The sequence below is a fragment of the Tenrec ecaudatus genome, chromosome 3, assembly GCF_050624435.1.
Source record: "Tenrec ecaudatus isolate mTenEca1 chromosome 3, mTenEca1.hap1, whole genome shotgun sequence".
In the NCBI taxonomy this organism is placed as follows: domain Eukaryota; kingdom Metazoa; phylum Chordata; class Mammalia; order Afrosoricida; family Tenrecidae; genus Tenrec; species Tenrec ecaudatus.
The window spans coordinates 128,350,556-128,422,644 of record NC_134532.1 but is presented as its reverse complement, the minus strand read 5'-3'; the positions used below and the strand labels follow the sequence as shown (position 1 = coordinate 128,422,644).

Sequence of the window (72,089 nt, the reverse complement as noted above, 5' to 3'; positions counted from 1 at the left end):
GTCTGTGATAGAATGAGAGCAAATTGTAGTCAAAAACTCTAGTTCTTTTTTGTTTTTTAATCAGACTTACTGAACAAAAAAAACCATAGGAACATCCAAGACTATTGTTCTGATATTCTCTTTAAACTGAAACTATTTCTTGAAGTAAACGTTCAACTAAATAACAGATTTCTCATTAAATAAACACTACCACACATAAATAATGTGCTTTAAAAAAACAAAACACGAATAAGAACACCTGAGCACCTGTATGAAACCACTGGTCAGAATTTACAATGGACATAAATGAGTAAGGCAGCAAGGGCAATGGTCCAGGAGCTGGAGGAATGGAAGTAGAACACCCCAAAACAAAATATGAAGAATGTTGACATGCTGTGGAAAATGTAACCAATGTCACTGAAAACATGTAACAAACTCACTGCCATCCAATTGCTCCTGTGTGTTTACAGAGATTATTAATGTTTATGGGAGTAAAACTTCATCTTTACTTATGAGAAAGCTTCATAGTTCTCTTGAGAAGGACTGCTGACTATGTGGTTAACAGAACAATACACAGTCCTCTAGGATACCAGGACTCCTGAACAATGTATACAATTCCTAACTGGAAATCTAATTTTCAGTGTAAGCTTTCACCAAAAGAAAAATAAGATTTTTATAAAAAGAAATAAAAGCAACCAGAGAGATAAGACAGATTACCTGTAAAGAAACAATTATAATAGAAATAGTTGCCATCAGCAAAAAAAAATAGTGACCTGAGAACAACACTGGACTCTTAAACTAGAATTCCACAGCCAGCTAGAGTATCACTCCTGAGTAAACAGGATCTGGTTATAGAAATGTGAGGATGAGAGAGATAAATTTAGTGGCACTATGGAAAAAAGCAAACAAATTTAAAAGTGGGCATTCTCAGAAAAACCTGAGCTGGTATCTCAAAGTCATGAAAAAAAATTATATATATGGAGAGAGAGAGTCTAGTACCATGCTTGGTTGAAAAGGATTTATGAGCTATAATAAATGAAAAATTATGTTGTCTTTTATTGAATCCTAACATAAAGAAACAGATAAGTGTTATAAACAAATGACAAATTGTGTATATGTATTGATAAGACTTGAAATTAAAGAACTGTTGCTTCTAATTTTACATATTTAAATAAAATTTTATATATGTATGTTGTAGGCTTTTCCTTGGTGGTGTAGTGATTCAGTGGTTCAATCCCACCAGCCACTTTACAGGAGAAAAATAAGGCTGTCAGCTCCAGTAAATATTTCTTAAAGTCTTAGAGACCCCATAGGGCTGTCCTATCAGGCTGCTGTCAATCAGAGGCGATTGGCAGGGAGTTTGGTTTGGGTATGGGGTTTATATTTAATGTTAAGCAGCCTCTGTGATCCAGCAGTTAAGTACTTGACTGCTAACCAGAAGGATGGTGATTTGCACCCAACCAACAGCTCCCAGGAGATGATCGGGCACTATGTTCTCATAACTGTTACTGTCTACGAAACTCAGTGGGGGCAGTTCTACTCCATCACATGGGGTTTTCATGAGTTGAAAACTGACTCAGCAACATCTAACAAAAACAACAACGTGCTTAGTATTAGAGACGCATGATTAAGTTTTGGATTTAGAGGTAGTGTATGGTATCTGTAATTTTATTCTTAGCTGTGTGTGTGTGTGTGCATGTATTCACAGAAAAAAAAGCAAATGCATTATTAAAAGTTAAAATTTCTTGAGTCCACATGCCTACGTGGTTCAATTTTTGCTTTTATACATATCTGAATTCTTTTAAATATCAAAAAATGAAAAATAATACTGGAATGCTAGCACTGCTGCCGTATGAGACCGAGGCAAACTAAAGGCCTTCATAAAGCAATCGATCAACATAGATGAGAAAGAATAGTCATGACTAACATGATGCAGCGTTTTGCCAGGAAAAGAAAAAAGTGTTACATTAAACGAACTCAGAGATCTTTTGCAACGGCTAAAGGTAGAAGGGTTGCCAAAGGCCTGACAAGATGCTCATTGTCACGAGGAACGCCACAAAAAGGTGCACGATGTTTACACTGCTCTGAGTACTAACTTTGATGCTCTTGCTACTCCTTTACATGGATCATCTATTCAAGTTTGTTGATGCTGATGAGATTATACTCGGAGCATACATTAATTTAACAATTTTCTACATATGCAGTTCAGTGATATTTATTATCTTCTAGTTGTAAAACCATCCTTTGTAAGTTTTTTTCTTGCTACATTGCAGAAATTCTCTATCCCCTAAATTCCCTCTTCAATCATCCTAGCTATTAGAGTCGATATGGTTAGATACATTTGTTGTTGTTAGGGGCTGTCAAGCTGATTTTGACTCAGCAACCCTGTGCACAACTGAATGAAAATGCCCTGTTCTGTGCCCTTCTCGCACGTGTTCTTGTGTTTGAACACAGTGTTACAGCCATTATGTCTGCCTTGTCAAGGGTCTTCCTCCTTTACACTTCCCCTCTACTTGTCAGGCATGACACCCTTCTCCAGGGGCTGATCTCTCCTAAGAGTATGTCCAGAATACACGAGATGAAGAATTGCCATCCTGGTTTTCTAGTTGTACCTCTTTCAAGACAGATGGTTTGTTCTTTCGGCAGCTGTGGTGTTTTCAATATTCTTCACCAGCACCACAATTCAAATGCTTCAATTCTTTCCCGTCTTCTCTATTCAATAGCCAACTTTTAAGTGCATACGAAGCAAATGAAAATGCTGTGGCTTTTTAGCACTTTAAAGATGTCTTGTACAGAAGGTTTGCCCGACACAGTGTGTTGTTTGATCTCTTGGCTGCTGTCGCCCTGAGCATTGATTGTGCATCCAAGGAAGCTGAAATCCTTGACAACTTCCATCTTTTCTCCATTTTTTATGATGTTATCTGTTGGTCCAGTTGTGAGCATTTTTGTTTTCTTAACAGTAAGTTGTAAACCATATTGAAGGCTGTAACCTTGATCTTCAACAACTGTTTCCAGTCCTCCTCACTTTCAGCAAACAAGGTTGTGGCATCTGCACATTAAAGGTTGTTTGTTAATAAGCCTTCCTCCAAATCCTGATGTCACATTCTTCTTCATAGACTCCAACTTCTCTGATCATTTGCTCAACATACAGATAGAATAAGTATGCTCATGTGCACCTTTCCTAATTTTAAAGCATGCAGTATCCCCTTGATCTGTTCACACAGGTGCCTCTGCTTCAACATAAGCACAACATGTGCTCTGTTCCACATGAGCTCAATTAAATTGCTCTAGAATTCTCATCCTTCTGAAGGCTGTCCATAGGTTCTTAGGACCCAGTGTTAACTGCCTTTGCCTAAACATCTCTTGGCATTCCCTGCTTTCAGCTTAGCGCCATCTAACATTAGTATCAATACCAGTCCATTTCAACTTACTAATGCTTAGGATTTTGTTCTTTTTGTGGTCCATTTCATTGTTGATGACTTGTAATTTTTGTTGATTCATACTTTGTATATTCCACATGTTTATTATTAATAAATGTGTACAGCTGTTTCTTCTCATTTTGAGTCATGTCCCATCAGCAAATGACTATCCCAAAGGCATTCCTCCCACAGGTTTTACTCCGTTCATGTCATGAGAGTCAACTTGACTTTGAGAATGCAGCTCTTCCTCAGTCATATTTTTAGTGCCTCTGACCTGAAGTGCTCATCTTCTGACATGCTCTCTGACAGTTGTCTTCTTCTATTCATGAGATTTTTTTCATTACTTTACAGTGTTTTGATGCTATACATAAGGTTTCAGTGGCTAATTCTTCAGAAGTGGACAGCCTAATCCTTCTTTCTCATCTGTTCTTAGTCTGGAAGCACTGCTGAAACCTGTTTACTTTGGGTGACCCTGTGGGTATTTGAAATACTAGTGACATAGCTTCCAGCTTCACACAACAAACAAGCTACCACAGAGCAACCTGACAACTGATAGAACATATACACGAATCTTTACAAAGTACAGTGCTCAGGAAAAACATGCTTTACTAGTTAAGATAAACTATTGTTTGGTTTCGAGAAAACGTTGGAATATTGTTGGTTTAAAGTTTAAAGCAGTGGTTCTTAACCTTCCTGATGCCGCAACGCTTTAATACAGTCCCTCAATTGTGTTGACCCCCAACCATAAAGTTATTTTCATTGCTACTTCATAACTGTCATTTTGCTACATTATGAACTGGGCAAAGTCCTGTGAACGGGTCATTTGACCCCCAAAGGGGTCGCAACCTACAGGTGACATCTTTCAGTGAATGATCCATCCTATATAGCACCTTAAAGACTGATCTCCAAAAGAAATTGAAAATATGATCTACTTTTTCCCCTCTTTCAATCAGCTTCTTCTATTAAATAACTGACTTGAATGTTCAGTAATGGTAGTGGGCACCATTCCATTTCCCTATTGTCATAACAAAAGAGGCAGCTGTTAATGAAAAAAAGAAGCTACACATTCGATTTCCTCTTCCTATTTCTTTTCTCTGTTGCTCCAGGTAGAAAAAGAAAAAGTACTAGACCTAGGATGGCCAGTTGAAAACTGTTTAAAGCCTAGACTGCGCAAAGATTGGAAGATAAAACAGAAGCATATTATCTGATCAATTCATTGGGATGTCCTATGAAACCATGACCCTAAACCTCCAAACCAAGGAACCAGCTCCCAAGAGGTGCTCCTCTATACCTAGCAAGTCTTGGCAGCTACTCTGTTTGGTGGTGGTGTGTTTAAACATATCTACCATCTCAAATTTTATTATTCAATGATTTAAAGGTATACAACTTATTGATAGCAATTAGAACAATCCGATGTGAATATAAACAAGCAGCCATCTAGCTGAGAAGCAACAAAGCCCTCATGGAAGAAGCACACCAGCCTGTGTGATCACCAGGTGTCGATAGGATCAGGTATCAGTAATCAAAGATCAAAAAATCATATAATTGTGAATTAAAGGGAGTTTGGAGTGGAGACCCAACGCCCATCTGTAGGCAACTGGACATGCCCTTACAGAAGGAATACAGGGAGGAAAGGAGACAGTCAGGGTGCAGTATAGCAATGATGAAACATACAACTTTTCTCTAGTTCTTTAATGCTTCCTCCCGCCACTATCACGATCCCAATTCTATCTTACAAATCTGGCTAGATCAGAGGATGTACACTGGTTCAGATAGGAACTGGAAACACAGGGACTCCAGGACAGATGAATCCCTCAGGACCAATAATGAGAGTCACGATACCAGGAGGGTAAGGGAAGTTGGGGTAGAAAGGGGGAACTGATAGCAATGATCTGCATATAACCACCTCCCTGGGGGATGGACAACAGAGAAGTGAGTGAAGGGAGACATTGGACAGTGTAAGACATGACAAAAAAGTAAAAATTAATAAATTATCAAGGTGGGGGAGGGAAGGAGAAATGAGGAGCTGATACCAAGGGCTCAAGTAAAAAGAAAATGTTTTGAGAATGATGGTGGAAACATATGTACAGATGTGCTTGACACAATGGATGGATGTATGGATTGTGGTAAGATTTGTATGAGCCACTAATAAAATGATTTTTAAAAGAATAATCAGTTGTACTGCCCCACCCTTGATTAATTGGATTACTCCATTAATTGCTCTTTCTCCTTTCACTGTCACCTCAGGTAAACACTAATAAACTTTGTTCCCTATACATTTGCCTGTTCTTCTCTTTTATATAAGTGAAGTCATTTGATATTTGTCCTTTTGTGATTGACTTATTTCATTGAACATGTCTTCAATCTCCATCCATACTGTAACTACAAGACTTCATTTCGCATATTAACTGAGTAGTATTCCACTGTATCTATGTACCAAATTTTGTTTATTTATTAATCTACCAATGGTCATTTAGGTTATTTCTACAATTATGAATATTGCAGCAATGAACATTGGTGTACAAATTTTTTGACTCTCTGCTTTTGAATATGTGGTATATATAAGTACCATTTGTATGTATTTATGAGTGAAATTCTGGGTCATATACTAACTTTACTTTTAGTTTTTTGTGGAAACTTCATACTATTTCTCACACTCCTGCCTGGGGTGGATATGGGTCCCAGTTTCTCCACATTCCCACCAGAATTTTTATTTGGAGCATTTTGTTTATTACTTTGTTTGGTTTTAACTTAGCCATCCTTGGGAGGGAGGAGGGAATTGATTGTTTTTAATGGAATAAAAGGCAGGAAGGACAGCTATAGCTGCATATTGGCAAAACCAACCACACAAACTTTCTCCCCATACCTAGAGGAAATACCATGAAATCTCCATCAGTTGAAAAGTTAAATTTATAGACACATATTTATTCTTATACTGCCTACTTAAAATATTGGTCCAGGTTCATGAAAATGACATAGGAAAAAATGAAACAATATTATTTTTAAATGTATTATTTATTGAAAGTTAATACATATATCATATCATTTCATAGTTCAATCAAATTAAGCAGAATTGTACAATTGCTACCACAATCCATTTTCCAAACATCCCTTTTATTTGTGAACTCCTTGACATTGTCTCCCTTTTACCTCCCTCCCACCTTCCAACCACCCCCACTAGACCCCATTCCACCCCACCCCCTGCTGAAACCCTTATTCTACTTGCTGTCCCTATAAGTTCATCAATCCTGGGTTTCATACACCAACAACAGAAAAGCTGATAGCACAACTTCAAGATAGTGGACCCCAATGACATAACACCTCTGAGGTACCCCCTAATATGAACAAACCAAAACTCCAGAAAATGTTGAAAACCAGATCAGGTCCAGCATGCGTGAAAGAGTGGCAGGGTGGTGTCAACAAACAAAGAAACATATTATAGTTTAGGTCCACCATAAGAAATTAATTAAAGTGGGTTTAAGTCCAAAATAAGACAGACTCTGAGACTTACTTAGAATCAACCTCTTTTTAATAAATGATTAAAAGAGAAACACAAGATAATGTCATAAGCATCGCTTAAATCTAAAAGGGAAAATAGTCTGATTTTATTAAAACTGTAGACTCTGCTTCTCTCCCTTTGGGGAGACTCTGAATCACCCAAGAGACTGCCACCTAATTTTAAATGGCTCCAAATGTTCTCATTTGACTGGTCTGAAAACCTCCAAAGGCCAGACACGATCCCTTAGGTGTTATTCTGTCTCTTTCACTTACTAATCTTTCATTTTCCAAGAAAAGACTGAGTGACTCAAGAATTTAAAACCTAAAGCTTTAACTCTATAGATTAATTTATCACTATCCTTTCAACATCGTCTTTTACAATGTACTGGTAAATCATTAGGGGTTTTTTAATATAAACTTTATTAAAACCAAAACTAATGTACTTTACATATCAGTTTAGAAAAATATTTTTATAATATATAATAAGATGGTGTTCTACATAGCAGTAGGCGGGGTATGTAAATTTGTGCGCGTATATCAGTATATCATTTACCAACCAAGGGCCTATTTCAGTGAGGAACTTTCTAAGAAAGCTTCTCCACATAATACTTAGGCTCCATGCTCAGAAACGAAGTGTAATAGGAAATTACAAGAGCCCATGAGCAAGGAAGCCACCAGCAACAACTGGGCAGACTCCTATGCCATCTCCTTCCATTCGTACGAGAGACCTCGCCAGAGAGGCGTGTTCGTTGGATTTTGTGTCATTGCTGTCTTGTAGCAATATAACATAGTTTAGCTAAAATCACTCATTTTGATTACAGCTTATTGAAGACTTCTCTAGCAAACTAACACTATTTTAATTTTTAAAGGATCAGGACAAATAATTACTCTCTTTAAAAAACACAACTAAATTGAGGAGCTGATACCAAGGGCTCAAGTAGAAAGAAAATGTTTTAAAAATGATGATGGCAACAAATATGCTTGACACAATGTATATATGTACGTATTGTGATAAGAGCTGTACGAGCCCCCTATAAAATGATTTTTAAAATAAATAAATAATGAAAGCACAACTAAAAAAGTAATCACAACAAGCCAACTAAAATGAAAAATATCAGAGAACAAAAAGGAAAATTATCAACTTATTTTATCATACCACTTAAATAACATAAGGATACCAGCAAATCCATTGTTCTTCATATTTTCTTTATTAGTAAGTTGGAGGGTCTATAAAATAACATGACTTGAAAATGTAATTGCTTACTATAAAAGCAATAAATACTTACATTTTTAAGTTCAATTGGCTATGAGATAAATCAATAAATACCTCCCTCTACTCCAGTCTCTACTCTCATTCTCCCAGGATTGAGAATTAATAGTGTCTTGGGTTTCACTACAACAAATGTTGATGCACATACAAGAATACAGATATAACACACGTGCATCCACAAAATCTGATATACTCACACCTCCTCTGAGGGCACAATAAGGTCAATGTTATTCTTTATAAGAGTTGAATGCTACTGTATTGTATGATTGTACTATAACTTACTATGAACATATAACTTACTATGTACTATAACTTAAGTCGTCTTCTGTTTTCCCATGACAAACTGATGAAATGGGAATCCCTGTGCATAATTTTTTGTATAGGATTAAAGTAGAACAAATTATTGGCATTGAAATTGTTGGTCCAAAGGTATGTATATTTAAATTTTTTGAGAGATATTATCAAATTCTCCTCTATAACAATTACAACAACCAATATCCCATGAACAGTGTGTGAGAATCAGTCTTATCCCACAGCCTCATGATGCAGTATATTCCAAAGTTGTAAACTACATACCCTGAAAACAAGCACCGTTTCAGCTACAATTAGTCATGATACATCCATGTCACTCTTCCTAAATGTAAGAGCTTATCATGATTGTACATATGGCTGTTTAATTTCAGGCTTGGGCAGTAGCTGTGGAATCTTAGCAGTGCCAGATTTAGTCACCGTCTTGAAACAGAGAATAGAATCTCATTTCCGTTAATTCAGATGTGTTAAAACTGACAGCAGATTCCAATGTAACTATTAAAGAAATTTCTTTATAAAAATAGAAACATATAGATGCAATAGTCATTCACTTTGGAGGATGATATTTTATTTCCATTATTAATTTTTAAACATAATCTCAAAGCCTCTGTAGTGTTTTCTCATGCCGCCTTGAAAATAACTTTAGGATATGTCAACTAGATCTTATACTAATATCACCCTAGTAGATTTTTCAAACCTTAGTAATTAAAAATTATATTCCTAAGAATTTGTAAAAACAGAAACAATCTCTTACCTGGAATGCTTGAATTTCTCCAGTGCCTCTCAAAACACTGTGCCAAGTAGAAGCTGTGAGACACGGTGTTTCCCAGGAGGCAATGTGTACCTTTGGTACTCTGTTAAAAGAGACCTTTCTCCACTGCAAACCAGCTGTAGACACAGTCTAGTTATAGCCTTCAGAAAAGCCAGCTGTGATCTATTAATTTACACCTACTGTGCCACTAAATGAGAAGCCAAAGGCCACGTGCTGAGCACATAACTGATTACCCCAGTATGAGCAGATTTTACTTTTACTAGAAAAATATGTGAGGTATGACGGCTGGGAATTTGCAATGGGACAAATATGTGAGAAGCCATAGAATTTATGGTACAAGGAGCAGCTAACCTATGATCCTGGACTGCCCATAGTAAACAGTGACAGGAATGACCAACTGGATCTTGTAAATTAAAATGTCATCAACTAATGGAACAATTGTTAATCACTGGAATTATTCCGTGATGTCACTCCAAATTGGTGAATTTCCATTAACATCAAGAAGTCTGACTGCATGGATTAAAGAAAACAATATTTCAGTATCCTTTGTTTTACACATACTTCAGGAAAAGGTAGAGCACCGTGTCACAGGAGTGAAATGGTAAATATATTTCCAATTATAAACATTATATTTTAGTCAGACATGTGGTCCACTTTCACGTGAGAATACATACACATAAGAAGTGTTCCTATGGCACTGTGGACACCACACTTCTGGTCAGCTGCTCAGGACATCACCTGCACTGACGAGTAACGACTGCTTCTGGAACACTGACAACTTTACTGGAATGTAAATATCTTGAGGAAAAGACATCCTCATTCAATGGATAAGGGAGTCAGTCTTCTAAATACTCCAACTTCTCTGCTTACTGATGGATGATTCTAAGGTGACTTTCTCAGAGGGTCCCCAGGTAACTGTAGCAGGAGAATTACCCCCAGCAGTCCTGCATCTTTTATTACCTTTCTCCCTTGTTTGTGTTACTCACCTGTGCTTCCTGAGATCACTTTTCATGTAAATAAATATTAGTCCTTGTCTCAGTATAATTATGGGATGGCAGCTTTAATGTGAGAGAAGCTTATTATTCTTTTTAGAAATATTTCAGAATCACATACTCAAGAACTGAGAGGGTGGCTCTGTCATCTTTGCACGTGGCTTCTTTGTCCAATACAGGATAATCTACCTTGCTGCTCCTACTCTCATCATCTTCCCACCAGGAATAAACAGCCTGTCTTGGAAGATGTGTCAGATACAATACTGGTGTTCATTTGAGAATATTAAGAGTAAATGGGTGGAGGTTAGACTGTCAATCAGGTTGCAGCTTGATGGCCTCATTTGGAGGTGCAATGGAGATAAATAGCTCAGTGGAAGACAGACACACTCTCTGCTTTGTCTTCTTGCTGACAAGCCACATGGAGCTACGCTGATGGAGCCAGAGCCCTGGAGCTGAGCAACAAGGAGACCCACACCAGCGCTGAGATGCTTCCACCACGACTGCATTCACAAGACTTCCCACCCACTGGCCTATGATATTCCTGAATTCTGCATCATTGCATATGTTGCATGAGTTTGAAGAGGAATTTATAGACTGGCATCAGACATATGGGTGAATATCAAACTTAAGGACTTGACCTGATTGGGATGTTTTCTTAATATACATTTACTCTTTGATATAAAGTTCTTGCTTACACGCATATGAGTGTCTTTGGATTAGTTCCTCTAGTCAACCCACCGTACTAACACAGAAGTCCAGCTAGAGTTAACCTTAGAGTAAGGTAACCAGATTTTAACATTTGTAAAGCGGGACACCGTTGACCAGGGAGTGGGGTGGTGGTGTTCTTGATTAAATATTTGGTCTATATGGAGCAACAAAAATGTTCATAGGATGCAAAAATAGTATTGTAATATTTTTAAATTTCAGCATAAGTACAATTTACAAATATGATCCATTAAAAATTATGTATAGTATTATTTTATTTTTGGCATATTTCTCATTTAAATGAATTTTTAGTAGATTGCTGTCATTGTTTAAAACATCATTAAATTTTTCAAAAGAATTTGTTAAATTATATTTCACACATAAAAGGCTTTCAGAGTCTCAACACTTAATTGTGATTTTTCTGATGTCCACACTTTATTTGCCGTAGAAAAAACATGTTCAGTCGCAGCACTAGTTCCTGGTAAGGACAGCGTGTATTCCACAATTGTTAGTGCATTATTGTATGGATCATGGTTTGTTTCAAAATGATTAAATATTTCTAAACATTTGTTCTCTATTGTGATTTTTGCTGATGCCTAAGATTTAACCTTTTCCTTATCAATATATTTTTAATAATGATAACTCATTAAAAAGATCATTTTCAGAAATATTTCCATATGGGAAATTTTGAGTAATATGATCGAATGATTTTTGCACATCATTCTAATTAAGTTCTTGTTTTAATGTAACCCAATAAAAATGTTCAATATCATTGTAATGTACCGTCCACTCTTCTAAATAACCTATGCAGTTACTATAGAACTTTTTAACGTAATTCATGATATCTGCATGATTTATTGCTCCTTGTTCTTCTAGCTGGCTTGCACTATTATGGATAGTTAACAGAAGAAAATTATTTTCTAACTGCTCTTGACACTGAAATTTTAAATTATTAACTTCATTTGCTACTTCGATTACCAAAATGTTGTCACCTTCAATAAGTTTTATAGCATTTTGAAAAAGAGATGCTTGATTGGGTACAAACTCTAGCCAAATTTTTGAAGATTCTTTTTTCCAAAAACTTCTAAAATTCTAGGGCATTTATCCTGTGATAGAAAGTAGGATTTCACCACCAGGCCCTGAGGACGATGACCCCAATTAGAGCAGCCAGTCCACAGAGAGAACCAAATGGCCAGCCCCACTATAAGATATGACGTCCCTCACTGACCCATGGCCCTGCAGGGGACAGCACCAGAGACACAGTGTGAGATTTGTGCCCAACCTGATCCTACCACCCGGAGGCAAAGCACTGGGGGAGTGCAGCGGAACAGCAAGGGAATGGAGTGGCAGGTCCCCAGGGAATACTGAAGGTGCCCCAACATACTGGACCGGAAAACACTCCTAAAGGTCAACAAACAATCCTTGAACTAACTACAAGCTTTTTTTTTCTTGTTGTGTTGTGTTTTGTTCTTTGTCAGTGCTTGGTTATTATTTTGTTGTATATTGTTGCTTGGTTATGCTCTGTCTTATTTTTGTGCATGTTATTATCTCCATAGGTCTGTCTAAGTAAGATAGGCTGAATGAACAAGCTGGAGGAAAAATAATGGGATGGACAGTTCTGAGGGGAAATGGGATAGGGGGAGGTGGGCGTAAGGAAGTGGTGTTAACAAACCCAGGAACAAGGGAACAAGTGATCCAAATTGGTAGTTAGGTGGGTGTGGCAGGCCTGGCAGGGCATGATCAAGGGTAATGTAACGAAGAGGTATTACTGAAACCCCGGTGGGGCCGGAACATGATAGTGGGACAGGGGGAAAGTCAAGAGAAATAGAGGAAAGAGCTGGGAGGCAAAGGGCATTTATAGAGGTCTTGACAAAGACATGTACATATGCAAATATATATATATGGATAGTGAAATAGATCTATGTGCTTATATTTATAGGTTTAATATTAAGGTAGCAGCAGAAGGACATTGGGCCTCCACTCAAGTACTCCCTCAATGCAAGAATACTTTCTTCTATTAAATTGGCATTCCATGATGCTCACCCTCCCTTGACAACCACTGAAGACAAAGAGGGTGAACAAGCAAATGTGAAGAAAGCTGATGGTGCCCAGCTAGCAAAAGATATAGCATCTGGGGTCTTAAACACTTGAATATAAACAAGCGGCCATCTAGCTCAGAAGCAACAAAGCCCACATGAAAGAACACACCAGCCTGTGTGATCACATGATTCTGAGGGATCAGTTATCAGGCATCAAAGAACAAAAAATCATATCATTGGGTGCACACCTTCATAATACGATCACTGAGGACAAACAGGTGCATAAGCAAATGTGGCAAAGAAAGCTGATGGTGCCCAGCTATCAAAAGGTATAGGGTCTGGGGTCTTAGAGGCTTGAAGGTAAACAAGCGGCCATCTAGCTCAGAAGCAACAAAGCCCACATGGAAGAAGCACACCAGACTGTGCGATCATGAGGTGTCGAAGGGAGCAGGTATCAGCCATCATCAGAACCAAAAAAAATCCTACCAGAGTGAATGAAGGGGGAAGTGCAGAGTGGAGACCCAAAGGTCATTTGTCGGCCACTGGAGATCCCCTTGCAGAGGGGTCTAGAGGAGTAGATGAGTCAGTCAGGGTACGATGTAGCACCGATGAAGAATATAGCTTTCCTCCAGTTCCTAAATGCTTCCTTCCCCCCTCCCCCCTCCCCCCCCACCAACTATCATGATCTGAATTCTACCTTGCAAGTCTGGATAGAGCAGAAGATGCACTGATGCAGATAGGAGCTAGAGGCACAGGGAATCCAGGACGGATGATACCTTCAGGACCAGGGGTGTGAGTGGTGATACTGGGAGGGTAGAGGGTGAGTGGGTTGGAAAGAGGGAACCGATTACAAGGATCTACATGTGACCTCCTCCCTGGGGGACGGACAAAAGAAAAGGGGGTAAAGGGAGATGTCAGATGGCAATATATGACAAAATAATAATTTATAAATTATCAAGGAAGGGCTCATGAGGAAGGGGGAGCAGGGAGGGAGGGGAAAAGAGAGGACCTGATGCAAAAGGCTTAACTAGAGAGAAAATGCTTTGAAAATGATGAGGGCAAGGAGTGTACAGATGTGCTTTACACAATTGATGTATGTATGGATTGTGATAAGAGTTGTATGAGCCCCTAATAAAATCTTTTTTAAAAAAAGGCTTGAAGTTAAGCAAGTGGCCATCTACCTCAGAAGCAGCAAAGCCCACAAGGAAGAAGCACTCCAGCCTGTGCGATCACGAGGTGTCAAAGGGATCAGGTATCAGGCATCATCAGAACGAAAAAATCTTACCATAGTGAATGGGGGGGTGAGTGCAGAGTGGAGACCCAAAGCCCATTTGTAGGCCACTGGATACCCCCTTACGGAACGGTCTCAGGGAGAAGATGAGCCAATCAGGGTGCAATGTAGCAATGATGAAACATATGACTTTCCTCTAGTTCCTAAATTCTTCCTCCCCCTACCCCCTCACTATCATGATCCCAATTATACCTTGAAAGTCTGGCGAGACCAGAGGATGTACACTGGTACAGATAGGAACTGAAAACACAGGGAATCCAAGGAAGATGGTCCCTTCAGGACCAGTGGTGAGAGTGGTGATACTAGGAGGGTAGAGAGAGGGTGGGTTGGAAAGGGGGAAATGATTACAAGGATCCGCATGTGACCTCCTCCCTGGGGGGTGGACAACAGAAAAGGGGGTGAAGGGAGACATTGGACTGGGAAAAATGTGAAAAAATAATAAGTGCTAAATAATCAAGGGTTCATGAGGGAGGGGCAGTGAGGAAGGAGGGAAAAATGAGCTGATGTCAGGGGCTTAAGTGGAGAGCAAATGTTTTGAGAATGATGAGGGCAATGAATGTACAAATGTGCTTTATACAATTGATGTATGTATGGACTGTGATAAGAGTTGCATGAGCCCCTAATAAAAATAAAATAAAAAGAATTTTTCCAGACCAAAGACACTTTCATTACAAATGCATTTTTTCAACAGCATAAATGACAACTGTACACATGAGCATGCATTAGTTTATGTCGAGAAATTTGGAAACAGATACCTGGCCAACCAAGTGGAAGAGATTTGTATTTGCACTCTTCCGAAAGAGGAGGGGGACCCAAAGGAATGCAAATATTATCATAGGATATCATTAATATCACCTGCAAATTAAAAGGTGTTGAATTAAAGAGTGACGGCAGCAGTACATCGACGGGAGCTGCCGGAAAATCAAGCCAGAGTCAGCAGAGGATGCAGAATGACGAAAGCCATTTCTGACATCAGATGGATGCTGGCTAAATACAGAAAATATCAGAAAGATCTTTACTTATATTTTGTTGACTATGTAAAGGTCTTTGTGTGGCTCATAACAAACTATAGATAGCTCTGAAGAGAATGTGAATTACAAAATGCTTCATTGTGCTTGTGCTGACTCCATGCATGAACAAAGAGGCAGTCATTTGTGTAGAACAAGGGAAAACTGCACGGTTGAAAAGCAGGAAAGGTTTCTCTCAAGATTATATATTTTCAGCATATTTTTTTCAATCTGTATGCTGAACAAGTAATCTGAGAAGCTGCACTATATGGAAAATAATACAGCATCAGGATTGGAAGAAGGTTTATTAACAACCTGTGATGTGCAGATGCCACAATCTTGCTTGCTGGAAGTGAGGAGGACTTGAAACACTTGCTGATGAAGGTCAAGAATTGCAATTATAATCGTATGGATTATAACTCGATATAAAGAAGACCACAATCCTCATAACTGGACCGATAGGTAACATCATAATAAATTGAGAAGAGGTTGAAGTTTTCAAGGATTTTATCTTGCTTGGATCCACAATCAATGCTTATTGAAGCAGCACACAGGAGATCAAAAAACATGTTTATTAGGTAAACCTGCTGCACAAGACCTCTTTAGAGGATTCAGAAGTAAGGATATAACTTTGAAGGCTAACGTGAACCTGATACAAGTCAGGGTGGTTTCAGTTTCCTCATATGCTGGACACTGAAAAGAGAAGACCAAAGAAGAATTGATCCATGTGAATTGTGGTGCTCGGGTAGACTGCTAAAAAGACAAACCCATCTGTCTTAGAAGAACTACAGTCATTATGCTCCTTAAAGGCAGGTGGGGAGACTTTGCCTTACATACTCTGGACACGTCAGGGGAAACCAGTCCCTGGAGAAGGCCATCATGCTTGCCAAAGTAGAGGTGCAGCGAAAAAGAGGAAGGCCCTCAAGGAAATGGACTGACACAGTGGCTGCAACAATGGGCTGAAGCATGGGAACAGTTGTGAGGCTGGTGCGGCACAGGGCAGTGTTTTGTTGTGTTATGCATGGCTCATGGGCTGGAACCAACTTGATGGCACCTCACAAGAACAACAATATAGCTAAGAGTATAGAATTTAAAATACTGTCAAGAAAAGGAAAGTATAAGTGAGTAGAACAGCTTTAAGACTAAAATTCATGGATTGTTGATATGCACAGATTAAAAACTTAAGTGACCACACATTATTTATGCAAACTATGAGGGCTGGAGATCAAGCAAACTCAATAACTCTTATTTACTAAGGTAGAATGAAGCCTACTCAACCAACACATGTCATAAAAAAAACAAAGTATGAAAATAGTAAATATATGACAGTCTTAAGTTGTTGATTATAGGACACCCTCAAAGGAAGAGATTTGAACCAAAGTCCAATGATTCCCAAATTCACAACCTCGGGAAAGCAGTCATCTGGTTTTTCTCACACTAGGGTATTGCAGCCTTAAGTGCAGGTCTGCGGGTGTGTTTCAAGTAAAGTCTGGTTGGCTTAGAGTTTCAAAAACTAGAATACTTGTGTGGCCTATGAAGGATGCTCTGCACCTGGAAAGTAAAATGTCTAAAGTCCCAATTGTCTTTAGCACTTGGCCTGGGTCACCAATGGTTGGGTATAAACTTGGTCAAAAGTGTCTGGTTGGGAACATTATATCGAGAAAATATTAGACATATTTCCCAGTTGGAGCTGGCCCTCCTAGTTTATCCACCAACAGAGTTGAAATCACCTTCTCTACAATAGACATCTCCTCCACACACATACATCTGGACTTGAATTTCCATTAAGGTTAACTGAGTACCGTCAGAGAAGTGGGTTGTTGATTTGGGGGGTGACTGTGGGACAGTGTTAGATGGCAGGAACTGATTGGACAAATAAGGGAGTAATATATGGATCAGAAGAATTAGGTAGGCACATTGCCTTATTGCTTGAAAGACGAAATTAAAAGATTACATGACCTGGGAACAGATGCCTATTTTTGTCTTGCTGTTTATCTTTATAGTAGTATTCTCATACAATATGTGTCCTTTCGTGATTGATTAACTTCACTCAGCATGGTGGTTTCCAGGTCCAGCCATGTCATGAAGTGCTCTGTGTTTTCATCACTGTTTTTTCAGGATGCACAGTGGTATAACCTTGTGTGCATGTACCAAAGTGCCTTTATCCATTTTTCTACTGATGAGCGTTTGTGCTGTTTCCAACTTCTTGCTGCTATGAACTGCGCTGTGGTGAAGGTGGAAGACCACATGTCTGTTTGTGTTGAGTCTCTTACTTCTTTGGTGTCTATATACCCAGCAGAGTTCTTACTGGATCGTAAGGGATATCTAGTCCCAGTTGTTTTAGGTTGTGCCATGTTGTTTTACAGAATGGTTGTACATTTTGACAAACTGACCAACAGTGTATAAGAGTCGTAATCTCTCTATACCTACTCCAGCATTAGTTGTTTTCTAGTTTGTTTGTTTTTTAATTGTGTTAATGTCGTCAGATGCTATGGTATTTTCAGTCACTTCATATGCATGTGTGTGTCTGGATAGACTAGAGAAAAAAATTCATAGACACTCATGTACATAAAAAAGAGTTTATAAGCCCACATGGAAGAAGCACACCGGCCAGTGCGATCACGAGGTGCCCAAGGGACCAGGTATAAGGCATCATGCAAAAAAAAAAGATATAAGTGTGTGTATGTATGTGTATATATATATATGTATGTGTATATATGTATATATATATCATATTAAATGAAGGGGGAAGTGCAGAGTGGAGACCCAAGGCCCAAGTGTCGGCCAATGGAGATCCCCTCATAGAGGGGTTTAGGAGAGGAGATGGGTTAATTAGGGTGTGAGGTAGTATCGATGAAGAACACAGCTTTCCCCCAGATCCTGGATGCTTCCTCCCCCCAACTACCATGATCCGAATTCTACCTTGCAGGGCTGGATAGGACAGAGGTTGTACACTGGTATATATGAGGGTTGGAGGTACAGGGAATCCAGGGTGGATGATACCTTCAGGACCAAGGGTGTGAGGGACGATGCTGGGAGAGTGGAGGGTGAGTGGGTTGGAAAGGGGGAACTGATTACAAGGATCCACATGTGACCTCTTCCCTGGGAGAGGGACAGCAGAGAAGGGGGGAAGGGAGACTCCGGATAGGGCAAGATATGACAAAATAACGATGTATAAATTACCAAGGGCATATGAGGGAGGGGGGAATGGGGAGGGATGGGGGGGGGAAGAGGACCTGATGCAAGGGGCTTAAGTGGAGAGCAAATGCTTTGAGAATGATTGGGGCAGGGAATGTATGGATGTGCTTTATACAATTGATGTATGTATATGTATGGATTGTGGTAAGAGCTGTTTGAGTCCCTAATAAAATGTAAAAGAAGAAAAGAGAAAAAAATGATTAGGGCAAAGACTGTACAGATGTGCTTTATACAATTGATGTATGTATATGTATGAACTGTGAAAAGAATTGTATCAGCCCCAATAAATTGTTAAAATTTTTTTTAAAAAGAGTTTATATAAAGCATAATGATGCATTAAGAAAACATCCCAGCACAGTCCAGATCAATTCAATAAGTCTGATATTAGCCCATATGTCCTATATAAATCTATAAAGTCCTCTTCGGACTCATGAAACACATGCAATGACACTGAATACAGGAAGATCACAGGCCAGTGGGTGGGAAGTCTGGTGGGTCCAGTGTCATTGTAAGCATCTCCGCGCAGGTGTGGGTCTCCACATGGCTCCTCCAGCTCACGGCACTAGCATAGCTCCATGTGTCTTGTCAGCTGCAATGTCTCCCAGGGAGTGAGCAAGTGTTCTGCCTCTAGCAAGCTATTTATCTCCTTAGCGCCTCCAAATGAGGCCATCAAGGTACGACCTGATTGACAGGCTAGACTCCACCCCTCCACAAATTGACACCGGATTATGTAACTGCCACAGCATGTAAAATCAAGACAATGAATAAGGAAGAGAAGAGGAAAATCAATACATTTGGATTATGGTGTTGGTGGAAAATGTTGACAATTACAAGACCTGGGGGCTAAGTACAGCTCGGTCAGCTGGACTGAGCCAGCATTCTCAGTGATTTGGCAGGTGCTCGTGCTGTGTTAGGGCCCTCACGTCAGTTTCACCTCACAGAGACCCTCTGTACAACACAAGGAAATACTGCCCGGCCTCATGCCATCCTCACAATTGCTCTTATGTCCAAGCCCATTGTTGCCGCCAACATATAAATCCATCTTCTTGAAGCCCTTCCTCTTTTTTGCTGCCCCTCTCTTTGTTGTTTGATTTCTTGACCAATGCTCCCATGAGCATTGATAGTAGATCCAAGTAAGATGAAATCCTTAGCAATTTCACTCCCTTCATCATAATGTTGTCTATTGGTCCATTTGTGAGGATTCTTGTTTTCTTTACATTGAGTTATAATCCATACTGAAGACTGTAGTCTTTTATTTTAATCAGTAACTGTGTCAAGTCCTCCACGATTTCAGAAACAAGGGGTATGTAATTTGCATATTGCAGAATTTTAATAAGCCTTCCTCCGATCAAGATGTCATATTCTTCTTCATGTAGTCCAGATTCTCAGATTATTTGCTCAGTAAGCAGATTGAATAAGAGGGGGATAGAGAACCCTGATACACTCCTTTCCTAATTTTAAAACATGCAGCATTCCCTGGTTCTGTTAGAATGGCTGTCTTTTGGTCCATGTACAAATTCCACATGACTCTAATGAACTCTTTTGGAATTACCATTCCTCTCAATGCTATCCATAACTTGTTGTGATCCACACCGTCAAACACTTTTGTCTAGTCAACAAAACACGTGTAACTATCTTTCTAGTATTCTCTGCCTTCTGTTGGGTCACCCTCCCTTGGAATTGGCATAAATATGAATCACATCTAGTCAGTTGTCCAGGTAGCTGTCTTCCAAAGCACTTCCAGTACTCACTCCATCAGCTTACTGAAATATTCCGATTGGTGTTCTTCGAATTCCTAGAACCTTGTTTTTTCCTGATACATTCTGTGCAACTTAGATGTCTTCCTTCAAAACCATCAGTTCCAGACTATATGGTACGTCTTTAAATTGTTACATTAGCCAATTATTTTTTGTACAGTAACTCTGTATTCTTTCAATAGTCTGGTATTTCCTATATGGTTTGATATTTTGTCCATGAAATCCTTTCATAATATAACTTGACACTTGCTTTTTTCATTTTTTGTTCAGATATTGAGTTTTAAAATATTTAATATTTGTTCAGTGGGACCAAAATTGTGTTTATTCTAGGAAAAAATTACTATGCCCAATGCCCTGTGAATTAGATTTCCACTCTGGCTAAAGACAGTAGGCATAAGTCCTTGTTCTTTGTTAGTCTGGAGTACTGTTCCATCTAATTTTTTTGGATGGTTCTTCCCTGGCACGTTGTATTTCTCCCATACATGAACTGCATACATATTCAACTGAGCACACTAGGTTTATCCTTTCTGGATAACTTTCTATAAAGTTCTCCGGTGGTATAGCCCAAATCCTAGCTACTTTGGACTTGAACATTAGAATTTTTCCCATCTGGACAGAGAAAGAACTCTAAATATAACACTTTTTTAATCAATTTTTTTTAGGAGAGAGTAGCTAACTGTGATTAAAAATGCAGTATCAAATGAATGATTTTTCCTGCTTTTTTGGTCGGGGGTGGTGGATTCCACGTATTTTCTATTAATTAATTGTATAAAGTTGAATTGGAAAAAGTTGGGTGAGAGATACATTTGCTGCAATGATGAAAAATTAGTTGTTAAGGTCGCTTTTGTACAACCAAATACTTCATAGTATGTTTATGTTTGGCAGGGATCTCTAGAGAAACAAAACCAGGACACCTATGATTATAAATATATAAGAGGATAGGTTTATACAGCAAGAAGAAATATAACAGGTAGTCAGTTCCCTCAGCAGTACTTCCGTGGAACAGTTAATATACTGGAAGTCTGTCAACTCACGTGGGCTGCAGGTCCAAGATCATGGAAATAGACAGTGGAGTCCTCCCTCAGGCAGATCAAGCTGTCTGCCCACAGGCAGCAACAGGTGAGTCACCACCAGTCAGTAGCTCAGGAGCTTAGCAAAGCAGGCCTGATGGGATATCAAATGCAAGCAATGCAGGGTGACAGGATCCACCAGCCTCAAGCTCAAGTGATGTATGTACCAGCAGTGTGGCAAAGCAGCTCTTGAAGGAGTCTCAAGCTCTAGCAACACAGCCCGTGGGTAGGCCTGGCCCAAAGGTAATCTAGTTCACAGGTTAGGGCAGAAAACAAGCTAGAGCAACAGTATGCTCCAACATGCTCAGATCACCAGAGAGCAAGAGAGGTGCTTTGTAGAGCCATTTAGCTCTTTGACCACCAATCAAACTGCGACCTGATTAATCCTACATGTTTCTATTGGCCAGGTTGGCAAAATAAACCTAACTATCACAGTCCACCTTGCCAACTTAGCACCTGTACACAATTCTTTAGACATATATAATTTCCAGACATTAATGAAATCACTCTTACACCTAACATCATACATCTATCGTCTATATAAATGAAAACACATTAAATATAATTGAACCTGGTATATTGTACATGAGCAAAGGAAATATATTCAATAAGCACATATAAAAAAGAAATACTGACAATCACAAACCTTACTTTTGCAATTGATCATGGAGTTGTAACTAATAGGTAGAACTACTTTCTTCTACTACCAATTCTGTACTACCTTTGCCTTCAGTCAGCACCTCAGCTGGCCGTGGTTCTTTGCCTGGCAGGGTGACGCAGACCTTTATTCCTCAGGGATCTGGGTCATTAGAGGTCCTGTCAGTATCGGGCTGCTGCAGTTTACCATTTGCGTCAATCACAGGGCATGTTAGGACTAAGAGGCAGCCTAGGAGATATCCTGGATTCCAGACATACTCTTCTTCACCTCCATTATGTAGCACCAGTCCTATTTCTCCTTGGTAATCAGGATCAATCATGCCACTCATTGCAGTGACACCCTTCCTGACCTGGTAATCCAAAGACATGAGAAGCCCAAAATGGCCAGGGGGCATTCTCAGCTGGCAGTTCAGTGGAATCAGTTCTGTTTCCAGGTGGGAAAATTCCTTCCTTCAGGACTTGTACCTTCAGGCTTGCAGAGCATAGGGTTGCTGGGACAGGAATCAAAAGTGCTGCAGGTAGATCAGTAGGATCACTAGTGAGTGGTAACACTCCAGCTTCCACCCCTTGGTTCCTTGACCCATCAATCCTGGTTATTGTAGACACAACACCATCTGTTGGCCGCTGATTTAGAGCATATATAGTCTCCTGGAAAACATGCCCCAGTCCCGCAAGTTGTTGCCACATAGCTGGCACCATAATTGTGTCTTTAGGAGCCCATTTCATTGTTCTATCAAGCCAGCACCTTCAGGATGATGAGAAACATGATACAACCAGAGGATTCCATGAGAATGGGCCCATTGTTGTACTGCATTTACTGTGAAGTAAGTTCCTTGATCTGAAGCAATGCTATGTAGGATGCCATGCTGGTGGATGAGGCATTCTGTAAGTCCACGAATAGTAGTTTTGGCAGAAGCATCACATGCAGGGCAGGCAAATCCATATCCAGAGTAGGTGTCTATTCCAATAAGAAAAAAATGCTTCCCCCTCCATGACGGAAATGGTCCTATGTAATCAACCTGCTACCAGGTGGCTGGTTGATCTCCCCGAGGAATAGTCCCATATCTTGGACGCAATGTTGGCTTCTGCTGGTGGCAAATGGGGCACTCAGCAGTGGCAGTGACCAAGTCAGCCTTGGTGAGTGGAAGGCCTTATTGTTGTTCCCATTCATAACCTCCATCCCTGTCACCATGTCCACTTTGTTCATGTGCCCATTGGGCAATGAGAGGAGTGGCAGAGGAAAAAAGAGAACTAGTCTCCACTGTGCATGTCAACTTATCCACTTGATTGTTAAAGTCCTCCACTTCAGAGGTAACCCTTTTGTGAGCGTTCACATGAACACGATTATCTTTACTTTCTTGGCCCATCCATAGAGGTCTATCCACATACTTCTCCCCCACACCTCCTATCACCAATTTTCCAATCATGTTCCTTCCAATTCCCTGACCACCCATCCAAGCCACTAGCTACAGCCCATGAATCAATATAAAATCTCACATTTGGCCATTTCTCCTTCCAGGCACACTGAATGGCCAGGCGCACTGCTCAAAGTTCTGCACATTGGGATGATTTCCCATCACCGCTGTCCTTTCGGAAGATCCTGGAAAGGGGCTGTAGTGCTTGCTGCTGTCCACTTACAAGTGGCACCTGCATATCGTGCAGAGCCATCCATAAACCAAGCATGACTTTTTTGGTCTTCAGTTAAAGTATGGTAAGGAACTCCCCAGGAGGCCATAGGTGCAGACTGGGAGAAGGAAGATCCTGTGACAGGAGTGGACAATAGGGACATTTGGGTCACTTCTTAATGTGGCTTCTTTGTCCCTTCAGGTCCTGCTTTGGCCCGATTTCATATATACCACTTCTGTTTAACTATGGAGTGTTGCTGCGCACGTCCAACTTTATGATTCCATGGGGCAGACAATACCCACTTCATGATAAGTAATTCAGGCCTCATGGTAACTTGGTGGCCCATGGTGAAGCATTCTGTTTCCACCAAGGTACAGTAACACACCAACAGCTGTTTTTCAAAGGGAGAGTATTTGTCTGCAGAGGATAGCAGGAGTTTACTCCAAAAGCCGAATGGTCTACGCTGTGATTCACCAATAGGGGTCTGCCAAAGACTCCACACTGCATCTTTATCTACAACTGACACCTCTAGGCACCGTTGGGTCAGCTGGATCATATGGTCCCAGTGGCAAAGCATCTTGCACGGCAGCTTGAACCTGTTGAAAAGCCTTTTCTTGTTCTGGGCCCCACTCAAAATTGGAGACTTTTTGTGTTACTTGATAAATAGGTCGAAGTAGAACACCCAAGTGAAGGATATGTTGCCTCCAAAATCTGAAGAGGCCCACTAGGCATTGTGCCTCTTTTTAAGTCATTGGGGGCACCAAATGCAATAGTTTATCCTTCACTTTAGAAGGAATATCACGACATGCCCCATACCACTAGACCCCTAGAAATTTTACTGAGATGGAGGGTGCCTGAATTTTCATTATGTTAATTTCCCAACCTCTTGTATGCAGATATTTTACCAATGAATCTAGAGTTTTTGATACATACTCCTTAGTGGGTCCGATCAGCATAATTTCATCAATATAATGGACCAGTGTGACATTTTGTGGACTAGTAGGTGATCAAGGTCCCTTCAGACTAAATTATGGCACAAGGAAGAAGAGTTGATGTACCCCTGGGGGAGAATTGTGAAAGTATATTGTTGCCCCTGCCAGCTGAAGGCAAACAGCTTCTGGTGGTCCTTCGAGACTGGTATTGAGAAGAAAGTGTTAGCCAGAGCTATAGCTGCATACCAAGTACCAGGAGAAGTGTTAATTTTCTCAAGCAATGAAATCACATCTGGAATGGCAGCTGCAATTGGAGTCACCACCTGGTTAACTTTACCATAATCCACTGTCATTTGCCAGGATCCATCTGTCTTCTTTACAGGTTAAATAGGAATGTAGTAGGAATCACCACCCCTGTATCTTTCAAGTCTTTGATGGTGGCACTGATCTCTGCAATCCCTCCAGGAATGCAGTACTGCTTTTGGTTCATTATTTTCCTTGGTAATGGGAGTTCTAATGCTGTCCATTTGGCCTTTCCTACCATTATAGCCCTTATTCCACATTTCAGGGATCCAATATGGGGGTTCTGCCAGTTACTAAGTATGTCTGTTCTGGAACTGGGGAAATAACCGCAGGATGGGTCCGGGGGCCCACTGGACCCACAGTGAGGCATACTTGAGCTAAAACTCATTGATAACTTGACCTCCATAAGCCCCCCACTCTGACTAGTGGGCCTTTGAAACTCTTTGGGTCTCCTGGAACTAGTGTCAGTTCCAAGCCAGTGTCCAGTAATCCTTGAAAAGTTTGATTATTTCCTTTCCTCCAATGAACAGTCACTCTGGTGAAAGGCCGCAGGCCCCTTTGGGGAAGGATAGAAGAAAAACTAACCGTATAGATCTTCAGTGATGTAGCAGGGTCCTCCTTCAAAGGGACCCGGCCTCCCTCTCATTCAAAGGGTTGTGGGTCTGTGAACTGGCTCAGGTCTGGGAATTGATTGAGCGATCGTGACTGTCTGTTCTGCTGTTCACCTGATGTACCATTCTTCCGCCTGTATAGATCACATATATATTTAGTAGGTTTCCAATCTATTTCATTCCTAGGGACATATGGCTAAGTAGCCAAAGTCATAATTCCACACGAGACAGGTTGCTTTGATTACTATGGAAACCACGCCCACCCTGTCTCTGTTGATTCAGTGCTAACACCTGCCCTGTACCATCACGGGGACCAATCAGTCCCATTGTGGGCAAATATTGGAGTTCGCTTAGGGAAGTGCCCACTGTTAATCCTGGTGCACTTAAAATAGCAATTACAGGAGTCTTGAGAGATGCTGGGGCCCACTTCACAAACTTGTTCCTTATGGTTGTAGTAAAGGGTATGTCCTCAGGACACCCCCTTTTGGGGTCTATGGGAGTATCCCGATAGATCCATTCCAACATACCAATTTCTGTAAGCTTTTGGATGCCTTCCTCTACAGTGTACCAAGGTAGGTCAAGTACTTCAGGTTGGTCCAGTCTTGGCCATCTGGCAGTTCATGCTTCATTGAACCAACCAAATAAAGAATTAAATCCTCTCTTAGCCTCTCTCACAGAGACATTGAAAGAAGGCTCTGTGCTTAGGGGTCCCATATCCAGAAACTCAGACCGGTCTAATATTACATTTCGTGCACCAGTATCCCACACCCTTAGTAACTATTCACAGGGATATTCCCCAGGCTCCTGCTTGTATGTATTTGAAAACTAGAGCAGATCTTTATGAGTATAGCGCATTTCTTCTTGGTGATCATCTCAACCTCACCTTTAGGAGCTTTCTGAGACTTAATTTTAGTGACAGATCTAGTGGAAATAATGGGTAGTGAGGGTGTTTCCTGGGTGCTCTCAGCAATATCTTTTAAGGCATCTCCCTCAGACAATGCAACCGATGCAGCCCCACCTGGCATATCAACTTGAATAGTTTGGCTCAAAGGGCCCAATGTACAGATAGGACCATAGAGCCGGCCGCATGGTGAGATGCGACATCCTGCACTGACCCATGACCCTACATAGGACACCACTGGAGACACAGTGTGGGGTGTGCAACTGAGCTGACCCCACCACACTGAGACAAAACACTGGGGGCATGCAATGGAGCACTGGGGGAAGCAGAGCAAGGAGGTCCCGAGGGAGTAAAGAGAATGGATTTTGGGGCCAGGACGTGGCACCCCATCAGACTCGTCTGGAAAACATTTCTAAAGGTCAACAAACAGACCTTGAACTACTAACAGGCTTTTTTTTGTTTGCTTTATTCTTTTTTTCTCTTCTTTTAAATTTTATATGTCAGTGGCTTTTTTGTTTGTTAGCTTGTCAGTGTTGCTGCTGTCATCGCTATGTTCTTATGTGTCAATTTGATGATGTCAAAGCCATCCCAAATTTTATGAACATATTAATATATCTTCAGGTCCACCTAGATAAGATAGGCTGGAAAAACAATGTGAGAAGAAAATAACGGGACCAATAGTTCCAGAGGGACATGAGAGTGTGGGAGGTAGGGGAAAGGAGGAGGTGTTGGCCAACCCAGGGACAAGGGAACAACAAGTGGTTCAAAACCAGTGGAGGGAGGGGATAGGAGGACTGGTAGGGAGTGACCAAAGGCAAGGTAACTGAGAAGAATTACTGAAACCAGAATGAAGGCTTAACATGGTAGTTGGACAGGAGGAAAGCGTAAGGAAATAGAGGAAAGGAGTAGGAGGCAAAGGGCATACATAGAAGCCTAAATACAGACATGTACATATGTAAATATATTTACGATTAGGGGGAAATAGACCTATGTGTATACATTTATAGGTTTAGTAGTAGGGCAGCAGGTGGGCATTGGGCCTCCTCATGCGCATTCCCTCAATACAAGAGCACCTTGCTCAGCTAAACAGTCATTCCATGATCCCCACCTTCCCGACATGATCGCTGAAGACAGACGTGTGCATGAGCAAACATGGTGAAGAAAGCTGATGGTGCCCGGCTATCGAGAGATATAGCATCTGGGGTCTTAAAGGCTTGAAAGTAAACAAGCGACCATCTAGCCCAGAAGCAACAAAGCCCACATGGAAGCAGCACACCAACATGTGTGATCATGAAGGGCCGAGGGGACCATGTTTCAAGCACCAAAGGCTGGGGGGTGGGGGGGTACGGGAGGCAGGAATAAAAAGCATAACATCGTGAATGAGAGAAGCAACTGATAGGGACCCAATGCCCATCTGTACACAACTGCACATCCCTTGCAGAGGGGTAGTGGGGAGATAAGTCACTCAGGGTTCAGTGTAGCAATAATGAAACTCACAACCTTCCTCTAGTTATTAAACACTTCCTCCCCCAACTATCATGATCCCAATTCTACCTTGCAAACCTGGTTAGATCAGAGGATGCACAGTGGTACAGATGGGAACTGGAAACACAAGGAATCCAGGACAGATGAAACCCTCAGGTCCAGCTGGGAGAGGGGCGATACCGGGAGGGAAGTGGACGTAGAAAGGGGAAACCAATCACAAGGATCTCCATATAATCTCCTCTCTGGCTGATGGGCAACAGAAGAGTGGGTGAAGGGAGACGCTAGACAGTGTAAGATAAGATCAAATAATAATTTATAAATTATTAAGGGCTCATAAGGGAGGGGGTGATTAGGAGGGGGGAGAAAAAAGGAAAATGAGGAGCTAATTCCAGGAACCCAAGCAGAAAGCGAATTTTGAGAATGATGAGAGCAACGAATGTGTAAGTGTGCTTCACACAATTGATGTATGTATGGATTGTGATAAGAGTGGTATAAGCCCCAATAAAATTACTTTTAAAAAAGATACAACATCTTAAAGGCTTGAGATAAACAAACAGCCATCTAGCTGAAGAGCAATAAAGCCCACATCGATGAAGCACACCAGCCTATATGATCATGAGGTGTCTATAGAATCAGGTATCAGGCATCAAAGAAAAAAAATCATATCTTTGTATTCATTCGAGGGGGAGTGCAGAGTGGAGACTCAAAGTCCATCTGTAGGCAACTGGACATCCCGTTACAGGAGGGCCGTGGGGAGGAGAGGAGCCAGTCAGGGTGCAGTATAGCACCAATGAAACTTTCAACTTTCCTCTAGTTCTTTAATGTGTCCTCCCCTTTGCTAGCAAGATCCCAATTCTACCTTACAAATCTGGCTAGACCAGAGGATGTGCACTGGTACAGATAAGAGCTAGAAACACAGGGAATCCAGAACAGATAATCCCCCCTCGGGACCAATAATGAGAATAGGGATACCAGGAGGCTCAGGGAAAGGTGGAGATAGGAAGGGGGAACCAATCAAAATGATCTACATATAAACCCCTCCCTGGGAGATGGACTACAAAATAGTGGGTGAAGGGAGACATCGGACAGTGTAAGACATGACAAAATAATAGCAATTTATGAATTATCAAGGGTTCAGGCGGGAGGGAGGGGGAAATGAGGAGCTGATATCAAGGACTCGAGGAGAAAGAAAATGTTTTGAAAATGATGGTGGCCACAAATGTACAAATGTGTTTGACATAGTGGATGGCTGGATGGATTAGGATAAGAGTTGTATGAGCCCCCAATAAAATGATTTTTTTAATTATCAAGGCCTCTTGGTTGATTGTTTGATAAGCTCAGCCTCAGACATGGATAGAACTCTTCAATTTCTGTATCACTAGCTCTATTAGTTGGTGCATCAATTTGAATAATAATTGTATTGACTGGATTTCTTTTATGAAGATAAATAGTATCCTATCACCAACAGCATTGTCCTCCAAGAGAGATCTTGAAATGTCCTTTTTGACAATGAATACAATACCATTTCTCTTGAAAAGTAAGTTATATGATTCCCTGTTTCAAAATGGCCAATTCCAGTCCATTTCTGCTCACAAAACAGAGTGTGTCTATCATTCTGAGAAATATTTAGTTCGCTCAACTTTCACAGTCCAGAGAGAAAGTGTCTGAATGTCCAGGGCTACTGCACATACCCATTTCTTGACCACATCAGTAAAAAGGAGAACTGACCCCGGAAGTTTCCGTAGTGGGAAAGTGACCTTTTATCATCTATACAAACTATAAGGTTCCCCCAAAAAAGATGAGCGTGCTATTAGAGACAGATTGCATGCTGAACTGCTGAAAACTGGCAACTTTATGTTCAATGGGAAAAATCAACTGTGTTCATCACTTGATAAGCGATCTCTCTGATGAGGAGCAGGATTTAGACTTCATCAAAGTGTTGTTGGTAGTAGTGGAAATTACATGTGAGGAAAATATTCTTTTTTTTTTACTCGAAGGTAATTTATTGACAGAAAATAATTTGAGGAGTCCAGTTCACAGCCGGCGACCACGGCGACCCCCCTTCCTGCGAGTGCTGTCGGAAGGGATGGGGGTGACATCCTCAATCCCCCCCATCTTCATCCCTGAGCGGGCAAGGGCTCGGAGCGCAGACTGGGCCCCAGGGCCAGGGGTCTTGGTCCGGTTTCCTCCCGTGGCTCAGAGTTTGATGTGTAGGGCCATGATGCCCAGCTCATTGCACCTCTGGGCCATATCTTGGGCAGCCAACCTGGCAGCGTAGGGCGACGATTCATCTCGATCAGCCTTCACCTTCATCCCGCCCGTCACTCGACAGATGGTTTCCTTGCCAGAGAGGTCAGTGACATGGACAAAAGTGTCGTTGAAGGAGGCAAAAATGTGGCAGACACCAAAGCCATTCTCTCCTTCAGCACCTGCTCTTCCTTCTTTGCCTTCCCCTTGCGAGGCGCCACGTCTGCGCGTCTCCTCTAGACTCCGCCACCGGAAAGAGAGGCTGGGAGCAGGCGAGGCCGAGAATATTCTTAATCACCTGTGGTGGGAGGAGTAATTCGAGTATGAAATGTTAGATACTAATTACATTAAGTCAAATACCACAAAATTATTGTTAACTTCTCTGAGATTCTGGCAGGTAGAATAAGAACTCATTCTATGTTTAGACAGGAAAGGGACAGGGTTGGCAGCTATTTATGAGATTGGACCACTTTACTCACTACAATTATTTCCGAGTGATTCTCAATTATGGTTAGTCCCTACAACAAAATCTATCTTCAAAAGGAGGAAATATGACTGAGAAGATTATTCTGACTATCACTCACCTTCTTCTTGACGCACTGCTTCAATAGAAAAGATTGATTGTGTTGCCCATGGAAGCATGTTTGTGCAACTAATTTGTTTTTCGTTTAGATGGGCAATTTTGCCTTGTGTAAATACATCAGTCTAGATTAGCATGAGTATATTCTTGAGAGACTTTTTCTATCAAAACAGGAAAAGTTATTTTGAGATAAATATCCCACCCCACCCCCCAAGTTTTAGCAGTTACAGTACAGACTTCTACAGATGTGAAACATGTTATCTTTACTCCAGAAGCCCAGATTTATAAAATAGTTCATACTGGGAATGTTGTGCACTGGTGTTTGAGCACAAGAGAAAGAGAACATGAAATCCACAAAGCAAGGCACCTAGATTTACTAAATTCAACAAAGTGGAAATAAATAATCCTGGTTCAAGGAGGAGCAACAAAGTAGCTTTAAAAAAAATTAAACCACTGTCATGAAGTCAATTGACTCATAGCAACTCTGTACAGCCAAGTAGACTTATTCCCTAGTGTTTCCAAGCCTGCACAGCTGTGCTGGGGCATATAGTTTCACCTCTCTCCTGCTGGTGGGTTCAAACTGCTGACCTTGTGAGCAGCAGCCCAACTAGCTAGCAACCCATTGTAGCACCAAAGCTGAGTCCAAAGCTCTAAGATACGTTACCTATTGACAAGACTGCAACCGAGCCTAACATGTTAAATACGAGCTCCATCAAATATTTGTCACTTTACAGGGCATCTTTGATCTCATACTGAGACGCTTTTAACCTTCATTGAAGCATTTTGCTAACATCTCCAACAGCCAAGGACTTTCTATCTCCTGCTGTCAAATAGGGAATATTAAAAGGCAGGTGACAAGAAAACTTGATTATTACTTGTATTTCAAAACTATTATTTATTAATGTTAAGTCCTTGGGACAATAGTACTTTTATAAAAGAGCATCCTTGATTTAGAGGTCATGTCATATTTAAGAGTAAAATATCTGCAAAATGGCTTCACACAAGAAATTCCAATACAAAACATTAATCACACCACTTATAACAGCAATGATAAAAATCTCTAGTGGCAATCTATGGATTATAGATCATCTAAAATTAATGATCTAGTTTTTTAATCATAGGTCAAATCTCCAAATTATGTTTTTTTCTTTCCTGTGCTTCTGATTGACTGCCCCACTGCCCAACAACGACAACTGGCATGTGCCGTTCCAAGGAGAGACCGATCTGCGGAGAAGGACCTCATGCTTGGTGACGCGGGGCGCCAGGGCTGCAGCAACAGTCTCAGGCACGGCAATAATTGTGAGGGGGTGCTGAACCAGACAGTGCTTCATGCACTGTGCTGAACCGGACAGAGGACGGGGTCACTACGAGTTACAACCAACTCATGACACTTGTAAATAACAACATTTGAGGGAGTAGGAAGACTGTTCTTCCGCAAGGAACTGCTTTTTTTTTTAAACATTTTATTAGGGGCTCATACAACTCTTATCACAATCCATACATATACATACATCAATTGTATAAAGCACACCTGTACATTATTTGCCCTAATCATTTTCTTTTTTTTCCCCTTCTTTTCTTTTTTTACATTTTATTAGGGGATCATACAACTCTTACCACCATCCATACCTATACATACATCAATTGTATAAAGCACATCTGCACATTCCCTGCCCCAATCATTCTCAAAGCATTTGCTCTCCACTTAAGCCCTTTGCATCAAGTCCTCTTTTTTCCCCTCCCTCCCCACTCCCCCCGCCCTCATGTGCCCTTGGTAATTTATACATTGTTATTTTGTCATATCTTGCCCTATCCCGCATCTCCCTTTCCGCCCCCCCTTCTCTGCCGTCCACCTCCCAGGGAGGAGGTCACATGTGGATCCTTGTAATCAGTTTCCCCTTTCCAACCCACTCACCCTCCACTCTCCCAGCATCGCCCCTCACACCCTTGGTCCTGAAGGTATCATCCACCCTGGATTCCCTGTGCCTCTAGCCCCCATATGCATCAGTGTACAACCTCTGCCCTATCCAGTCCTGCAAGGTAGAATTCGGATCATGGTAGTTGGGGGGAGGAAGCATCCAGGATCTGGGGGACAGCTGTGTTCTTCATCGGTACTACCTCGCACCCTGACTGACCCATCTCCTCTCCTAAACCCCTCTGTGAGGGGATCTCCAGTGGCCGACACTTGAGCCTTGGGTCTCCACTCTGCTCTTCCCCTTCATTCTATATATATATATTTTTTCATGATGCCTTATACCTGGTCCCTTTGGCACCTCGTGATCACACTGGCTGGTGTGCTTCCATGTGGGCTCTTTTGCTTCTGAGCTAGATGGCCACTTGTTCACCTTCGAGCCTTTAGGACCCCAGACACTATCTCTTTTGATAGCCGGGCACCATCAGCTTTCTTCGCCACATTTGCCTATGCACCCATTTGTCTTCAGCGATCCTATCATGGAGGTGTGCAGTCAATGATATGATTTTTTGTTCTTTGATGCCTGATAACTGATCCCTTCGGGACCACTCGATCACACAGGCTGGTGTGTTCTTCCATGTGGGCTTTGTTGCTTCTGAGCTAGATGGCCACTTGTTTATCTTCAAGCCTTTAAGACCCCAGTCACTATCTCTTTTGATAGCTGGGCACCATCAGCTTTCTTCACCACATTTACTTGTTCACCCACTTTGGCTTCAGCAGTTGTGTCGGGAGGGTGAGCATCGTAGAGTGCCAATTTAATAAAAGAAAGTATTCATGCATTGAGGGAGTGCTTGAGTAGAGGACCAAGGTCCTTCCGCCCCCTTAATACTTAACCTATAAATATAGACACATATATCTATTTCCCCATCCTCATATCTATATATTTGCTTGTACATATCTTTGTCCAGACCTCCATAAATGCCCTTTGACTCCTAGTTCTTTCCTCCATCTCCCTTGACTTTCCTCCTGCCCTACTACCATGCTCCGTCATCACCTGGGCTACAGCTATACCTCTTCTCTACTCAACCTTACCCAGGCCTGCCACTCCCCGCTCTCTACCATTTTGGGTCCCATGTTGTTCCCTTGTCCCTGTGTTTGTTGACACCACTTTCTTACCCCCTTACCCCACCCCCACCCCAAATCCCCCAGGAACTGTCGGTCCCATTGTTTTTCCTACAGATAGTTCATCCAGCCTGTCCTATTCAGACAGACCTGTGGAGACACTAACATGCATGAAAACAAGACAGAAGAAAACAAAACAACAGTATACAACCAGACAACAAAGCAACAAAAACAAATCACTGACAAAGAGCAAAACAAACCACTTCACAAAAGAAAAGCTTGTAGTTAGTTCAAGGATCGTTTGTTGGCCCTTAGGAGTGTTTTCCAGTCCAGTCTATTAGGGCACCAAGCCCTTGCCCCAAAGTCTACTTTCAGCATTCCCTGGGGACCTTGCCACTCCAATCCCTTGCTGTTCCGCTGCACTCCCCCAGTGCTTTGCCTCGGTGTGGTGGGATCAGGTCAGGTACAATTCCCACACTGTGTCTCCGGTGCAGTCTCCTGTATCGCCCTTAGTCACTGAGGGGCATCATGTCTCATAGTGGGGCCAGCCATGTTGTTCTCTCTGTGGACTGGCTGCTCTAATCAGGAGCATCATCCTCACAGCCTGGTGAGCCAGGCTGTGTTCCACTGTCTCCTCCTGCCCCTTCATCTGCTCCCGTGTGCTCTGATCAGATATGTCCATCTCCCGGAGCTGCAGAGTCAATGTCGTCCTTTGGAACAAATTCTTTTCTGGGGAGGGGCAGGAATCCACTTAATTTATGGTTCTGGGGCCAGCCTCCCAGGCCTCCACTGGTTCCCTACTCCACGCCGGGATATTGCATTCACACCTAGCGGCACTGGGTTGAAGTCTGGTCCCACTTTCCCTGTGGAGATATAAACAATACCCTCTCCTTGGGTGGAGGAGGAGGCAAGGAAACACTTTTAACGTGATTTCCTTACTCATTCACTGCCATCAAGCTGATTCTGACACAAAGCGACCTTACAGGGGAGGATAGGACTTCCCTGTGGGTTTCCAAGTCTGCTACTCTTTCCACGAGCAGAACGCCATATCTTTCCCCAGCAGAGTGGCTGGTGATTTCAAATTGCTGCCCTTAAGGTTAGCAGCCCAATCCCATAGCCACGGTGCCACCAGCACTCCCAGAGGAGTTCCTTACGGTTAAAACAACAACAAACTCATGCACAGAGCAGTGAATTTCTGAAACATCATTTCAATTTTCATTTGTTAATGCCTTCAAATTCAAGGCATCCATACAAATAAACCCATTGCCCAAAACACAACCAGAACCTTGCATGTTTTCTTTTAACTCTGGGTCCTGCGGTCAAAGCAAGGACTGAGTGGGATGGGCTGAAATAAAGGATTGAGCTGTCAGATGCATACCAGGTAGTTTCAGAAAGGGATACCAGAGATTTCAATGTACTTTCAGATATCCTGGCATGGATAAACACCGAGTCTTTGTTAGCTAACACCTTCGTAGAAAAATGAAAACTATGGTCAAGAAGAAGAATCACAAGGAAGGAAATATAAAATGCTGATAAGGGAGCCAAAACAAGCCATAATATGGACAAACTTTACATACTACTCAGTAGTTTTTCTTTCTCTAGGATCAGTTCTGGTACCACAAAAACCTCCTTCTGGAGCTAAACAATGATCTCATGTCATCTTTGGCATATGTGCATTGGTTACAGATTTTTTCTATCTCTCTGTTGCCAAACAATAGAGTGGAGCGTTGAGTCGCAATGTCTTGGGCCTACGAACGGCACCATTTGGAAAGGCATTTTTCCTGTGGAACCTGTCTTCTCTGACTGAAACCTATTCAATGAGGACTGTTAATCCCTGACCTCCTGGCCCCCTGACACTGATCTGTCCTAAAGAGGATGCCAATAGATTGTCTGTCAAATTTATACTAGAAAGCCATAGCACAAGGTCCCTATTTCTATATTGCACACAATGCTTTATGTCAACGTTTGATAAACATGAAATCACATTTTCAAAGGTTAAAAACCAAGTGTCAGTCAGTCAAAAATTACTGACCACTGTGAGTGTCTTGCTGGTTGACCTTGAACTCCTTCATGACACTGAGGTCAAAGATCTGTCATTAGCAAAGGAATTTTTTATACAATTATGATAAGCTCACTTTTTTTACCATTATCATTAGAAACAATTTTAAGTTATCCATCTTCAAGCACCTACCTAGTGAATGAAAATATAAAGCTATAAAGGGATCAATCTCCTTTTTAGTTATGCAATCAACTAACCATTTCATACGGTGAAATGAGTGTTAATAGAAGTTATACATGCATATCTCCAAGACAAAGAACCCTAAGTTTTCAATAGAAGCTAAGAGTTAAGAAGAAGAAAAAGTATAAAGACAATTGTTTTACATTTAATACAGACTCCATTTCCACCACTATTTTAATTTGGTAGAGTTGCAGATAATTAACACATTTCATTGTAAGCATCTTCTGAAAGAATTATGGAGTTCATCTTTCATTATATTATGGCTATTATGTACCAATTCAATATAATTTTTAGATTTATATATGTTGCACAAATATACATGAAAAGTTAAAGTGTTATCTATAAATCATTAAGATCAGTTGTTAATATCAAATAATATGAAATATCATTGAACACAGGGATTACTTAGTTTAGAGACTAGAAAGAATCATCTATAGCTTTTAATGGCTCTCAAAATGCTGTTTTTCCTAAAAATAATGAGTTTTCATTGCCAGTGTATGTTTACACTACCTAAAAAGATAGAATATGTAATAATACTCCCTAAAAAGAGGAGAAAATTCATTTGAATTCTGTTTTTATTGTTTGCTCTGGGTTGTTTGGGGTTGTTTTTCAGCTTCCCAAATAACAGTTCTGAGCAGTCAGAGAATTTCAATGAATCACAGAGCAGGTGCGATCACGGCTGTGACAGTATCATTTTGCTGTTTTCATCCGTGGTTGGTTTCAAGTTAGGTGACCATCTTCTCAGGCATGCCCGGTGGACACAACATACAAAACAAATCTCAGAATTTTCAACTATGGTTTAAGGATTTCCATCTGAGTATGCTGTAGAGGTGCAAGGTTATGAACATAAGCTGTAGCCCTTAAGCGTCTAGTAGGTTTATTTTTTCAAATGTATTCAGCCATGCCGTATTCAGTTCTGTGTCTTTCCTATCAGATGAAGTGTGACCAAACTTTATGCTTGGCAGCTTTATGATTATTTTAGCCGTCACAATCTTTGCCTGGTTTGAGTGTCCAGCTCAGATAAGGAAGTCCGTTGCACTCTAGTGTCTGTGTACATTTCCCACTGCTGTTTGTTAAGACTTAAGTAAACTGGTCACTGAGGGAAAACGGCCCTGAAACCCAGTACTTAGTAGCTACAGACTCACATGCACTTGCAGGAGAAATACATGACAGATCTATTGTCCTGTATTAGCAGGACATTGTCCCAGGATGTGAACACATGCAGACTACTCAGGAAGGCCTTTGAATATGTAAGGCAAGACACTGGTAGCTCATCCCAGTGGGAACCGCAGAAAAGGGGAACCTGATTAAATTTAATGTCATTGTCACTTTTTTTTTCATTGCGAAGAATTATATAGGTAGCCATAGCTACCACACTGTTCAGACAGCATGACCACAATATTCCCCTCAGAGGTTGGCGTCAAGGACTGAGTTATTCACTCCAAGAATGTGATTCATTGCTGGATGGGGTTCTTACAAGATTAAAAGAGTCATCAGTATATGAAGGGCACATACAGACTTTGGGGCGAACGTGAGAGAACAAACCACTGCAGTTTAACCGGTGATTATGTTTTGTGGGAATAATATATCTCAAAGAAGAGAAATGTTTTTTAACTGTGAGCCTAGACTTTTTCATTCCAATTTTAAAATCAATGTGAAGGTCAAATGGCTTAATATAAACTACTGGAGGAGTTTAGGAGAAGATTCTTTTCTCTTTCTAATTCCTTTGAAAGGAAAGTTGGTTATTCAATATTTAATTGTATTTCTCTATGAAGGAAAAAAATGCAATATCTCTTGGTAAAGCCTAATTAATAAAAGGATTTTGATTTGGTAGTAGCAAATAGGCTGACATTGTTTTCATCCATGATGTCTTTTATTAAAGAATATATATCTCCTCCAAAAATTTATACTTTCCCTTATCTTGAGTAAATGTTTCAAGTGTACAAATATTACAGTCTTTGTTACAAATCTGTCTACCTAGTTATGTATGCTACCGATGTTGGCTATTAAAATTCAAACTTCATATGATTTTCACTTCAAATATTATTACCAAATAATGTCATCTAAATAATATCCTCTAAGATAGCCCCCTCAACTCTGTAAGGTGTCAAATCAGATTTCTTCTTTTCTGTAAAACTGATATCAGATCTCTTTCTTTAAAAGGCATGATAAAAGGGAATGTTAGTGCCTCCATCAGGTAAGTCACCAACGATGTAATTTGGTGACTTTTCATAAACTCGGGGGACTGGCAACACGCTTTCTTTTACAGAATGTCAGTTTATCGGTTCAAACCTGGACCACGAAGACCTGACTGAAAGCCACTGCCACCTGAGTGCCACTCACTGGAGTTTATAATATGAACTCGAGTCAGACTCAGTCTGATTAATCGTGGACACAAGTCTACATCCCAGCACCCACCGTCATAATTGGCTTCCTCGTTTGAAGTCTCAGGAGACTGGAAGGGCAATGGAATTTGAACGACCAACTCATTCTGGTCTCACCAGGGACAGATGAAGGCCCCCTGGTGAGGTGACTTGGAGAAGTTAGTACTGCTCCTGCTGTGCCTTAGACCCGTCCTGTAGATAAATAGAGCTCTCCTCTGTGCAAGCACACACTTAGACACCTTTAAAGCACAAATAATTCATTTTTCACACACAGGGCCAAAGAAATATTTTGTATGCTTATCTTCAAAGCAAAAATGTGGATAAACTTTGTTATTTGTTTGAGTTTATTATAAATAATATTACAAAGAATTTGTAATATTACTGAGATAAAACCATATGTAAACCTTTCTTAAATATAATCTTAGTCTATGATATAAAATCCTGCTAACTTCGAATTCAGTGACCTGAATTTTTTAATTAAAAAGAAAGAAAGAGCTCTCTATGGAAATACTACATATTGATTATTTAAATAGCACTCCTACTGAGATATCACCTTCTAGGGAGTTGGATTGATTAGCATGGAATTTAAGAGAAGACAACTGTACACAGAGGAAGCTTTGGAGATGCGGTTTTGTCCCTGAAATACCAAAGGATCTTTTCCTCGGTGAAATGTTAAACAATGTGCCTTCAACAATACACTGACAAGGCCTTTCCTGAGGCTCGTGGTGCCGTCACGGCGATGATCTTGTCTTTTCTTCTTAATGTGCTCCCGTACCGCAGACCTCACAATGGTCATTCACACAACTACAGTACGGATACGTTTAAGATGCTGCTGCTGGGAGGTTTCTTTCTTCCAGCTGCAGCCGGCTTTATAGCTGGGGCCTTTTATTTTTGGTTACCTGAATGGATTTCTGCTTCTTAACTGTACCAGATTGCCATTCATTGTGGCATTAAGATGAATCGGAATATTTTACTGTCTTTTGATTTCTGGGTTACCTCCCACCTTTTAAGCCTTTTTAAAGTTAACTTCCTAATGTTTCATATTTTTTAAGTAATCTGCTTAAAGACTTTTATATTTATCTGAACCTGTCAGATATAAAAATGTATGCAAAAGATGTGACTGAAAGAGTTTTCATTCAAGTCTATGTGTTTGAGGGTTTGCTCTTTTCCAAGTATGCTATTCGAGAGAAAACAAGTTATTAAAAACAAATCTACCTAGCCACCAGCACTTTCCAGACGTCACATCTGTAGATGTTTGCAACACGTATACAAACAAAGGAAACTGATTCATTAAGTAAAGTTGGCCTCTCTGTTTTCTAGCCCATCCTCTATCAGGGTTAACTACAGAAAATATTCAACACAGTGTTAGGACTAGGATTACCAAACACCACAGACTAAGTGTTTTTAGTGACTTGGTGAATTTCCTATGTATGTACAATAATAGCTATCACTTGTTAAATTCCTACTCTGTGCCAGGTCTTGTGCACAGTGCTTTACAATACTACCATATTAAAATGTTTTAAAATGTATTGAGCCGTGATTGACATGTCATACAATTGCTCAATCATATTAAAAGAGGAGTGCAATTATTAACACAATCAACGTTGGAACCTTTCTGTCCTTGTACCCCGTGATGTTGACTCCCCATCCCCCCCACTCTCCCCTTCCATGTCCCTAGGCAATCATGAATCCAGCTACTATCCTCATAAATCTACCCGTCTAGGGTTCTCAATTCAGATAAACTTTAAAAATAACAAGGGCACAATGACTGTGCAACTCTTCTTGATATGATTGAACTGATGAATTGGATGAGATGTCGATTAAGTGTTAATAAAACTGTTAAAGGTGGCGGAGGCAAACAACAAATAAAGACCCAACAACAATGCCGTATACAACAGAGAAAGAACTCAATCTAAGAGAAAGCAGAGAATATTAAAAAAAATTTTTTTTCTTTTTATGTATTTATTTTTTTCCTTGGCTGGGATGACTTTAACTTCTCCATCTATTTTTTTTTAACAATTTATTGGGGCTCATACAATTCTTTTCACAGTTCATACATATACATACATCAATTGTATAAAGCACATCCTCACAGTCCTTGCCCTAATCATTTTTTTTCTCTTTTCTTCTTTTACATTTTATTAGGGACTCATACAACTCTTACCACAATCCATACATATACATACATCAATTGTATAAAGCACATCCATACATTCCCTGCCCCAATCATTCTCAAGGCATTTGCTCTCCACTCAAGCCCCTTGCATCAGGTCCTCTTTTTTTTTCCCCCCTCCCTCCCCGAGAATATTAAAATTTTAAAATAAGTTCACATTGGGTCCAGAGGGAGATCAAGTGACAAGGTGCTACATTCCAGCCTAAGTACAGCTGCTAAAATCTACTGTATAAAGTTCTCTGTCTGATATGGCTGTTAACATTCATAGACTATGTACATTGGAGACTAGCAAGGGACTTGACCCACCCAGAGACCCTGCACATGAATTTGGGTTACCACTCTCATCCATAGCCTTACCCAAAACGAATGTTCAGAATCTATGCACTGGTACCGTTCTCTCCTCCAGGTTTGGATCTTACTGTTTACAATCCTTGGGTCACACATGTTAGTGTATTTCTTTTACGTGGACTTTGCTGACTCCTCAATTGCATTACTTCTTGTTTTAAGACAAGCCTTTAAGACCTCAGATGCTTTTTTTTCCCTGATAGCCAGGCACTATCTGATTTATTCACCAAACTTTGCTATGGCACCTATGTGATATTGTGAAAGTGAATACCAAGCAGGGTCATGTCATCAGAACAAATTTTTCTTATATTAGGAGTATGATCAAGTGAAAGCTCAAAATCCATTTATATATTGTGAGTTTCTTTAAGTCCCTGGTTCCCTTTTACAGACATTATTGTCATTTTGTTGTAGTATATAATAAATCATTCCCATGGGGCTTAAGATAATTCTTTTAATAGTAATAGTATCTTAGTTAACAGGAAAGCAATGTGTAGCAAAGGATTTTATACATATGTATTATTTCTTATTGGACTCTAACACATGAATTGTTAACCTGGAGTCTTCGAAATGTGGGTGACTGAACACTAGTTGTACATTTTGTTAGCTACCATATTAAACTAATTCTTCCTTTATCAAATCTATAAAACTAAAACTCCAAGTTCACTGCCATTAAGTCAACCCAACTCATCTCAAATCTTATAAGGTGATACAAATATACTCTACTCATGAATGAGGAAATTAGTGATTTGATAAGCTAAGTATGCCTGAGAAACACATGATGAAATAGAATTTAAACTCAGATCTAATTGACTTCAAAATTATTTTCTTAAATGCTGTATTGTATAGTTTCACCATATCAATCTTAATTACTCATCAACTATGGAGTCCTGGTGTCAATAGAGGGTTACAAGATGGACTGCTAGTCACAAGGTCAGCAGTTAGAAACCACAGCTATTCCCCATGGAGAAAGATAAGGCTTTCTACTTCCTTAAAGATTGACCATCTCTCCAAGGGCTCAAGTACAAAGCAAATGTTTTGAGAACGATGATGGCAACAATTGTACAAATGTGCTTGAAACAATGGCTGGATGTATGGATTGTGATAAGTGTTGTACGAGCCCCCAGTAAAATGATTTTTTAAAAGATTCACTAGCTCCGAAATCAATAGGGCAGTTATACTCTCTCCTATAGAGTCTCTGTAAGCTGAAATAAACTTGACACCAGTAGAAATTATACAAATTTTATAGCCATCCAAGTGACATTGCGGTTAAACACTCAGCTATTAACTAAAAAGTCAGCAGTTCAAATCTATCAGCACTCCTCTAGACCCCAGGTGGTCATCTATTTCCATAAAGATTTAAAGCATTGGAAACCAGTGGGGCACTGTTATTCGGTCCTACAGAATCACTATGAGGGAGAGTACACAACACCAATGGGCACATACATTTTACCCCATACATTGACATTTCTGAATATTGACTTTGATTTTTTTATGGTGATAACAATGACATCATCATTGTGGGGGGTCACATTGAACTTGGGTAGTGGTTCTGGGCTTGTCTGGACTGGGCTCAGCTGCAAAGCTGAAGCAATCAACCATTCAAGTTGGACCAGGACTGAAGAGGTTCTGACAGTACTTCTTCCAAACAGATTTGTTTGTTTTTCATCTGTCCATGGTATTTGCAATTTGTGCAAACTAAAACCACAAAATTCTTAGAAGAACAAGCAAGGTCCATGCAGTCAGGCCTAGCTTTCAACAAAGCATTATGTCATATAACAACAGAAGCACGCGCAGCGAAAGGCAAAATAAATAAATAGGACCCCTTAACATTTTTAAACTTTCATTCATCAAGACTTTCCAAAAAAAATGAAAAGTCAAGCTACTGAATTTGATATCTTCAAAAATTGACAGTCAATAAGAATCTAATAAAATATATATGAAACATCAAGTTTATTAAAAGACAAATGATCCAATCATGTAATGGGCAGGGGATTCATCTCTAGAAATTTTAGAGTCCATGAAATTTCTTTTGCAGGTGTACAACTTACAGCAATAAGTTGTACACCTGTAAAAGGTTGAATTTGCACATCTAAAAAGCGGAGAGAGAAAGAAATCCCAGGGACTCTAAAATTTCGAGAGCCATAGAAGGTAGATGAATCCCTAAAACTATTGCCCTCAGATAATCTGTAACCTTAGACCTAAAATATGCCCTGAAGTCATCTTAAAATTTAAAATTAATTTAGCTCAAGTAGTGGTGGGAGGGGAAAAGTCTGCCTTGAGAATTTGCTCTTTAAGGACCTATCCTAAAGGGACTCAACTCACAGTAACTCAAAGGTTAGACAGGAAGTAAGTCTACTGTCATGAAGGAGGAACAGCTAGAAAAGGAGGGTGAAATTATTGTAAAGCTCAAAAAATGTCATCAAGTCACTAAACTTTATAAGTAGAATCTGTTGGATTGATGCTTTTTTTTTCTTGCAGTGTGTATTTTCAACAACCACAACAAAGTAAAAAAATCAGAGAAGTAAACTGAGACAGTCCCAGTTTTAACCACCCTGCTCACTCAGATGGTGGTCAAGCCTCGGTTTCACGGGTAGAAACTAAACAGCTGCGAACTGAAACGTGGATCACGTGCTCATGCACCTCATCATCCTACCTACTCGCTCTTAGTTCTGCACATGGCAGCGGACTATGATTTCAAGAGCAAGTCTCAATGGACTAGACTTTTTTTTTTAACAATTTATTGGGGCTCATACAATTCTTATCACAGTTCATACATATACATACATCAATTGTATAAAGCACATCTGTACAGTCTTTGCCCTAATAATTTTTTTCTCCTCTTTTCTTTTTTTACATTTTATTAGGGACTCATACAACTCTTATCACCATCCATACATATACATACATCAATTGTATAAAGCACATCCATACATTCCCTGCCCCAATCATTCTCAAGGCATTTGCTCTCCACTTAAGCCCCTTGCATCAGGTCCTCTTTTTTTTTTCCCCTCCCTCCCCGCTCCCCCCTCCCTCATGTGCCCTTGGTAATTTATACATCATTATTTTGTCATATCTTGCCCTATCCGGAGTCTCCCTTCCCCCCTTCTCTGCTGTCCCTCTCCCAGGGAGGAGGTCACATGTGGATCCTTGTAATCAGGACTATACTTTTTTTAAGATCTGTAATATTTTGTAATTAAAATCAAGTCATATGGGCTCAGATTCAAGGAATAAGTAAATTAATTCCAATCTTGGGAGGATATGTAAAGTCATGCTTGCTGTCAAAGGAAATGTATAGTGGGATGGGAAGAATTTCAAATATTCTTGTAATGTGCTATGAAATTATTTCTTTCCCTTTCCAAGACATCCATAACTTAAAGAAAAAAAACAACACAAAAACATGACTCGATGGCAGTGAAGTTTTTGGGTTTTTTTTATTGTTAGGTTACATATTACTTCAAGCTAGTGGCTTAACGCAACAATTACTTATGGCCTTGCAGGTTCTGAAGGATGAGAGTCCATCATAGACATTTTCTGTGGGTCATTGATATCAAGAAGGAGATACATGCTGATTAGATAGAAGAGAGGGCCAGAAAACAAATAGATTAAATAATGGAATAAATAAAATATGAGAGAAAGAAACATAGAAAAATCACTTATCCTTTTAATTTTCTGTGTTAGCTATTCAATTCAACTGATGTATATTGCAGTCTTTGTAGAAGTTCTTACAGTTTTACTTCAGTTTAACAGCTTTAAACACACTCAATGATAATACCAAATGTTTGTAAAAAATGGAATTAAAAGATAAAAATTTTTAAATGTAAACTTTATTTCTCAGCATAAGCTCTATCAAGGTTGAGACTTTTGTAAGTGATGATATGATTTATTTAGTTCATTCGTAAAGAACCGAGAACAATAACAATGCATTCTTGTTACATTATTAATGGGGGGATGGGTTTCTAAGGCTGTGCAGCTTTACGAGAACAGAAATCCACCAAGGATCCTTTTAAAAAAAATCAGAAGGAATGAAATCAGGACTGTTTGGTGGATGCCTACTGGTTTCCTCTAAAAGCTCACGCAATTGTCCTTGTTTGATGAAAAGAGTGATCAGGAACAATGTGACTGGTGCAGAAGGCTTCTCTGGCCATGCAGTTCTGGGCTAAAGCTTTGATAACATCCAGATGTTATTATTCTTTGGCCCTCTGGAGAGTCAACAAGCAAAGTTCCACAACCATCCCAGGAAAATCATTGCCATGGCTGTTGCTACTGACCAGTCTGCTTTGGCTTTGGTTGGGCCACTTCCACTTCTTGGTAGTCATTGATTTGATAATACTTTGTCTTCAGGACCGCCCAAGGAATACTTCAGGACCTGAATCCTACTTGTTTAGAATATCCATTGAAAACTCTTGTCTGCAGTTGATCTGCAGGTGATCTGGGTGGTGGCCTACACCCACCACAGAGGAAACTTGCTCAACTTTAATTTTTCCATCAGAGTTGTATAAGTTAAACCAATTGAGATGTCTAGGGCATTGGCCTTTTCCCCCACTACCAATCACTGGTTCCTTCAATAAGGGTATGGACAAGAATATTTTCTTTAAAATCGGTGCATAGTCTACCACTGCACACGTCATTATTAGTGTCCCTTCTTAAAATGAGTTGCCCATTTGTAACTCTTATTGTGAGTTATCCACTTATCAGATGATTTATTTTGGGATTGTACACATAAACTCTTCATAAAGCATCAATAATTTCGCCATTTGTCCACCCGAAGTTCAGCATAAATTTGACATGTCTTCTTGCCTCAATTTTGTCAGAAACCATGTTGTTCTGACAAGGCTCTGTTCAAACTGATGATTTACCCTCCTTGGTGCCATAGGCACGAGGCTCTTCAGATCTATTATACTACATAAATTCCCTTTGGTGTAAACGCTTGGCAACCTACCACAAACAGGTAACACCAAACCCTGTAAAAGGGCAAATAACTTGAATTGATATTTCACCAAAGAGGGCATTGAAATAGTCACCAAAGACACAAAAAGTGCTAAATGCTCACTGTCATTAGTCAAAACCACAATGAGATAACACATAATTCCCACCAAAATGGACACTTAGAAATAATAATACCATAACCAATAGTGGTGAGGATATGGGGAAATTTGAAACCTTGGATATTGTTGGTGGAAAAACAAACTAATACCGTTTCTATGTAAAACGGGGGGGGGGGGGGCTGCTCAAAAAGTGAGACAGAACTCCCATGTGGGGCTCACAATTAGACCAGCAGGTAGAGAAACAATTGGGTTTTTCGCGGATTTCATCTTGTTCAGACCTACAATTAATACTCATGGAAGCAGCAGCCAAGAAATCAAATGATGTCCCACATTGGATGAATCTGCTGTGCATGAGCTCTTTAACGTGTTGGAGACCAGGGATGTCACTTTGAAAAGTATGGGCACCTGACCCAAATCATGGTGTTTTTGATCACCGCATAGCCTTGAAAGACTGGACACTGAATAAGGAATAACGAATAAGAATGCATTTGGACTATGGGGTTGGTGAAGAATGTTGACAGTATCACGGTCAGTCTTGGAAGAATTACAGCCAAGGTACCCCTTAGAAATGAGGATAGTGAGAATCCGGCTCATGTGCTCCCGACACGTTACAGGAAAGACACGTCCCCGGCAAAGAGCAACGTGCTTGGTGAAGCAGCAGGGCAGTGGGAAAGAGGACGGCCATCGAGGAGACGGATAGACACAGTGGGTTCAAACAGTTCTTATGAAGATGGTGCAGGGCTGGGCAGAGTTTTGTTCTGTTGACACGAGGTCACTATAAGTTGCAACCAACTTCGTGACACCTACCAACCACCGCATGGCCCAGGAATTCTTCTCCTAGATATATCCCCCATGGACTCAGAAACATGTGACGAGTGCCGGCTGTCGGAAACAACTCAAGTGTTCAGGAACAGATGAATGGATAAACAAAATGTGTATTAAACATACAATGGGATGCTAATCAACCAGTAGAAGAAATAAAGTTTTTGTGTATGCTAGTGTATAGGAAGACATTATACTGGGTAAAATAAGACAAGTATCAAAGAACGAATAATGTCTGGCTTCGTTATAAAAACACAAGTAAAGGCAAATGTTTAAACCAAAGTTTCTTAGTGGTGACCAAGGATAGGAGGAAATAAAGAAAGCAGTGTTAATGGTGATGGAAAAATCCCATTGATTAAGGATAATGTTGCACACATGATTATTGTAGTTGTTGACAATAGACTGGACATCTGTAAAATTGTACATTGTCAGAGTTTGTGACAAATAGAATTATAATAATAACAAAAAAGAGTAGCTGATGAGGCTGTTTATGTACAACCAAACACCTCATGGGATTTGGTTCCTTGGTTTGGAAGTTTAGAATCACAGTTTCATAAGACAGATCAGTTAATTGGCCAAATCATGAGTTCAGTGTTTCTGTTGTCCCATCTATTTCCCTAAGAAGTGTCTGTGATCTTACAAACTTGCAAGAAGTCACACAAGGCATAATGGATTTCTATTTGCATGGAACAACAGAGGAAGGAGAGTCAAAATAAGGGAAGATGGAATGTGTGGCTCATTGCCTCCATAAATAACTAACTGCCTTTTTGTCAGGAGAACAGAAGAACTGGATGTTTGCCCAGCTACCATTTATTGAATCTTTTCATCAAAGTTTCCATAAAAGGATTCTGATCAAAGGTGGGGGAGATGCAGAATTTCAAATTATAATTGATTTTTAATTTTCTGGAACCATGGAGGATAGATGAGCTCCTGAAATTATTGCCCTAAGATCGTCTTTAAACTTTAAGCCAGCAACATCCTCCTGAAGTCTTAAAACCAAACAACAGTTTAATTATTAACTATTAATAATTAAATAGCATTACTGTTTTAAAAAGTCTGCCTTAAGCATTTTGTTCTTATAAGATCAGAGCAACAGCAGTAACTCAAGAAATTAGACAGGAGGTAGACAAGCGGCCATCTAGCTCAGAAGCAACAAAGCCCACACGCAAGGAGCACACCAGCCGGTGTAATCACAAGGTGTCGAAGGGATCAGGTATCAGGCATCATCAGAACACGGAATCATATCATAGTGAATGAGGGGGGAATGTGGAGTGGGGATCCAAAGTCCATTTGCAGACCACTGGACATCCCCTTACAGAAGGGTCTCAGGGAGTAGACAAAGCCAGTCAGGGTGCAATGTAGCAATGATGAAACATACAACTTTCCTCTAGTTCCTAAATGCTTCCCCCCCCCCCCATCATGATCCCAATTCTACCTTGCAAATCTGGCTAGACCAGAGGATGTATATTGGTACAGATAGGAACTGGAAGCACGGGATCCAGAGCAGATGATCCCTTCAGGACCAGTGATGTGAGTGGTAATACTGGGAGGGTAGAGAGAGGGTGGGTTGTAAAAGGGGAACTGATTACAAGGATCTACATGTGACCTCTTCCCTGGGGGACGGATAACAGAAAAGTGGGTGAAGGGAGATGTCGGACAAGGCAAGATATGACAAAATAATAATTTATAAATTATCAAGGGTTCATGAGGGAGGGGGTAAAATGAGGAGCTGATGCCAGGGGCTTAGGTGGAGAACAAATGTTTTAAGAATGATGAGGGCAATGGATGTACAAATGTGTTTACACAATTCATGTATGTATGGATTGTGATAAGTTTTATGAGTCCCTAATAAAACAATTTAATTTAAAAAAAGAAATTAGACAGGAATCTTAAAGGCCGTGAGTTTATGTTAATGAAGGAAGAACTCAGGAAAGGAGGTAAGAATGGTTGGTCAACTCGGAGCATACACTCACTGTCACTGCATTGTACATGTAGAACGTAGTGAGTCAATATGGCTTTGCTGAGTATAAAGATATACTGTTAAGGACTTTGGATTTTGTTCTCGAGGCTCTGATATTCTCAATGACAACAAAATATATTATCTTTATAAAAAATAACTCTAAAGAACATCTTGAGGCTAACTGAAGTAGATTTGTATGTTGGATATTAATTTAAATAATAATTTTTCTTGGATGTGATCATAGTGGTTGTATTGCAATGAATCATGTACCTGCTTTTGGAAGATGCATATTGAAGTATGAGGGGCTTCCAAAACTTACATGGGAAAAAAATGGACACAAATGTGATGGAATTTTCCTCATAAATTTTTTAAAAGCTCCTTGTATTCAGGAATGACTGGAATGTGTTTTGTGATGCACTGGCAAAAAAGAAAGTGTGTATATGTGTGAATGTGGGAGGGACTGAGGATGGGGGGAGAAGGAAAGAGAGAGACAGGTTATAGAAGATTTCAACTCGTTGACTCAATTAAGTGAGCCCTATTTCCACTCTTGGTGTTTCTCTGAAATACAAAGTTTTCTAAATTACAAAATAGATTAATTTTTTACACAACTACAAACATGTATTTATGCGCCTTTTTTCTGGATAATGGATGATATAATTCCACTGAGAATCTAATACAATTAGAACTCTCCCTATTCGCTGACTTCAAATAGAACACTAATCAAGGAAACATTTCAATAGCCACACTGATAAGGACTTTGAGTTTCGTTCTTGAGACTCTGATATTAATATGGTAGCTTTATTAGTTTGCTGAATTAGAGGAATAACAAACATGCATAGTAAAAACATGATTCAAAATATATTCCAAGGTCTATTATCAAAATGTACTAGCAGTACTGAGAATTAGGTTAAGAGTCACGGTGCTCAATTCAAAGTCAAAGGAGCGTGATGAAAGGAAGGCGCGTGAGCTGTGTTGCAGTCACATCTGGAGTTGGATTAGCCTCTCTTACATGAGTTGGAATCGACGGCAGCTGTGAGTTTGGTTTTAGTTTTGGACTTCTTGTGGAGGATCCCCGGTGGCGCAGGGTTAAACACCGGGCTATGAACCGAAAGGCCAGTGATTAGGACTCACTCAGAAGCTCTGTGGGGAAACAAATGTGTCAATCTGCTTCTAAAATGAAAATTATAACTATGGAAAACCTATTGGCTAGTTCTGCTATTGTCACAGAGGGCCACTAAGAGACAGAATTGACTTAAGTGGTAATTTCATAAATGAATAATCTTATAATGTCACATTACCTACTAGATCTTAGTTTCCTCTATGTAAAAGAAGATACACTGCACCATCTAGCTCAGATTTATTTTTAAGATTAAATAAATATAAAGAGCACATTTTCCAGTAGTTGGTACTCATTCTGTGCATCAGCATTATCAGGAACCCAGGAACCTGGCAGTAAATATATATACATATGGTTTTTCTCCTGGAACTCCTAAACCTAGCAGAAGAAAAAGAATAATTACACTAATTATGATACAATTACAATATTTTTAAGGGCAAAGAGACTATAATGAGAATGTCCCTTTTATTCATAATAGAAATTATGTATAGGTATGCACACTTATGTACACATACAGACATTTCTGTTTAAGACTTATTAAATAATCTGTTAATTATTAGAAAATCTATCATCAGAATATGAACCTTTTTTTCTGGTGATGTAGCATCTCCCTGTTAAACTTATGGTGTAGTGTTTACTGAGAGGCTTATATGTCAGTTATATTTGCATACAATCCATTGATAATAGAATGTAAGGTATGACCAATAATTAATGAATCACAACCTTGGAAGGAAATATAAGATTTAATGTCATGAAACTGTATGTAGGCAGAGTCACATCCAAAAACTTGTTGGAGTCAGAGATTCCCTTGGTATTTGCTTTAAATGCCTATACAAGACATGAAACGATTGTTATCTTTGTTATCTTTTGGATGGTAAGCGTAGCGAAAGGAAGGACTTTGGGGGGGGGCGGGGTGGGAGGGGAAAATGAGGAGCTGATACCAAGGGCTCAAGTAGAAAGAAAATATTTTAAGAATGATGATGGCTCAGAACAAAAACAATCTTACCACAGTGAATGAAGCAGGGAGTGCAGAGCAGAGACCCAAAGCCCATTTGTCGGCCACTGGAGAACCCCTCACAGAGGGGTCTAGGGGAGGAGATGAGTCAGTCAGGGTGCGATGTAGCACCGATGAAGACTACAGCTTTCCCCCAGATCCTAAATGCTTCCTCTCCACCAACTACCATGATCCGAATTCTACTTGCAAGTCTGGATAGAGCAGAGGTTGTACACTGGTGCAGATAGGAGCTGGAGGCACAGGGAATCCAGGGCGGATGATCCCTTCAGGACTAGGGGTGTGAGTGGCGATACTGGGAGGGTAGAGGGAGAGGGGGTTGGAAAGAGGGAACCGATTACAAGGATCTACATGTGACCTCCTCCCTGGGGGACAGACAACAGAAAAGGGGGTGAAGGGAGATATTGGACGGGGAAAGATATGAAAAAAATAATGATTTATAAATTATCAAGAGCTCATGAGGAGGGGAAGTGGGGAGGAGGTGGGGGCGAAGAGGACCTGATGCAAAGGGCTTAAGTGGAGAGCAAATTCTTTGAAAATAATGAGGGCAAAAAATGTGCAGATGTGCTTTACACAATTGATGTATGTATGGACTATGATAAGAGTTGTATGAGCCCCTAATAAAATGCTTTTAAAAAAAGAATTATGATGGCAACAACGTACAAATGTGCTTGACACAATGGACGGATGGATTGTGATAAGAGTTGTATGAGCCCCTAATAAAATGATCTTAAAAAGGAAAAATAAAGGACTTTCAGTGCTATGTCACAAAACATCTGTTTTGTTTCCATTTTTTTACCCGCATGTATTACTTTCTCAATCTGTAGTATATTTTTTTAGATGAAATTTACTTTCAGGACTGAAGGCCTATAAATGTGGAAAACTAGCATCTATGTGGTGGTTAGGTGTTGTTGGGTCTAATGACTGAAGTACCATGGCTTCGGTCAGGTCCAGCTTATTCCTCAAAGTGACATCTGTCCTTTTTCACACTAAAGAGGTGCAGCAGATCAGCCCAGGGCAACATGTCATTTGATTTCTTACCTGCTGCTTCCATGGACATTTCTGGTGGACCCATGTAAAATGGAAGCCTTGGCAATCTTTATCATGTGGTCCAGTTATGAGGACTTTGGCTTTCTTTATGTTGAGTTGCAAACCATAATGGATGCCAAAGTGTTTGGTCTTCATCGATAAGCGTTTCAAGTCCCCTTTGCTCTCAGCAAACAAGGTTGCATCACCTGAATGTTGCAGGTTATCAATGAGCCTTCCCCTTCCTCCAGGCCTGAAGCCCAGAACCTCTTTGCTGTTGTTGGGTGCCGCCAAGCCATTTCTGACTCACAGCAAAAGAATGACACACTGCCTGGTCCTGCGCCATCCTCACAGTGCTTGTTTGAGCCATCCGGCCCCACTGTGCCCATCCATCTCAGTGATGGGCTTCCCTCTGTTTGGCTGGCCTGTATCTGATTTTTCCAGAGACTGCCCTGATAAGATGTCCAAAGCCAGGCCATCCTTTCTTCTGCTTCTCCTTCTCCTGCATTTTTAGAAGTATGCTGGCTGTACTTCTTCCAAGATAAATTTGTTTATTCTCCTTGCAGTCCATGGGACCTTCAATATGCCTGGTCAAAACCTTAATTCAACTATCAGTTCTTCTAGAGTATTCATAATTTCTTGTTCAACTTCCACGTACCTATGAGGTGTTTTTAAATTCCATGGTTTGAGTTGGTTATTTCTCCTTTTATAGTATTTTATTACTTCTTGTTAAATTTTAGTCAAAAAATTCAAGGGTTTAGATAATCTTACTGCATTTCATGAGAGAAAAAAAGAGAGAGATTGAAGACCAAATGATGAAATCTACTATCTATTCCAGTACCATCTGGTTCAAAGGCTGATATTGTGAGGTTTTTAAAATTCACGACAGGCTCCTTAGTGAAATAGTGTTCAGATCTGCAAAAGACAAAGAGAACATAAACCCAGCTAATATATATATGTATATATCAAACTGGCCGTCAATTCTGACACTCTCAGAAATCCACAGGGCAGTTCTCCTCTGCCCAGCTGGGTCACTCTGAATACAACCCCACCAAGTTATACAATTGTCCTTTGGGGCAAGAACTAAGGTGATTGGTAACCTGGAGAAAAGACTGGAATCACAACCATTTGGTGAATATATGTTATTTATTGGACATTACCAAATGCTGTTCTCAGATTACATTCCCATGAAGATGCCCTAATTTAACCATTCCAAGGTATTGACATTCTGGTGCCATCGTAGTTACGCACTGGGCTGCTAACCAAAAGGTCAGCAGTTTGAAGCTACCGGCCTTGCTGAGGGAGAAAGGGGCTGTCTAGTCCCCTGAAATGGTACTGTCATGAGAGCCTCAAGGACAGTGACGACTTGATGGCAGTGAGGCTTCAAACTGAGGTACATCAAGCACTGACTCACGCTGAATACAAATATTCTGCATGGTCGGTCAATTGTACTGTAAGGTTTGCTTCATGGCATGGGATAGTGAATACTTAAAAAAAAATCTTTCTACTACTTTATTAAATTCTATACCTTTCTATAATTTAATTCAATTAACCAAAATAGTTTTAATTATGGAAAACCATCCTTTTAATAATAAAAGTTATTTTAATAAACTCTAAAAATAAAATAAAATGTCTAAAATAAGGATTATCTATCCATGGTTTCATTTGATATAGTTCTCTTTAAAAATATTAAATGATATATCTTTGTTACAATTTTGGAAAATTGAGATCTCCCCCCACCCTCACCCCCACCATGTTTGGTATAGAAGAAAACAGAAATGACACGTAGAATAGAAAGAGAACATGTCATTATAAAAATAATCAAGCAGTGGGGAAATCAAATAAAATTACCTTGGGCTGCCACAAATAAAAACTAAAGGATAGTGAGTGTTCTGAAATGATGACAGTCATCCTGACATAATTTTTAAAGTCAGTGAATGTCATATTTTCCCTATGTCACTACCGAAGAAACGCTGCAGAACATTTACAAACTACCAGTACCATGCAGATTTTAAATGTCTGGGTATATCTTTTGGGGTCGGGCAGAAGGAAGGCAATGGGAGGGAAAAAACTGAGGTAAGATCTTGTTACCATCTACCATCTGCGTAAAACTTGCCAGTAGCCAAACTGCTGCTGCCCTCGGCAAAGAAAGTGTGGCATCTAGTGGACATTTAGCTCCTGCAATGCCTGCTTGTATTTCACAGAGAAATCGATTGGATAAAGATAGATCGTTGGGGCTTAACTGCTTTGTAGTAATTGTTGTTTGAGGCATGAATTCATATTCTCTTAATTGTCATTATTATATTAACTTAGCAATAAAAAAAGAATGTCAAATGGGGAAATATTGCTTAAAATCTATTGTTAGACAGACTCTTCTCTGGATGTTTTACTTCAAAAACTATTACCGCTTGAGATTATTCGTTTCTATTTATGCTAAATAAAACTCTCTTTGTCTCTCAGAATACAAAAATGTGAGAATGAAACTGTTAACAAAGAACAGAAAAATTACCATGCAAAACATATTGTCTCATATCAGTAGTTTTAAGTGATAACAGAAATGTTATGACTTGAAATACATAATATCACTATTACTTTGAAAAATGTTTTCAGACCATCACATTTAATTTACAAATTTAAAGCAAGTTTTGGACTTTATGTGATTGTTTTTAAGTTATTCAGTGCTGAGACAAAACACTTGGATATTGTTCTGATACAAATTTACTTTGGAATATTCATCATAGACCAAAAGTCACCTTTGTGTTCTTCAAAATCATTCAAGTGTGTGTGTTTTTAAGCCCATTAATGTTCATCTGATATTTATTAGACATTTAACGACTTTAAAATAATTTAGTACTTTTCTATCAATTGGCTACACTTTCAAGTTATCAAAGGCCCTGGCCAGCTTTTGTTCTAATTTAAAATATGTATGTCTACTAGTGACCTCCAATGTTTCCATAGATTTGCTTGTGTATCTTAATATAGTTAGCCTTTGAACAATAAGAAACACTAACGAATAATTTTTCAATTTTAGCTCCTCAGTCTGAAATGTCTTGGGTTTTTCACTACTTAGGGAACAATAGAAGCTGATACTTCTATTCTGGTTGGGCCCCCCCTAGTGGACATCAAGTAACACTGTAAATCAAAGTGCCTGCATTGATAATCCAGTGGTCAAGCCAAGTAGCAGAGACTAGTATGAGGTTCAGCTGAGGGCCTGAAGTTGCTCTGGTTCCTGTAATGTTTGAATCTTACCATTCACTCTTGGTATCAAACATTTATTGTCCTAAATTTTAGAGAAAACCTGTATAAAGGGATCTTGTAATAACCTGTGAATTATAAATTTCTAAAAACTATCCTGTTGTTTTATAAAACATTAAAATGGAATTTATTTATTTGAAAACCTATTTCTTTGTTTCAGAGGCAGATACATGGATCACTATACTTTTTTTCATGAGACTTTTGTAAATCTGGTGATATTACTTCTTTGACTTCCTGAAAGATACTTCATTTTTGAGATTTTGCAGTTTCTTAGAAACATAAGAAATCCCTTTTTTCTCATATAACGGCAGTCCTTAGGATATGATATTCTTGTCTGGAATAAACAAATGAATTAAAAAGAGAATGGAATCAACAATGAATTTTTATACAATGTTTGTATTCAATAAAACTCATGCGAGCCAAAATTAGGCTTCCTGAATAGTTCGCTTTTCCCGAGTGGTCAACGTATTTGGAAAAAGCTACTGAAACTATCTAAACTGTTGTGGTCATGATCCTTGCGCAGTAAGGTCTTCTCCTGCAGAGCAGGAGCTAGTTCCAAAAACAAAACAGCAAAGGCTATTAAATTCAGGACGAATTAAGTCTAGTGATGAAAATGCAAGCAAGAATATATATTGAAAGATAATTGACCATCTCTGGAGCCATGAGAAGATTCTTAAACTTTTTTCAGTAAACTTGATGCTCCATGGGCATTATCTGGAAAGTAAGGCATTAGAAGCCACCCAAATGACACTAAAAGGAAAATCATGTCCCTTGTGGGGCTAGGTGGAATTTATACCAATCTTTATTATTATAAAAATGAAATAGCATAATATGAGAACATATGAAAAAGTAGAAATGAACAATTTGCTGAATGTGAGTCTGAGGTGAGGAGCTTTTGTGGGTGTGTGCATATGCTTATTGCTATTTCTTTCTTTTGGTTTTAGAGATTAAGAGGGGACGAAAATAATAGAAACGATCTCCAGTAGGGTTTTGTAGGTAGTAGGAGGAGTGATAAATCACCAGTGTTTACATTTCCTCCAACATCCAACTTGTGCCTCTGCCCAAGAAGGTCGGCGTTTTTGCAGTTGAGCTACCCGTGACGTACAGCCTAACTTGTTCATGACTAGATCCTAATGTGTGGCAAGTATGAGTAGCTGAAGAAGACAAAGAGGGAAGAAACGAACTGAGGAGAAAGGGGTGGGAAAAGAAGGTGAGAAGCCGGGAGGCAGAAGGAAAGATGTAATGAGTGACTCGACCACCTCAGTGAACGGAAGAGATGTCTCTGCTGAAGGACTTGGGAGCTGTTGTGTGCAAGAATCCATGTCCCAGTGCTGGCATAGAACACAAATGTACTACGTGCACACAGCTTCAAGTGATTTCAACAAATTATTTGCTTCACAGGGTTTTTGCCAGTACTTTTTTTATGTATTGCCAGTGCTTTTGAGTAATGTCTGGAGAACTATGGAAATATAAAACAGCAGTATCATTAGTGTTGCTATTTTAGCAGCAGGGCTAATACCTTAGACAAAGTGCTTGCAATTTAGTTTGCACTGTGTTAAATATTATACATACATTCTCAAGAGCTCAAACTCACTGCCATGGAATCGATGCTGACTCTGGCCACCCTATAGAACAGGCTAAAACTGCCGCCTGGTGAGTTTTCAAGACTCAGTCTTTATGGGAGTAGAAAGCCCTGTCTTTTCCCCACGGAGCAGCTGGTGGTGTCCGACTACTGATCTTGGTGGTCACATACTCACCACAAACCTGACGTGGGTCCTACTTTATCCTTGTTTTTATATGAGGACAATTGCTAAAGGCCCCACAAGTAGGAAATGGTAGCGCCAGGTGCTGACCAGTAACCCTAGCTCATAAATCTGTGCTGCTTAACCGCGCAGTCTCTTTGAGCACTACAGTAAAGCTGCTAGGCATTATAACAAGACATAATACACATCTGGAAATCCAAATTAGTTTGGCCTCAATTAGGGCTAGATCCTACCTCAAAATGTTAATAATCACTAAAATGCCTACTCTACAGGATTAGTGCTGTCGTTATCCTATTGACTTATGAGTTAGATATCTCATTTAAATAAAACTCGTTGGTTTAAGCATTTTAAGGGTTTTTGGGTATATTCACAATGTTGTCCACCACCTCTGGAATCTAATTTCAAGAACAGGCATCTTCACAAGTTTCCCCTCCCCTCCTGCCTTCCAAACACGGATCTAATTTCTTTCTTTATGGGTTTGTCTATTCCAGACACTTTGGAAAATTGAAATGATATATTGTGGCCTCTTATGTTAGGCTTCTAACATTTAGCTGAATGTTTTCAAGGTTCATCTAGCCTGCAGCAGGCCTTGGTTAGATTATTTTTATATTTGAGGACACCAGCACCCAAAATGCCCACTTGCAGCATATACTGTTGCCATAGTTAATATTTAGGATGAGAGAAGAAAAGTGATATGGTCCTGCACCGGCTTGTAAAAAGGAAATAATGTACTTAATCCAAGGTCTTCACTTATTAAAGAAACAGATGAATCAATAAATACCTTCTAAAGTAGTGAGCCAGTTATAACATTTCAAAGACATCAGATTAAAGGGAGATTTCCCATTTTCTTTTAAAACAGCTTGCATATGAAGATTTTGAAGTTCTCAGCTCAATGTGAGAATAGACACATGTTTGTACAAATATATCATTCTACAGAGCTATTTGCACGTGGATTAGCAGTAAAACCCAATAAGACCTATTGCCATCTCCTGAATTCCAACTCATAGTGACCCTATCAAGGATGAAGTAGAGAGTGTTAAGATGGTGAGGAGGTGCAGGAACGGGCGGCGTTGCATTCGGTTGTACGTGGGATTATTATGAATCCAAGTTGGCTTGACACCGTCGGACAATAACAGCACCTGTTAACGTTAGGATGACTCTTGAAGTTGTAGAGGTCAAAACGCCAAGCATCTCTCTCTGCTGCGGTACTGCAGCCGTCATGCGTGAGCCAGCAGTCCTTAGTATTGTTTACCACCTTTACTTTCTGCTCATCGAAAAAAATTGTCATTTATGATTAATTGATCTCGCTCTACTGCACCCAAGCTGATGAATCCACTCCAGTTCCTGGTGCCTCTATATAGGGTTTCTAAAGCTGTCGTTTTCTATAGAAGCAGATAGCATCATCTCTCTCCAGGAGCAAATGGTGGGTTTGAACCACTTACCTTGCAATTAGCAGCCCACTCTCTTATACCAAATAAGATCCAAAATGATGTTTTCTATACACTTTATCTTTTGCGATTTTTATGTTTCTGAATGTTTCCCATGTGGGGTATCCGTTGAATGAGAGATTGCTGTGAGTTTCAGTCCATCGCTTGTCTGTCCGTTTGCAATACTCCGGTAGCTTTCCTGCTGCTCGTATGTGGAAGATCGCAACCTGTATTTCGAGTGAACACGTTTCAGTAGAGATTTCATACTAAGAACACACAATGAAATAGAAATCAGTATCCACTTCTGTGTGATTTGCCACTGAATAGCTCATCAATAGCAGCAGAACGCTGTCACACATAGTTCCAGAAGATGAGATGTTTTCGTAGGATGGCACCTGAAACATGACTGAAGGATTGCTGAGTTCTCAAAATAAAGTTGGCCATATTGACCTGGGTGGAGTAAAGCTGTGAGGATTTCCACATGCTAATGAGGAATGACTCAAAATGAAAACAAACAGCAGTTAACAGCCATTAATAGCCAAAACATGAAATGTAAAAAGTATGAATGTAGGAAATTTTTAAACCATCAAAAACTAAATAAAATGCATGAATATTGGTATCTTAGGTATCAGTGAGCTGAAATGTGCTGGTGCTAGACATCTTTTATTGGCATACTATGCCAGGAAAGGAAAAGGAATTATGTTTCATTCATCATCAAAAATTAGGAGTAATGAGGAACTCTTACCAAACTCTTCCATTTGAAATTTGTCAAATATGCAATCAAAATGCATTAATAGTTGATGGTGGTTGGAATGCAAAGAAAATATTGCCATGTCGATAGAAACAAAGCTGGATATAGCATGAAAGAATTTTGAAAGACTAATGACATTCATTAAAAATATCTATTTTAGACAGCCTAAATGGCAACTAGATAGAATACACAAATAGGGTGAACAGGAATCACATCGATTGCATCTATGGAGAAAGAAATTGGAGAAGCACAATATCATCAGCTAAAACAAATCCAGAAACCAACTATGGGACAGATAATATGAGGCTGAAGTGAAAGAAAATTGAAACAAGCCCACAATATGAGCCAAAATATGACCCTGAGTCTATCTGAATTTATACACATCTCTAGAACAGATCTGACGTTCTAAACACCAATGACCAAAAATGACAACAGTTATGGGATGACATCAAGAATATTATATAAGAAAAAAGTAAAAGGTCATTAAAAGACAGGAAAAAATGAGCAAGGTCTATCATTTCTGAGGTCAGATAGATCTTGAGTCAAAGCAGAGAACACCAAGAAGATCTGAATCTGTGTTTTATTAACTGTGCCAGGGCATTGGACTGTGAGGACCATAAAAACTATGGATACCCTTGAGGAGAATGGGAATTCCAGAACACGTCATTGTATCAAAAGGCAATTGTGTGAACAGAAAAAGAGAAATCTGGAAAGATGTGTGTTAAGGTTGTATCCTCTCATCTTATTAATTCAATCTGCATGCTGAGCAAATAATCAGAAAAACTTGATTATATGAAGAGGAATGCAGCATCAGGATTTACCAATCTGAAAAATGCAGATGACTAAACTTTGTTTGCTGGAAGCAAGAAGTACTTAAATCATTTGCTGATGGAGAGAAGGCCCCATGCAACCCAACAATACAGCAAGAAAGGCCTTGGGTCCCTGCTTCCTGCCCTCCATCAAGGAAGTCCCCAGCAGTCTCTGGGACCCAGCAAGGTAGGCCCTGGCTAATTTCGTGACCTGACAAAGAAGGTTCTGGCCCTCCCAACCAGCAACAAGAACAGTCCCAACCATCCCAGAAACCCAACAAGGAAGACCTTGAGCCCCCCAAACCCCTTACAATGTAGGTTCCAGAAGTTCATACCACCCCGCATGGTAGGCTCTGACCATCCCTGATATCTAGCAAAGAAGAGCACAGATATCCCTATGGCCCGGCAAGGAAGGGCCCAGCAATTCCTGGAACCTGGGAAGGAAAGCACAACCATCTCCACTCCACGAAGGGAAAACATCAACCATGCTTGTCAAATGGCAAAGGAAGCCCCAGACACCCCACCCACCCAATACCACCCCACCCCACCCCCCAAGGAAGGAATGCCCCTGGTATCCTTACATCCCAACAAGAAAGACCAAGGAAGGAAACTAGAGATCATATGATAGAATTTTACAAGACTAATGACTTCATCATAAATACATTTTTTCAACAAAACAAAAGGTGACTATATATGTGGACTTCCCTAGATGGAAAACACAGTAATCTAACTGGCTACATCTACTGGGGGGAAAAACAGTGGGGAACCTAAATATCAGCAGCAAAAACTAGCTTAACCAGAAGCTGACTGTGGAACAGACCATTAATTGCTTATGTGTAAAGTTGAAGAAAATGAAAACAAGTTCCTGAGAACCAAAATAGACCTTGAGACTGTCCCACCTGAATTTTGAGAACACCTCAAGAACAAACTTGACAAACTGACCATTAGTGACAGAAAACCTGATGAGCTGTAGAACGGCATCAATCCTCAAGGCTCTCCATAGTTTGTCATGATCCACAAATCAGATGCCTTTGCACAGTCAATAAAACACAAGTAAACATCTCTCTAGAATTCTCTGCCTTGAGTCAAGATCCATCTCTACATTACCTATTCCTTTATCCATGTCCCCTTCTGCATCAGGACTGAACCCCTGGCAGCTCACTGTCAATGTACTGCTGCAACCATTGTTGGATGATCTTCGGCAAAATTTTACTTGCATGTGATTTCAGTGATACCGTTCTATAGTTTGAACATTCTGGTGGGTCGCCTTTCTGTAGAATGAGTACAAATGTAGATCTCTTCCAGTCAGTTGGCCAAGTAGCTGTCTTCACATTTTCCTGTCACAGATGATTCCAGTAAGTGCCTCCAGTGCTTCATCAGCTTGTTGAAGCATTTCAGTTGGTATTCCAACAATTCCTGGAGTCTAGTTTTTGGCTAATGCTTTCAGTGCAGCTTGAACTTCTTCCTTCAGCAACTTTAATTCTTGTTCATGTTCTACCTCCTGAAATGGTGGAATGTCCACTAGTACTTTTGGTACAGTAACTCTGTATTTTTTCCAGCTTCTTTTGATGTTTCCTGTATCAAGCAATAATTTCCCTGTAGAATCTTTCAGTATAGCCACTTGAGGCTTGAGTGTTTCTTCAGTTTATGCTTGGTGTGTTATTCCTTTTGGCAGATCGCTGCCCAGTGTGTAACCACTATACTATTACTCCATTGAGTGTGTTTTTCCTTTTAGGTTTTCTCTCTCTAGATCCATATTCTAATGCATAAATTTGATTAATAGTTGTATTGATTGGATTTCCTTGAAGGTGGATAGACATTATCCTTTAAGAGATTGCATCGTACATCAGACTAGACCCTGAAATGTCCTTTTTGACTATGAAATCCACACCATTCCTCTTGATGTGTCATTCCCAACAGAGCAAACCATATTATTTCTGATTCAAAATGGTCTATACCAGTTCATTTAACTCAATAATAGCTAGTATATTGATCTTTGTGATTCATTTTGAACAACTTCCAACTCTCCTAAATTCATATACATCCATAGAAAGACTTATGCATGAAAGTTTATAGCAGCATTTTTCATAATAGGCAAAAAATAAACATACTTTTTAAACCCAAATGCCCATCCATTTCTGAATGGACAAATTTAGTGCAGCATATCTATATATTTCATACTCATAGAGACCCTATAAGACAAAATAGAACTTTCTCTGTGGGTTTCTAAGGCTATAAATATGGATCGCGGGGTAGAAAGCCTCATCTTTCTCTCTGGTGGTTAGCAACCCAGTGAGTAGTGCCTCACCATGCCACCTTGGGGGGTTACCTGAGTGCAAATCAACAGGGTGGCAGTGAGTTTGGTTTGGGTTTGGATCTATTCTACAATAAAAGGAACAGAATATTAAAAACAATGAACTTCAAAGCATTATGCTAATTGTTTTTTAACCTTATGATTCTGCTTATATGAAAACAAAATATAGAGAGATAAAAGTAGATTTATGATTGCCTGCGCCTGCCATGGGGATGAGGATTCACTACAATTGGGCATGAAGGGCATTTTGAGGGGTGATGGAAATGATCTAAACTTGAATTGTGAGCTGATACCAAGGGCACAAGTAGAAAGCAAATATTTTGAGAACGATGATGGCAACAAATATGCAAATGTGTTTGACACAATGGATGGATGTATAGGTTGTGATAAGAGTCATACGAGCCCCCAATAAGATGATTAAATTAAAAAATAAAATTTTTTTTAATTTTAAGAAAATAAATAAATAATAAGCTTAAATTATGGTAATGGGTTCACAACTTTGTAAAGTTACCCAGAAAAGCAACTTCACATCTTATCTTTAAGTAGGTGGGTTTTAAGATATGTAAGTTACATCTCAGATAAGGCATCATCAAAAAAAAATCTTACCATAGTGAATGAAGGGGGAAGTGCAGAGTGGAGACCCAAAGCCCATTTGTCGGCCACTGGAGATCCCTCACAGAGGGGTCTAGAAGAGGAGATGAGTCAGTCAGGGTGCAATGTAGCACCGATAAAGAATACAGCTTTCCTCCAATTCCTAAATGCTTCCTTCCCACTCCACTAACATGATCCGAATTCTACCTTGCAAGTCTGGATAGAGCAGAGGTTGTACACTGGTGCATATGGGAGCTGGAGGCACAGGGAATCCAGGGTGGATGATACCTTCAGGACCAGGGATGTGAGGGGCGATACTGGGAGGGTAAAATGTGAGTGGGTTGGAAAGGGGGAACCGATTACAAGGATCTACATGTGACCTCCTCCCTGGGGGACGGACAACAGAAAAGGGGATGAAGGGAGATGCCGGACAGGGCAAGATATGACAAAATAATGATTTATAAGTTATCAAGGGCTCATGAGGGAGAGGGGAGCAGGGAGGGAGGGGAAAAAAGAGGGCCTGATGCAAAGGGCTTAAGTGGAGAGCAAACGCTTCGAAAATGATTAGGGCAAAGAATGTACAGATGTGCTTTATACAATTGATGTATGTATATGTATGGATTGTGATAAGAGTTGTATGAGTTCCTAATAAAATGTTTTAAAAATTTTAATTATCATAATAGTTCCACTGTAAATGGTGGACCTTGCATTTCAATTCAAGGCTAACTTACCTTCAAAGCTCTTTGCATGATGATTTAATATCATAATGTTTAGGTGTTTTGAATTTGGAAGTGGCTGACATGAGATCTTTGAGCAAAAGATGCTTTCGGGTAATAACTGGCTATTCTGGCTATTTTCTTTCTTTTTCTTTATTCTTCTTTTTTTTTCACATTTCCTTGCCAAAATATTTCTTTTTTAAATTGTCAATGATTATTTGCAGATTGTTATCCATAATTTGCTAACAAGTTTGCTAACAAAAGGCCACAGAAAACATTTGAATTCAAAACATAACACAAAGAGAGAGAGAAAGGAAATAAATATAATATATAATACACTTCTTAAAGCCATTTGCTTTCATTTATTCAACAAAATAATAGATCATATCAGCAGCCCACTCACATTGACTTCTACTCTCCACCTTCTCTAAAACATCTCAGAGCCAGGATGGCGCAGGCAGGGAGTGAGTGAGTCACCTTATCCAACACATGCATACAATAGGATCACCCCAATACTGGTTTCATTGAGATTTTTATCTAGCTCATTTCTCTACACCTCTAATGATCTTACTTAAAAAATAAGCAGGGCAGTAAGTCACAAAAGCACTATTTTTAATAGAAATTCCCCTGTTGTAGAGAAAAAAGCAAAGAAAGTGCTAATACTTGTGACACTCCTTCCTTGATAGCTTCCAAAGACTTTTCACAGAAAATTCTTCCCCAGATCTCCTTCCCACACATTCCCTTTGGTCTTGCTAACTTTTATTTATCTTTCAGTTCTTTATTTAAATATCATCTTATTCATTAACTTATTTTTTTTCAAAAACTAGTCAAGACATTGTGCTGGTGTAGAAATGGCCTGTCTATCCTCTCTGATTTCACAAGGGGGAAAGCGTATCAAACTCAGCAGCAGCCCAAGGCTGATTCCTCTGAGGCAGAGGTCAGACACCAACTGTACCTCCCACTTAAACTTCTCTGCTGGGTTTGATAATCTGTTACAATGACCACACAAAATTCACAGACAAGGCTCATGACAATGGTGTTCATTATGGACATTAACAAGGTATAATTCAGGATTAGAAATACTGTTCAGAATACTATTCTTTGGGTCAGGAGTTCCTCTTCTCATCTGTGCCCACAGGCACACACCTCTCCCTTGTCCTCGGTCTCTAAGTCACATAGCTCCTTGGATTTGATGCTGCTTGAGCAAGTGTTACAAAGTTCCTTTAGCACTGCTAATAAATGCCCAAGGGCATGCCACTCTACTATAAGACTCAAAGCATTGGGGCTACATCTCACCTCCCCTGGCTACAGAAAGAGAATTAAACCCCTTATCACCCCAAGGCTAATTGTTACAAGACAGAGATCAATAAGGCCTTTACCTTCCATCTCTCTTTATTCTATTCTGATGCTCACCATCCCTCTGACAGCACCCTACTATGCTGGGCTCAACAATTTATTAAAGTGGTCACACAGAACTCACAGGCAATATGCACAATTAGAGGATTTATTAAGGAGGCTAAGATATTACAAAATGTTAAGGATATAGTTCTTTTGTCTGCAATGACTCATTTAGGCCATGTATGTTCGTCAGGCTCTAAATCACATTGGCTCTTGGCCTCTGCCTTGTTCTGTGGGTTGGGAATCCGACTGCCCTCTCTCCTCTCTCTCTCTCTCAGGGTCATGTACCGTTCCACTGCTCTGCTTCATGATCTCGGTGCTGCAGTCTTCTGCTGTCCTGTCACTTGACACAGGATCTCACGTGTGCTGTCACTTGACACAAGGATCTCACGTGTGCTCTGCTGCAGGCTCTTGTTTCTCAGTCATCTAAAGTGGTTCTACCATACTCACAAGAAAGGCTAAACTGACCAATATGCTCTTTTAGTGTTTCACATACCATACTGGGATATTCCGGCTCAATCATTTGGTGGGAGTTACAAAGACTTGGATAGACAAGCCATGTTGAAACAATTTCATTTCGCCACAAATGCTCACTGGTGAACACCAAAGACTACAGGCTACAATGTGGATTATACCTGAATATAAAGCCAACAAACTGCAGTGAAATGAAATTACTTGGTATGGGTCTTCTATCCATAGTTTTTGTAACTGTCACACAGTGACTGGTTGGGAACATGCAAATAAGTTTCAGAAGACGCTAACTTGGGAAGTCATCCGTTTTGCCCATTTGCTGGGTATAAAAGAGGGCCATCTCAGAAGCAGGAAGAGAGGAATCCATGGCCATAAAAAGAGAAGAGCCTCCACTGTGGATCCCCTTGCAGAGGGGTCTAGGGGAGATGAGTCTGTCAGGGTGCAATGTAGCACCGATGAAGAATACAGCTTTCCTCCAGTTCCTAAATGCTTCTCTCCCCCCCCCCCCCCAATCTATCATGATCCGAATTCTACCTTGCAAGTCTGGATAGAGCATAGGATGTACACTGGTGCAGATAGGAGCTGGAGGCACAGGGAATCCAGGGCAATGATCCCTTCAGGACCAGGGGTGTGAGTGGTGATACTGGGAGGGTAGAGGGAGAGGGGGTTGGAAAGAGGGAACTGATTACAAGGATCTACATGTGACCTCCTCCTTGGGGGATGGACAACAGAAAAGTGAGTGAAGGGAGACGTCGGACAGGGCAAGATATGACAAAATAATAATTTTTAAATTATCGGGCTCATGAGGAAGGGGGGAATGGGGAGGGAAGGGGGGGAAAAAGAGGACCTGATGCAAAGGGCTTAAGTGGAGAGCAAATGCTTTGAAAATGATGAGGGCAAAGATTGTACAGATGTGCTTTACACAATTGATGTATGTATGGATTGTGATAAGAGTTGTATGATCCCCTAATAAAACATTTTTTTAAAAAGAGAGAGAGAGAAGAGCCTCTAAGCAGTGGGTATCAACCTTCCCAATGCCGTGACCTGTTAATACAGTTCCCCATGTTGTGGTGACCCCCCCCCAACCATAAAATTATTTTCATTGCTACTTCAATACTGTAATTTTGCTACTGTTATGAATCAAGTGATCCCTGTGAAAGGGTCGTTTGACCCCAAAAGAGGTCATGATCCACAGGTTGAGAACCGCTGCTAAGAAGTGCATGTAAGATCCCTATGGTGGAGGCAAGAGAGGCACCAGAGGCTGAAGCACCAACACTGTAAGACAGAGCAGAGGAGCCATGCTGAGACCATGAGCTTTCCAGCCCATGGAAAGAGTAAAGCTGAGTTCCTTAGGCCAGGGGACTGAGTTGCAGGGCTGTGCTTTTGCTTTGGACACTCACCAGAGCTGAGGAGCTTTGTAACAGCTGCCTGATTAGGACACAGACCTAGGAGCCACATGGCTGAGGGGTGTGGTGTCTGCCAGCACAGATACAAAGAGACAAAATAACTGTATCCTCAACATTTTGTAACCTAGTAGCTTCCCTAATAAACCCTCATAACCATGATTACTCTCTAGAACTGCTGCGTGGCTGCTGCAATGGATTGTTTAGCCCAGCAGGAAACTGGAGCGCTGCGAGAGGGATAACATGTTATCAGGAGGGATGGGTTCCCGGAGAAGGACATCATGTGTCATAAAATAGAGGGTCAGGGAAAAAAACCAAAACAAAGACTTTCAAGGAGCCAGATTGACACAGTGCCTGCAACAAGGGACTCAAAATAGCAACGATTGTGAAGCTGGTACTAGAGCGGCCACGTTTCAGTCTCTTGAACACAGGGTTGCAATGAGTCAGAGCCAAGTTGATGGCACCTAATAGCATGCAAACAACAAATCGCCTTTATCCGAGCAGTAAGGAGACACAAAATAATAACCGCATAATGTATTTGGTATTGAAGCATCATACTCGGAGGAACTATATAGCCCATTATCTTTTCATTCCAACTTAGAGTGATGCAAGAGTTAGCCTGTAGGATGTATCGGGCTGTAACCTCTAAGAAAGAAGCCCCATGGCACACTGGGTTATGCACTGGGCTGCTACTGGCTTCCAATCCACCAACCCTCCAAGGGAGTGAGTGCTTGCTCTCTCCTCCAGTCCCGATCCACAGTCCCAGAGAGGTGATGGAGGGGTTCTACTCCATCTTAGGATCCCTGGAGTTGACTCCAGGACAATGCAATGGGTCATCTAAATGGGAGCAGATCACCATCTCTTTCTCCCTCTGATCTCCCTCCCATCTGCCGGCGTGTTCCTTCTGCCATCTTCTCCGATAGTTTAACCACTGCACCACCAAGGGTTCTTTCCAGAGCGACCATTCCCACCCACCCCCCCTTCTAAACATCCCCAAGCAGCTCCCTGTCAAAAGTGCCTTTTGTTACACAAAGGCTTGACCCATTTCAGACTCAGGTTATACCCCTCAGAGATTATTTATAGGAGAGAAAGAACAAAGAACTACTTACAGAGCTTTAAAATAAATCATTGTTAATTGTGGTGCCCTTGATATTACAATTTAGTTTGGGCATGTAGCTAAGCCAATTATCTCGAAAATGTTACAGAAATATACAGCAAGCAACAACCCCTGGGGGCGGGAGTGGGGGAGGGCTTTGCCTCACTTCCCTGTCATTGTTTTGAAGCTCTTGTTGTAAAGCACAATTGTCTCTTTGTTTCAGGGCCACCAGTAGAAAATACTCAACTCAGAGAGGTGACAGGATCTCCCCATCATTAACCCCGGGATGGCCCCACCTCACCCTCCAGAAGTTCTTGGACTAGGATAGTTCTCGTGTAGATGCCTGTCAAAGCCAAGTCCTTCTAGTCCTGTTCTTGTCTCTCATCCTACCACCTCAACATTTTTCCCCTTAAGGCATTTTATGGAACGTGGAGACACAAAGTTACATAAAGGAAGCAAGGAATATGTTCTTGCCTATCCAACTTGAAACAAATCCTCCTGAAATGAGTTGAGATAGGATTAGTAAAAAGAGGGATGCCAGCTGCCAAGAAAAGAACAACAAAAAGTTGTTCATAATGCCCAGGATTCATAACATGGGTAGCTTAGCGCTAGTATTATGTTGCTAGGATTTTTCCTTATTTTCAGCACTTTTAGACAACTGTGATACACTAGATTCAGAAGCCCTCTACAGGGTCACTATGAGTCGGAAGGGACTAGATGAAAGCACGCTGGTTGTCTTTGGGAAGGAAGCAGAAGGAGTGGCAGAGTAGGGGGTTTTATGGTTTATCAGTATCTTTTTCTGGCCAAGGTTTCTTTTATAGAAAAGCTTGATTTACCTAAAGAAAGCACATAAAAACAGTTCCTTTTTTTCCCCTCCTAATCATATTTGTAAACTACCTTGGTCTTTTCCAATTCTTTTTTTAATCATGCAAGTATATTTCTCCAGAAGCTTATGCGCCATACATGCTTGCTCACCTGAGTCTGAAAATACATTTGCTCTTAGAGTTGTAGGTAAAATTCCACAGCAGCTAGGAAGATTTCTTTTAGGATAGACATTGTTGCTAGTTGTGACCTAGAGAATTAACTAGGCAGGCAAAATATAAAACCCATGCACATCTGTATGCAGTTGCAAACAGTGGCCATCTACAAAAAGTTTATATAAGATGTCTGCCTTAATAATAAAAAAAAAAGATGTCTGCCTTGAGTTAGCACATCCAGTGATATACAGTTTACATTGCTGATGCCAAGTTAATGAATTGTTACATCTACTAAAACTTATGAGGGCTTTTTCCCATTCTAGAGGGGAAAGGGAGCCCAAATCCATATATAATTTATACAAACTCATGTATCGAGTCGTAAAAAAAGACAAAAACAAGATAAAGACGAGTCATCTGGATAAAGAACACCATCAGCAGGAAGCTATAAATGGGTTCAAGGATCAATAGCCAAGAGGCCCGAGGACAGAGAGGACAAAGGAAACTCACGAAATCTTGACTGTCAGCACTTGCAGGCAGGACTGCAGAATCAGGAAAGGGACATCGATAGAGATACAAATACGACTGCAGATTAGAAAAGTTTACAAAATTGATTCAGGGTCCTCCAACCACCTTGAATGGCCTTAAGGCCCTCCAATAATAGGATGGCCTGAGTACCCCAGTTCCCGGCAAGGGTACAACAAAGCAAGTCCCTGTGGGTGAGATTGCCTGTTTTGGGGTTGGCCACAGCCATCCCAGCAAACTCTCTCTGCCTGAGGTCAAAAGTTGTGGAAGCTGAATCTATGTGAAGACACAAAATGGCTTTAGGGTTCCCACTGTAAACCTGGCCTTTTGCAAATCTAGTGCTCAGAATATAAGCTCTAGTAAACTCCCAAGAGTGAAATTCTATTTGACCTTCATAGTAATCATTGAATAACCACCTCTCATGACTACCATCTCTCATAAGGACCATAATTATAGCTTGGCCACACATACAAAACAAATATACCTTTGACTGTGACTTGTTCCAAGAATTGGTCAGCCATGGAAAACCCTCAGCCCCCATGGGTGGTGCAGTCCCATAAGCAATGTCTACTAACAGCTGCAAGGTCAGCAGTTCAAACCCACCAGACACTCAGATGAAGCTACCTCCTCCAAGAAAAATTTAAAACTAAATTAATAAAACGTACAGCCTTGAAAACCTTTATGGCGCTGCTACAAGTCAGGATAGACTAGATGGCGGTGGGTTTCGGTGTTTGGGCTGGTCCTCTTTTTAAAGAACCTTAGTCCAATAATGAGAGTAGCAATACCAGGAGGGGAAGGGGAAGGTGGGATGAGAAAGAGAGACCCCATCACAATGATCTACATATAATCCCCTCCCAGGGGGATGGACAACATAAAAGTGGGTGAAGAGAGACATTGGTCACTGTAAGACACGAAAAAAATAATAATAATTTATAAATTATCAAGGGTTCATGAGGGAGGGAGGATAGGGAAGGAAGGGGGGTAGGTAACTGATACCAAGGGCCCAAGTAGAAAGAAAATGTTTTGAAAACGATGATGGAAACATATGTACAAATGTGCTTGACACAATGTATGGATGATGGATTGTGATAAGAGCTGTAAGAGCCCCCAATACAATGATTTTTTAAATGATTTAAAATGATTTTTTAGATTTTTTAGAACCTTAAACTGCTTGCCCACTTGTAACCAAAACACAACTGTTAAATGTGCTTCACAGACTAATTAATATAACAGAGAAGTGTCTACTTGTAAATATGACTGCATCTACAAGTATCGGATCCAGGTTAGTATTCCAACACACAATTGAAAAGGATCTATCTCAATTCATAATACTGTCCCATTGCATTGTATTGGAGAAATGATCCACACAGTCAAATGTCTTTGCACCCCAAAACTACATCTTCCTGGTATTTTTTGCCTCTAGCTAAGATCCATCTAACATCAGAAATAATATTCCACGTTAAAATGTAGTCAAGTACTTAATATGATCCATCTAGTCATATTCCTTTGGTGATTTATTTCATTCTAGTCCCTGTGTCTCTGGTTATAATCCCTTTTTAGAGGCAGTTTTGTGCTATGCTAATGAACAGGATTAAGATGGGATGCATTCTGAGTCTCCAATTTAGTAGAGGATGTTATTCAAGTCAATATCCCTTGTTTTCTTGGGCGGTGGTCTGCTGAAAGAATGAGCTACCTCAAAAGCCTAAGTACACAGAGAAATGTCAGGCCATCAGAAGAAGGGCACCAGTAGAGTATGTTCAAGACCTCTGTCTGAAGTGGCAGAGGCCAAGACCAGAAACACCAGAGGCTGCAGCACAGAGACCATGGGACAGAACCCAAGAATTAGGCCAAAATAGAGGCAAGGAGACCATGAGACAGACCAGATGAGCAACACCAAGACTCGTAGCCTGTGAGACAGAGCAGCAGCCTGGCCTCCTGGCCCACAGAGGCAGAGGCTGAAAGAAGACCTTCAGTGAGATGACCTGACACAGTGGCTGTAACAATGGTCTCCAGTAGCAGTCACTGTGAAGATGGCACAGGGTGGGGCCGTGTTTCACCCTGTTACACATTGGGTCACAACATGTCAACCAACTTAATCATCTGACAACAGCACATCCCCTCACCTCTGCATCTTTTCAGAAGCACACTGACCATGTAGACAATAATATATTTTTAACCAAGTATTTAATAATTGTTGTTCCCGACATGAATCCTAAGGAATGAAATCATACATTGTATTACTGTCAAATCTCTCACATGTGCTTCTCTCAGGAAACCAAACTTACTGCCATCACGTTTATTCCAGTGGGAGCCGGCAGCGCCATCATGCCCGCTCAGAGTGGCTGCTGGGTTTGAACTACTGTCCTTGGGGTTGGCAGTTCCGTTTGTAGTCTAACAATAATTGTAACTAACTTTGTACTTTTCTACACTTTAAAAAATTTTAAAACAAACAACAAATAATAGTTTAAAAATGAATATAAAAAGAGAGCAAATTACAATAAAGAAAATAGGGAAAGGGAAAGAATAGTAGAGAAAGAACTAAGGAAAATTAAATGAAAAGGAAAGGGAGAAATTTAAACAAAACAGAAGGAAACATGCAAGCAGAGAAAGGGAAAAACAAGGGAAGGATTTCAGGGCATCCGGAATGGGTCCGCACCCTGTGCTGGTCACAGAGATCCTGGGAGTCGGGGCATGGCACCAATCCTGCTACTACACAACACTCTTGCCGAAATAGGTGTCTGGAAGGAGGGCACCTGATCCTAGGGAAAGTCCATGTCAACTCACATGGTGG

General features: G+C 40.3%; 1 pseudogene; it reads right to left on the bottom strand.

Annotated features, from left to right (window-relative positions):
* Positions 1-29,855: 29,855 nt before the first annotated feature.
* On the bottom strand, positions 29,856-71,622 carry LOC142442358 (small ribosomal subunit protein uS11-like; annotated as a pseudogene).
* Positions 71,623-72,089: the final 467 nt, after the last annotated feature.